Source organism: Ziziphus jujuba, chromosome 2 (assembly GCF_031755915.1).
Source record: "Ziziphus jujuba cultivar Dongzao chromosome 2, ASM3175591v1".
Lineage (NCBI taxonomy): Eukaryota > Viridiplantae > Streptophyta > Magnoliopsida > Rosales > Rhamnaceae > Ziziphus > Ziziphus jujuba.
In genome coordinates, this window is record NC_083380.1 from 13,356,131 (window position 1) to 13,428,219 (window position 72,089).

Here is a 72,089-nt window from a genome sequence, read left to right on the forward strand (position 1 = left end):
CCTTTTTGACAAAAGGAAAGAAACTAACGCCAAATGAAATTGAACAAGATCTATAAATTTTTTTTAATCGACGTGGTAATCATTCATTGGTGGGTGACAAGCGTATTGCCCCTGCCCCTGCTGATAAGGGCCGTGGAGCTAGGAATTTGGGGATGCTTCCATTGTTGGGGTGCTTGTGGAAGTTCATGGAAGCTCCAAAGAAAATTCAACCTTAACGAGCAGATCAAGTTTAAGGAAAGAATTCATGATTAATAATATATATATATATATATATTTTTTTTTTGGGGGTAAAATTTAATTTCCATAAAATCGTATGTGCCCCCAATTGCTCATTATTTTGTTGATTTTTGTTGTTTTAATTTGGTTGAAGTTGGGAGATTAGGGTCTTATTACCAAAAAAATGTAGTTTATCAGAAGTACATGGAATACTATTTGATTCAATAACATATTAATATAATTTAAAAATAGATAAGTAAGATGAATATCACTAAATTTAAACAAATCAAATAGTAATATGTATACGCTATGTAGAGGTAGATAGTACTTATATTATATTCATAAAATATTTCATTTCATAGCCAAGCTAACAATAAAATTCAAGTTTAACTTACAATTGTAATGGAATACATGATCAGGTAATTAATACAAGTAAGATGGAATGCATGCTCAGGTAATTAATATTATCAAAGTGAATTTTACGGCTTGTAATTTTTGTCATGCAGGGTAAATATGTTGTGTGCCATAACAACTTGTTTGGTCCATACAGATACATTACTTAGAGAATGGTACCGCTGAAATATATAGTAGAAAGGGTGAACGAAGTACCACAAAGTCTCCTGATGTTGTTGCTGCAGTTTCAAAGTTAGACTCTTTTTTCATAGTTAACGAATGTATTTCATTTTAAATTGGACTAAGTTACATGAACATAATTTGTAATTTGCAATTTTTTCAATGTATACCCCTTTGTTTTTAATAACTTCACAAATCTCCCCATACATTTGAATTCTATTTCAATAACTAAACGACAACTAAATTAAAGTTGTTGATGCTGGAACTTAAAAATTTTTGCAGTTGCTACATGGATTTATAAAGAAAGGAACAAGGCATATTTGTCATAAGAAAAAGATTAACATTCGTTGATACATAATCTTTACATTTTGAATCAGGGGAGTATATGCAATGAAACTAAAACAAAAAAGGCAATTGTGTGTAATAGTTGTTTTTTTTTTTTTTTTTAAGAACAAAAAGAGTATATATGATAAAACTATAAACTACAGGAGTTTTTACGTGATTTACCCTTTTAAATTTGATTATTTGTGTGAGACTTGCAGCTGGAAATATTTAACTACAATAAATCAAGAGTTTATATCATTGGTATGAAATAAATTTGAATGGAACTTTGCTATTACTCCAATTTCACAATAATGCTTGTGGGAATTTTTGTTGTGCTATGTATACATCATCATTAATTCAACTAAAATATTAAAATCAATACAATAAAGAAAGTAATATATTAAAATTCTAAGAATTAAAATTTCCTAGCAAGTTTATATGAGTAGATATTCACTTATTTCCAAAATGCTGATTTGGTAGGACGTGCAATCTCTTCATATGTTTGTGTGTTTGTATACTAGGACACAGTCTCTGCTACATTGCTGGTTTATGCAAAGTGTCCTTTTCGCTCTTTTTTTTTTTTTTTTTTTTTTTTTTAACTAGAGCTCTTTATGTAGCAGCATTCATGTTATATCGAACATATAGCAATTTTATAATGTTTGTCTCAGCTTTGCTTTTCAATATTTTTTGACATCTTGCAGGTTGAAGAAGTCATCTGTAACATCATTTATTTTTTTCTTGTAAGGTGGTTGCTGATGACAACAAAATCCAGAAAATTCTGCCTTCCAAATGTTTTATTTATTTATTTATTCTTTTTTATAATTCAAATTGATTATTTCCTTTTCATATGTAAATTTACCGTGAAAACTAAATGGCGTAGACGTTGTCTACTACTAAAGAGGTTCATTCTTAATTTAGTACAAGCATAGAACTGCCTTTTCTTGTTTAGCGATAAGGAATGACCGTAAATTAACATAACCAATACCAAATTCCATTACATTACCTTGTTTATTCCAATCAACATTGATACTATGACAGTAGCTATAGCTAACTCTATCAACTCTTTAGACAAAATAAATTACCAATTATACATAATAATTACTCAGGTATCATTTCCAACCCTTGCTTCATATTGGTTGTAGCTTTAGGCGCATGCGTGTTCATCCTTTTCGTACCCGTAGAGGCAAAAGGATTAGGAGGCATGGTTAATTTATCTCCACCTTCCAATATTTGAACCACAGTTTTCATGGAAGGACGATCTCCGGGATGCCATTGAATGCACCAGAGTCCCACAATTGCAAGTTTCTTTGCAATCTTTGCATCTCCTTCATCATCAATATGGATCCTCAAGTCTTCTCCATCTTCCAGTAGATTGTATATCCATTCTGAATAGTAAACTTGGTCAGCATTCTCTGCAGTCTCACCTACGTTTTTTCTCCCACCAACCATTTCAAGCAACAACATTCCGAAACTATAAACATCGAACTTATAAGACACATTCCCGAAGTTCCTAGAAAAAACTTCAGGGGCTATGTACCCCATGGTCCCCCTAGCTGTAGTCATTGATACCAAGCTTTGATCCTTGGAACAAAACTTTGCCAGACCAAAATCAGAAATCTTTGTTGTAAAGTTATTATCAAGTAAAACATTATTAGGCTTGATATCAAAATGGAGGATTCTCTGATCGGAGCCCTGGTGGAGATATTCGATCCCCTTAGCTATGCCTAGTATCTTGCATGGTCTCCCAGTTAAGAGAACATTTTTTTCCTTGATCTATGGAGCCAATGTACTTTTTTAGTGAACCATTTGGTAAGAACTCATAAACAAAAGCTCTTCTAAACCCATTAGCACAAAATCCAACCAAGCGAACCACATTGACATGGTGGATTCGGCCAAGGGTGCTCACTTCATTGACAAAATCTTCTCCGTTTCCTTTGGAGTTGTTTCGGATCTTCACAGCAACAAGGATGCCATTTGAAAGCTTTCCTTTGAACACTCTTCCATGGGCTCCTTCACCAAGCTTGTCCTCGAATTGGTTTGTAATCTTCTTAATATAAGCATATGAATATCTGAAGGGCTTAAAGGCTCTGTAATCCTCCAAAAACTTTTCAAGCACTATTATAAATTTATAACATAATACACTTTAAAAGTTTTACAACAGACAAATTGGTCTTCCACTTTCCAAAGAAAATGATGAAAGTAATACGGACAAGTTGACAAAATTTTCTATGTAACCAAAAAAAAAAAAAAAAAGAAAAATCCATAGCCAAGATGGAGTTGAAATTAATGGATGATTCAAAGGAAATTTTTGCAGAACTGCAGTGAAACTTTCAACTCTACAATAGGCAGGTTCAACATCTTTACCACCGGCCATGCATAGTACTCTACGTATGGCGATCCTGTAAACAAAAATAAAAAAATTAAAGAAAGTATAATACTATGTTTGGCGCGTCTAAAAGTTGCACAATAGTATACTGATTGTTAGAGTTTCGCCCAGGCCCACTTATGTGAATGATTTTGGGTTGGTTGAAAAAAATGAGAATTTTAATCTTTTTATTAAAATGAATGTAACACCCCATCCCGAACCATGTTGGAATTTTTGCACGTTGAACGAGGTTGACTGTTGACTGTTGACTTTGACCGTTGACCAAGGGGTCAAAAGTTGACTTTTTGTTTCGGTTGGAATTCTAGGTTGACTGAGGTACCGTTACGAAGTACATGTTGGCACGAGTTCGTAAACTAGTAGCACGTTGAAAACGGAGCTACGGTTTGAAAGTTATGAGCAAAATAAGTTGAGGTTCAAACTGTCAAAAGGTGCCGGGAGTTGACTTTTTATGGTTGTAGAATTTTGCTTTGACTTTGGTATGGTTGTAAAGTGCTCGTCGATACGAGTTCACAGACTAGCGGCACGCCTAATTTGGAAGTATGGTTAAAAAGTTATAAACGTTTGAAGTTTGCTGGATACCGTAATATTTTATTATATCTGACTTAAGTGCACAGTAACATCACATGTCGGCACCTGATTGGTCCACATGGGTGAACAGTGTCACCCACGGTGGCTTTTATTTGACAAAAATCTCGGGGAGGAGAGAGAAAGAGAGAGAGAGAGACGACCGGCCGCCGGATTCTGATAACTTTTTCGACCGATTCTCGTTACACGCGCCAGCCAGACGGAAGCCTCTCCCCATTTTCGGCCAAACCCCAAAATCTCACGACCGCCAGCCGCCGGACGCGCCCAGATCGAGCCGGCGAAGCTCGGCGGCGATTTTCCCCTCCACCGTCGGCCACCGCTGTTTGATCCCTTTCCGACCGTTTTCCGGCCACACGCGCCAGCCACCCCTCACCACCTCCTCATTTCCGGCCAGCCACCAAATTTCAAGGCCACGGGACCTCCGAGGCGCCGAAAATCATCAAATCCCGACCTGTCCGCTGTCCGGCCTTCGTTTGCCTCACCGCCAGTCCCGTTGGAATCCTCTCCCCTCAATCTACAAAACCGTCAAAAATCTCAGCCAATGGCCACCGCATGCGCCGCCACCGGCGACGGATGCCGGTGACCGTGGCGGCTCACCGGAAGTCATTGTTCCGGCGAGCACCCAGTTGCACCGCTGGTCCCTGTCCACTGATTCCGACCTCCTGAATCCAAATCTGGCATCCTTTTTTGCCAATTCACGACGGTTTGCGAGAATTGAGAAGTCGAATCCTGAAAGCTTTCCGGCGAGATTCCGACCACCTCGAGTCCGATCTTCGGAAAGTAAGACCGAATCCGTGATCCTCATCACTCAAGCTTCGGTTCGGTATATTACTCGTCAATTTTGGATAACGTTTGTGTTTAACCCCCCAGGTACCAGATATTATTTACCCGAATAAAATATTAATTTATTTGACTGTGTGTGAATTGTGTTCTAGGAGCACCGGTGAGTCGTGTAATTGATCCCATGGTGGATCATGGTTTAATTGCATGCTCTAGGTGAGTGACCCACCTTTGAAAATATTTTTGGGATAATTAATTATATTTATGTCGTGTTAATTTGATATTTGCAGTTATGCTCATGCGGTGTACTTTAAATATAATCGGGAAAAAATATTATTTTATATATATTTACCCATTGGTGCTAAATGGAATTTTGGGGTCATTAAGAAATTCCTGATTATTATTTTATTGTGATTAAATGGTATTTATTACACATGAGCAAGTATTTTCAGCAATTAATTGTGTCTGGATTTTATATTATTTTTGGGCATAATTGGTTTGAATATTTTGTGAAAATATTGTTTAAAGTGGTGGTTTAATTTTTATAATTATGCCCACGGTATTTTATTCGTTGAACCTCGTATTACGAGAAAAATTATTATTTTATTGATTATCGATGTTTTCGTACCGGATTGTTAAATGAAAATATGTGGGATGGTAAATGTGAAAATTGGTATATTTCCCACGGTAATTTTGGAAAGAACGGTACGGTTGATTTAATAATTATTTTAGACACACTCATACAGTATTGGTGTTCTGGTGTATGTACATGTGGTTTAGCGCGCAAGTATTATGTCTCCCGTGAGTTGCCATTGGACCGAGGGCAAGTAAGTCTTACATATTGCGCATCAGCCGCCCCCCTCCTTGGTTGGGATGACGGTTTCAGCAGCGGTACTGTCGGGACGCCGAAGTGCCGTTTGCAAGTTTCTCTCTTTAATCTCCCCGCCAGTCGGTGCTCGGGACGCTGGGTATTGGAGGGCATCACCGGTATATGGTGTGGTGCGTCAAGTGTAATTTTTCGGATAGAAATTTCAAACCCCAAAGAGTACAAAAATTATTTATTATAATTTATTACATTTTATTTATATTTGGGGTATTTATTTATTTATATGTTGTTTATTAAATTATTTGATCCCTTGGTTTTCGGGAAGTACGAATATCGGATTTTGTGAAAATGTTTTAAAAGGGGTAAATTTCCAACGGAGTGAATAGTAAGGGTTTTGAGAGAAAATTTTACTTCAAATGATTATTTATTTATTTATTTAATTGTTCGGTATTGATTAATTAAATCCTTTTATTTGGTATATTATTAATATTAAAGGTGTTCAGTAGATATGGTCACTCACTGAGATGATTAGCATCTCACATTTTTAAATTCCGTTCCCCTAGGTCTAGGTTGGAGACGTTGATTGTCCGGGGCGAGCCCGACGTCTCCGTTCATTGCCGAAAGTCCAAGAAGTATTTCTCCCCTTTTTCCTCTCCATCTTGTATTGCTTCCTTATCTGTCATTGTATAAATTCCACATTTATTTGTATAATGCTCTGTATACTGTATTAGACATGTAGTTATTATTTGCGCACCGGATTGCTGTTATTTTTTTGAAGTGCTGAAATTTGTGGAATCAATTTGTAGTATTGTGGAAGGAATAAGGGGATGAATTTTAGATGTGTGTTTTCAGTGCAGGTAATTTTTGGTAAGTCTTACCCTTAGGGGAGGTGCTGCCGGATTTTCCGTTGGAAAGTTCGATGGTATTTCCCTGGGATTAGGGCTTGTCTAGGGTTCCGGGGAGGAATTCTGGACTGGTCCTGACAATGAAACCATAGTTTGAATGTGGTGGGTTGAGAGTTTTGAGGGTTTACAACTCTTTGTTTGAGAAGTGCTTGCTTGCACGTATGATTCAATGTTCTTTCAGTTTTGGAAAAATAAACAAAGAAAAATTCTTGAGTTCTTTACGTGAAAAACAGAGAAAAAATCACAGTGATTTTGATACAGTGGTAAAGTAAAGGTACACTGATAGTTCGATGAGAAAAGCTTCAGAGGTGCTGAATCTGAAAGCTTTTGCAGCCGTTGTATCTTGGGAGACGGCCGTCAGAAAACATTTGCACCGATGGGGCAGAAATTGTTTTAAGAAGATTGTAATACCACACAGACCTCGGTTAGACTTCTAGAAATCAGATCTATTAAGAAAATATAGGTTTTAATTATTTTAATTACTTTATGTAATTTTATTTATTTTATATTAATATTTCCACACGTATCTACATATATATATATATATATATATCTTCATACATTGATTACGACAATCTTAAGACGATTTCCGAATTTTATATATGTATATATATGTGGAGATTTAATCTATTTATTATGTTATGGAGATTTAATCTATTTATTATGTTAATTAATTATAGTGTATATGTTGCATATACATGGTTATATATATATTGAATATGTGTTTACTATGTGTGTTTCCCATTGGCAGAAAAAAAAAAAAATTGCATCATACCCATGTACTGTTTTGTGGTTGGGCATGTGTATAATATATATTTATTTGTAATCAAATTTATTTCACCCAATCCAATACAAGCCTTGTTTCTATTTCTTGTATATGTTTAATTTTAAGCTCTGTTTGATTCGGTTAAAAGGAAAAAAAAAATTCCATCAAACCCGTGGGGTTTAAAAAAAATTTTGGGCAATGATTAAATTTGTTTTAAGTTAAAACTGTTTCCAAAATTGATTTGCCCATGAATTTCTAAACCTTTCGGTGATTTTTTGGAAATTTTTTAACTGCCGGAACAGCGAAAAATTGAACCGGATCAAAAAACCCATTCACCAGTAAAACGGGTTGAGAAAACCCGACTGGAGGTTGAAGATGGGTTGAAATTCGGGTTAATGGGTCGGAAAATGGGGTTTGGGTAAGAATCTGTGTCAGGACCCGTCCAAAATTCCTCACCGGAACCCTAGACAAGCCCTGATCCCAGGGAAACCCTACCGGACCCTCCAATAGAAAATCCGGCAGAACCTCCCCTAAGGGTTGGACTTACCACAAATTTCCTGCACTGAAAACACACTTCTATATCGTCCCCTTATTCCTCCCACATTACTACAATTTGATTCCACAAATTTACAGCACTCCAAATGAATAACAGTAACTCAGTGTATAATTAATACATAAATGTCCGAGACAGTATACAGAGCTTCATGAATTACTATTAAACATAGAATACAACAAGAGTGAAAGAAGTATTACAACTGCAATAAATGAAGGCAAAGGTACTTCTCGAACTAAGACAGCGATGAAGATCAAGTCCGCTCCGGATGAATACCGACAAAACCTGGTACCTATAGGAACGGAATTTAAAAATATGAGATGCTAATCATCTCAGTGAGTGACCCTATCTACTGTACAATTATAATACCACGATAATTAAGTAGATAAATAATAATTAATTGGAAATAATATTTTCTCTCAAAACCCTTACAATTCTCTCGGTTGGAAAAGTTCCCCTTTTAAAACATTTTCACAAAACCCTTTACTCGTATTCCCCGGAAACCAAGACATCAATTTATTCAACTAAATATCAAATAAAATATAATAAGTCAAGCATCCAAAATTTATAATTAAAAGAAATTAATTTATTGAATAATTAAGTAAAGGGAAAAAAATTAAATCAATTTAAAATCCCCACTCAAATAAATAATAAAAACAGTATTAATTATATTCTTAATTCCAATACAATTTCAAAATATTTATTTTAAAATCCCAGTTCTGAAAATCACTTGATGCACCCACTATATACCAGTGGCGCCAACAGTACCCAGCGTCCTAAGGTACCGCCAGACAGGAGGTTATAGAGAGAAACCGACATACGGTCGTGTGGCGTCCCACCGCGCCGCTGCAAATAGGTGTCCCGGCGATGGAGGGGCGGCCTACCCTCATCCGATGGCAAACACAAGACAACCCCATAAATCACCTGCGCGCTAATCACATCCATGTGCACACTAATCACATCCATATATCAGAACACCAGTACGTGTATGGTGCATCTAAAAATCATAAATTAATACATCTCAAAATCTCAAATTTTTTTCATAACATACCGGGTTTATTCCATCCAATTAAACCAGTAAAATTCCCACAATTTCTTTATAATCGTCGCCATAAATTCCATGATTTCCAAATCTACCAACTCCCAAATCCACCAATTTAATATTCAAATTTTTCCAAAGGCATAAATATTTTTGAAATATAATAAATTAAATCACATAATATTCCATGGGCATACTTATAAAAATTGAAGTCACCAACATAAACAAATATTTTTCTTGAAATATTTGAAAGTCAAATCATGCCCAAAATAATGTTAAAACCACAAGAATTTCATATATAATTGAATTCCACAATCCTCATTACCATAAAATGATTTTCACATTTGCATAAATTTATATAATGCATATTTTCTTTAATCAAAATAAATCCACCAATAATTTCCACAATAAATCAATTGAATATTTGACACATAGAATATAAATTTCAAATATTCAATTCACACAAAATATTCACAAATTTAATTTCCGAAATTAATTTGAAGGTAGGTCACTCACCTCGAGCACGCAATTAAACCACGATCCACCATAGGATCGATTCCACAATTCACACGTGCTCCTAAATTAAGAATTTTACATAGTCAAATAAAATAATATTCTATTCGGGTAATTAATATCCGGTACCCGAGGGCCTAATACAAACTTTATCCAAAATACCCAAATTATATGTCTATAGAAAGCTTACGAGATGAGGAATGTGAAACCAACCTTCGTCGGACCCATTTTGACCGGTGGTGGCCGGAATTTACCCGTGAAGCACCGGTCGAAATTCAACTCCTCGTATCTCGCAAACCGCTTCGAATTTTTGAAATTGGAGGCCATATTTGGGATCAGAAGACCTAAAATAGGGGGAGAGGAGGTTTAATTTGGACTGGGTTGGCCGGAATACGGTGGGATTGTCGGAAAATTTAAATTCGCCGCCGCCGACTTCACCGGCCCAATCTAGGCGCGTTGCCGGCCGATCGGCCGCCAAATTTGGCTCGTGAGCTCACCAGCGTGTGGTCTTGGACGGTGGCCGATGCGTGTGGATTGTGGTGGCCGGAGAAAGATGAACACGGGAGAGAGAGAGGGATGGCCGGTGGGAAGGAAGAAAGAAGGAAAGAAAGAAGAAGTAGAAGAAGAAAGAAATTCCCCCTGTGTCCCCCCCCTTTTTTCCCCACGTGGGGAGAAGAAAAGAAAAAAAAAGAAAAAGAAAAAGGAAAATAAAATAAAATAAAATAATTAAATAATATTAAAAAAATAATATTATTATATAAAATAACAATAATAAAATAATTTGGTATTAAGCATGGTTGACATGTGGCATCTCAACATGGTGACACATGATCACATTTATTAAGTCACACGTGGCACATCATTACACATTTTAAAAATAATATTAAAATAATACAGTATTTGAAAAACTTTACAGGTCCATAACTTTCAACCCACATGTCCAAATCGGACGTGCCACTAGTCTACAGACTCATATCGACGAGCACTTCACAACCATGCATGAGTCAAAGCTCAACTTTGCATGAATAAAAAGTCAACTCCAGCACCCCTTGGACAGTTTGGACCTCAACTTGTTTTGCTCATAACTTTCAAACCGTAGCTCCATTTTCAACGTGCTACTAGTCTATGAACTTGTGCCAATGTGTACTTCGTAACGGTACCTCAGTCAACCTAGAATTCCATCCGAGTCAAAAGTCAACTTTCGACCCCTTGGGTCAACGGTCAACGGTCAACCTCGGTCAAAGTTGGAAAATTTCCGTTGTACTTTGGGACGGGGTGTTACAATCTTGCTCAATGGGCCAGAATTATCATTCTGTTGGGCCTGGCCTAGTTTCACAGCCCAGCCCGCGGTTAGAACAAGCTACTGTTCAGCCTAATATCGAGGCCTGATCCAGACCCAAGCCCAAGTCGAAACGGCTCGATTGCAATTGGGCTCTCCATGTGTCGTGACTAGAAAATGCCACGTGCCGAGCCGAAGAGTTGACAAATGGTGCACAGTGGCAAGGCGACGGGCCGTCCCGTGGCTAGGCCATGTGTCGTACAGTGGCAAGGCGACGGGTCAACCAAATGTTCAGCCTTGTGTTACGCAATAAGTGCAGACACGTGTCAACCTATTACAAGTGACATGTCGATCTCGCGGAGAGCCACATGTCTCCTCCTGGATACGCCACGTGTTGACCTAATATAGGTGACACGTGTCAATCTCCTGTGTTGACACGTGTCGGACAAGTGGGAAGCCCTATGTCCATGTGATGTTAACATGTCAGCATTGCGATCATGTGGACTTGTGCCACATCATCCCATTAATATGTGGCCTTGCACCACGTCAGCCCTCTTTTGCCACGTGGCACATGCCAAGTCAGTTGTGATGTCGTGGCACGTGCCACGTAAGTGGGATGATGATGTGCCAATATGCCACGTCAGCAGAATAGATGTGGCCGCTTGCCACATCAGCGGAGTGCCACGGGGCAGCATGCCACATGTCAGTGAACAGTGACTATGAATAGTACCACATGAACAGTGCTTTTAGTGTGTACAGTGTTTTTTTTGTAGTGTATTCAGAAACCCTAAAAATCACATTTTGTGTGTTTTCCTATTGGAATTGCTTATAATTAGTTTGTTAAGATAGAAGATAACAACTAATTGATTTATGTTTTATGATTTTACAGAAATGGCAAGTGGAGACAATAGGACTATGCCTACGCAGACTTTTGGGATTCAAGTGCCTCCTTCTGCAAGTCATGCAGAAAAGCCTAAGAAGTTTAATGGAGCAAACTTCAAGAGGTGCAGCAGAAAATGCTATTTTACCTGACCACCTTAGGATTTGCGAAGTACTTGACTGAAGATGTGCCATCCAATGATGAAGAGAGTGATAAGGAGACACTCATTATGGTGGATGCATGGAATAATTCCGATTACCTATGTCAGAATGATGTCATGAATGGCTTTTTTGATGCCCTATATGGAGTATACTGTGGCACGAAATCAGCTAAGGAGCTGTGGGAAACACTGGACCGCAAGTACAAGACTGAGAATGCTAGATCCAGAAAGTTTATTACAGGCCGATTCTTGGACTACATGATGGTGGATACAAAGCCATTAATGAACCAAGTACATGAGTTTGAAGTGCTGATTCAGGAAATGCTTGCTGAATGGATGATCATGAATGAAGCCTTTAATCCATGGTAGATTTTTGCTTGTATTTTTTTGGGATGTAACAAGGATGAAACAAGTTCTATTTTTTAGACTAAAAACCCTAGAAACAAATTCTAACTTGGACCACACCCCATAAACTTGGAAGACTTCAAGAAAAGAAGAAGTACAAGCCAGATATCAAGTTGGGCTTCTTGGCCCTATTAGGCTTGTAATTTTCTTTTTTAGGAAACCATGGATTAGGGCCTCTTAATTATTTTATGTTTATAATTGTTTAAATTATATGGACATAACATGTAATATGTGCTTAACATGCCATTTAGAATAGGTGGTACTATATAATTGTATCATTTGATATATACATGAGCATAATAATATTTGTTTTATCTGGATAATATTATTATGGAAAATCCTAATTAATTAATGTAAAATATTGAACGGACAAAGGTTAAAATTAATTCAATTAATTTGAAACCTGCGGGCTCCATTAAAGGTCCAATAGTAAAATGATTATGTGATGCCTCAACGGATAAGCATGATAAGATTTTATTAGATTGGATTTAAAATAATTTCAAAATTTTAATGAGGTTGTACGGCCCAACGTCGAGAACGCTTGGATATTAAAGATAATTTTGAAATTAAATTAATAGTTGTTACATTCAATTTTAGTAATATTAATTATCCTCCCAACAAAGCTCTGTTAATATTATTAAAAGCCCAAAAAATATTGGAACAATGGTTGGTTTTTTCTAAAATTATTTTTGAGTGGTATATATTAGTATTATCCAAGAAGGCTCTAAGGAGGTAGGTTTTAAGGAGTTTTGAGACCCACCTCACCTCACATTTTCTGTGATCTGACTTTGTAGAATACCATGTGTATCATATTCAAAATAGTAGATTTTTCTAAAATCAATTTTGAGTGGTAGGTGTTAGTGTTACCTAAGAAGGCTTTGTCTAAGGAGGTAGGTTTTTAAGGAGTCCAAGACTCACCTCACCTTTCCTGAGAGCTAACTTAGTAGAACATTAAAACATATCATGTTTAAAGTTTAATTTATTATAAATGTCTTGCCCAATGTAAGTATTTGTAATGGAAATTAAATTATTGTTTTAATAAACATTAATAATAGATAGTCTATGGGATCTATATATTTGTATGTTTGTTGTGTTGATTACGTGTTAATATATGTTCATTTTAAATTTCTTAAAATGGCACCTTTTAATCCTCTAGCTACAATTTTGAGTCAAAAGCCATCGGATGGAAATAACTACGACCTATGAAAAACTAATCTTTACATTGTCCTTGATTTTGAAAGAATAAAATTTAATACAACAACTCCAAAATTCTAGGAGCCCATTACTAATGCTTTAGAGGAAACTCTGAAGCAATTTACAAATTGGCAACGGACGAATATGATAACTAGTTGTTATATTCTTACCCACGTTGTAGAACATTTAAGAAAACAACTTGATGATCTGGAGTGTGTATCAGAAATAGTTCAGACTTTAGATGGGATATTTGCTAAAAGTAGCAGTACTGCTAGACAAGCAGTCATAAGGGTACTAATGAACACTTGTATAAATGAAGAAAGTGTGCGGCACCGTTGTCTAAAGATGATGGGGCACATTAGTACTATGGAAGTGATGGGGCTTAAGCTGGAACAAGAGATGAAGATAGACATGATCTTAAAATCTCTACTGGATAGCTTTATTCAGTTCAAAATAAACAATAATATGAAAAACTGAAGCTTACCCCTGTTGAATTGATGCATGAGCTTGAGACTGCTGAAAGGTCTTTTGGGAAACAAGTAAGTGCTTATCATGTTGAAAGTTCCTCAAAACCAGAAAGGAAACCTAAGGGTGGAAAGAAGAACAAAAAGTCGAAGGGAACAGATCCAATTATCAAAACAGCTGCAATGAAGAAGTCAAAAGGCGCTTCAAATGCGAACAGAAAGATCACTGGAAGAATGATTGCCCTAAATTAGGTATGGGTAGTCTAAATGTTGTTGAGGCTTGTTTAGTAGAGAATTACAATGAAAAATGGCTCATTGATTCTGGAGCCACTAACCATGTTTGTTACTTTTTGCAGTGGTTCAAATAAAGCAGCCCACTCAGTAAATGACAAAGAAGCTTGGAGTTAGGAAACGGGGAATATGTCTTCGTAATGGCAGTAGGACTAGTGCAGTTATATTTTGATAATAAAACTTTATATTTATCTGACTGTTTGTTTGTTCTAGATTTTAAGAGGAATTTGGTATCTTTAGTTGTTTAGTTGAATATGGTTTAACAGTACAATTTAATTCCTCAGTTTCAATAAAGTGTAATAATACTTTTATTTGTTCCAGATTATTGATGAATGGTTTATATTTTTTAACTCTTTTATTTTATAGTATTAATGCTATTGAAAATACTGATGATGAGCAACTTCCCTTATCTGAGAAAGGGAAGGTTTCAAATGAAACCTATCTGTCGCATTTGTGATTGAGTCATATTAATTATAGCAGAATTTTTGGTTCAGTTAAAAGTAGAATTTTAAATTCCTTGATCTTCAAACCTATACTAGTTTGTGAATCATGTTTAGAAGGTAAAATGACAAAGCATCCCTTCAAAGCCAAAGAAAATTGTGCCACCATACAATTGGAATTGGTACATACTGATGTATGTGGACCAATGAACGTTCAAACTAGAGGCTTGTATGAGTATTTTATCACATTTATGGATGACTACTCAAGATATGGTTATGTTTATCTAATGCCCTATAAATCTGAAGCTTTTGATAAATTTTGAGAGAATAAAGCTGAAACAGAAAAGCAATTGAGTGTCCATATCAAGCAACTTCGGTCTGACCGGGGTAGTGAATACTTGTATGGAAAGTTCAAGTCTTACTTGGCCAAAGAGGGGATAGTTTTTTAGTTATCATCTTTTGGAATGCCCTAATAAAATGGAGTTTCTAAAAGGAGAAATAGAACCCTTTCGGTTATGGGGAGGTCGATGCTTAGTTATTTATCATTACCTAAATCGTTCTGGGGATAAGCCTTAGAAACAGCTGTATATATATTAAACTTTGTTCCATCTAAATTTGTTTTAAAGACACCCATAGAATTATGGAAAAGGTACAACCACAACTTGAACCATATTTGGATTTGGGGTGTCAGAAATCTCAAAAATTGGAATCTCGTACAAAAATGTGTATGTTTAATGGCTACCGTAAAGGAATGAGAGGTGGAACACTTTATAATCCAAAGGAAAAGAAGGTGATAGTGAGTATTCATGCCATTTTTCTTAGAAGATGATTATATGAACAATTTTAAACTTAAGAGTAAAGTGGTTCTTGAAAAACTTGACTCAATAAGTGATCCAGTAGAAATTCCTAATTTTCCACTCTTGTTTCCTGTTGATGTTCAAAGAGAGAAAAATCTATAAAATGTACCCGAAGGTGAACAAACACAGGAAACAGCTCAGGACCAAATTCAAAAAACTCACAAACAAGAACATAATGAAGAGATTGGTGATTCACCTGAACTATAAAAGCTTATATCCACCTATACATGTACAACAACCAATGCAGTAAACTCGTAGTGGGAGAATGATATGTAAACCTGTAAGGTATGCCTTGCTATGAGAAACTTATTAAGTCATTTTGGATAATCCTGATGACGACCCTACCATATACGAAGAGGCATTGGAGGATGTTGATGTGTAAGAGTGAAGAAAGGCCATGGACCGTGAGATGGAATCTATAGATTCTAACTTAGTCTGGTCTCTTGTAGGAGCATCTAAAGAGGTGAAACCCATTAGGTGCAAGTGCATCTATAAGAGAAATAGAGGACCAGATGGAAAGGTTGAAACCTTCAAAGTTAGACTGATGGCAAAATGTTATACCCAGAAAGGGGGTATATATTATGACAAAACCTTTTCGCCAGTAGTCATGCTTAAATTTGTCTAGATTCTCTTAGCTATAGCAGTAGCTCTCGATTATGAGATTTGACAAATGAACGTCAAAACAGCTTTTCTAAATGGAGAGCTAGAAGAAGACATCTATATGCAACAACCAAAGGGGTTCATAGCGAAAGGTCAAAAACACATGGTTTACAAGTTGTACAGGTCAATTTATGGACTTAAGCAAGCATCCAGATCATGAAACATCCAGTTTGATCAAGTTATCAAATCATACAGTTTTGCAAAAAGTCCTGATGAACCGTGTGTGTATAAAAGGATTCAAGGTATAGTGGTAGTCATTTTCGTTGTTTATGTAGATGACATTCTATTAATTAGAAACAGTATGAAAGTGTTGTCAGACGTAAACGATTACTTAAAAAAGCAGTTTGATATAAAGGACTTGGATGAAGCTAATTATATTATAGGAATCAAATTTTTACGAGACCGGAAGAATAAGGTGTTAGCTCTATCCTAAGCATCCTACATTGACAAAATAGTGACGAAGTTTGGCATAGAAAATTCCAAAAGGGGACTTCTACCATTTAGATATGAAATTCATCTTTCTAAGGAGCAATCACCAAAAAATCCCGAAGAGAAAGAACTCACAAGTAAGAAACTTTATGCTTTGGCTATTGGTAGTCTCATGTCTGCCATGTTATGTACCAGGTCAGATATCTGCTACGCAGTGGGAGTTGTAAACCGGTACCAATTAGATCTCAAAGTAGAACAATGGACTGCAGTGAAGCATATACTCAAGTATTTAAAGACAACAAGGGATTATATATTGGTGTATTCCAGTGGGAGTCTTGAAACCCTTGGTTATACGGACTCTGATTTTCAAAGGGATATTGATTCTAATAAATCAACATCAGAATAATTGTTTACCTTAAATGGAGGAGCCATTTGCTGACTCCACAACTAAAGTTGAATATGTGGTTGCATTTGAAGCTACAAAGAAAGTTGTATGGCTTAAAAAAACCCTTTTGGATCTTCATGTGATATAAAGTGCAGATCAGCCCATTACCCTTAACTATAATAACAGTGGGGCTGTAGCACAATACAAAGAACCCAGGTCCCACGAAAAGTAGAAACACATATTAAGAAATAACCACTTGATCCGTGATTTCATCGATAGAGGAGATATATTGGTTACTAAAATAGCATCTAAGGAGAACCTAACAGACCCTTTCACTAAAATCTTCCTAACTATGTGTTTAAGAAGCATATAAATTGTATGGGTCTTAATGTAACACCCCGTCCCAAACCACATCGGAATTCTTGCACATTGATCGAGATCGACCGTTGACCGAGTGGGTCAAAAGTTGACTTTTTGTTCCAGTTGAAATTTCTAGTTGACCATGATACCGTGGCGAAGTGCATGATGCTCCGAATCCGTAGACTGGTAGCACGTTGAAAACAGAGCTACGGTTTGAAAGTTATGGGCAAAAGAAGTCGAGATGCAAACTGTCCAAAAGGTGCCGGGAGTTGACTTTTTATCATTGTAGAATTTTGTTTTGACTTTCATATGGTTGTAAAGTACTCATCGATACGAGTTCATAGACTAGCGGCACGCTTAAATTGGACATCTGGTTAAAAAGTTATGGACATGTGAAGTTTTCCGAATACCATAATATTTTATTATATCTGGCTTAAGTGCACAGTGACGCCACGTGTCGACACCTGAGTGGTCCACATGGGTGAACAGTGTCACCTACGGTGGCTATTATTTGGCAAAACGACAGGGGAGGAGAGAGAAAATCACCGGCCACTGGAGATGTCAAATTTTCCAGCCGATTCTTGCCACATGCGCCGGCTAGACGGGAGCGCCTCTCCATTCTCGACCAAACTCCAAAATTTCACGGCCAACTAACCGGCGACGCGCTCGGATCGGGGCTTTTTCCGGCGGCGGCGCCGATTCCTTCAACTGCCGAGATCTCCACATTCCGGCCTCCATTCTTGTCACAGCCGCTACCGTTGAGACCCTCTCCCCTCGATCTACAAAATCCCCAAAAATCTCAGCCACCAGCCACCGCACGTGCCGCCGGCGGCGACGGTTGCCAATGACTGCGACGGCTCGACGGAGAAATCCCTATTCCGGCGAGTACCCAGTCCCGTCTCTGGTCCCTCTCCATTAATTCCGACCCCCTGAATCCAAATCCGGTGTCCTTTTCCTCCAATTCACGACGGTTTGAGAGCATCGAAGAGTTGAATCCTGAAAGCTTTCCGGTGAGATTCCAGCCACGTCGGGTCCAATCTCTGGGAAGTGAGACCGATTTGTAATCCTCGTCACTCAAGCTTCGATTCAGTATATTACTCGTCAATTTTGGTTGTCGTTTGTGTTCGCTCCCCGGGTACCCATTTGGGTGTTACCCGATTAAAATATTAATATATTTGGTTTGGTGTATTGTGGATGTTTTAGGTGTACGTGTGGGTAGTGGAGTTGATCCTGCGGAGGATCTTGATTGATATACGTGCTTAAGGTGAGTGACCCACCTTGAAAGCTATTTTGGGCAATTAATTATATTTATGTTGTGTTAATTTGATATCTAGAATTTGCTCATGTGGTGGAATTTAAATATAATTGGAAAAAAAAAGGGTATTATTTTATATATATATATATATACCCATTGATGCTAAGCGGAATTTTGGGCTATTAAGAAATTCTCGATTATTATTATTGTGATTTAATTGTATTTATTACGCATGAGCAAGGTATTTTGATTAATTAATTGTATCTGGATTTTAATATTATTTTTTGGGCATGATTGGTTTAAATATTTTAAGGAAAATATTTGTTTAAATTGGTGGTTTCAAATTTGATAATTATGCTTGTGTAATATTATTTGTTGAACCTTGTGTTACGAGAAAAATTAGTTGTATATTGCTATCGATGGTTTCGCACCGGAAATGTTAAAGGAAAATGTGTGATGGTGAATTTGAAACATGGTATAATTCCCACGGTGATTTTTGGAAAATCGGTACGGTAATAAGAAATTTAATAATTGGTTTTAGACGCACTCATACAGTATTGGTGTTCTGGTTGTATATGTGGATTAGCGCGCAAGTTATTATGTCTCCCGTGAATTGCCATTGGACCGAGGGCAGGCAAGTCTTATATATTGCGCATCAGCCGCCTCCCTCCGTGGTCGGGATGACGGTTTCAACAGCGGCGCTGTCGGGACGCCGAAGCGCCGTATGCAAGTTTCTCTCTTTAATCTCCCCGCCAGTCGGTGCTCGAGATGCTGGGTATCGGAGGGCATTACTAGTATATGGTGTGGTGCGTCAAGTATAAATTTTCAGATAGAAATTTCAAACCCAAGTGTTCAAAAAGTATTTATTATATTTTATCACATTTTATTTATATTTGGGTTATTTAATTATTATTTATTAAATTAATTGATCCCTTGGTTTTCGGGAAATATGAATATCGGGTTTTGTGAAAATGTTTTAAAAAAGGAACATTCCCAACGGAGTGAATAGTGAGGGTTTTGAGAGAAATTATTACTTTCAATTGTTATTATTTATTTATTTATTTATTTAATTGTTGGTATTAATTAAATCCCTTTATTTGTATATTATTAATATTAAAAGTGTTCAGTAGATAGGGTCACTCACTGAGATGATTAGCATCTCATATTTTTAAATTCCGTTCCTTTATGTGGAAGGGATGGTAGACGTTCTTCCGGGGCGAACCTAATCTCCGCCGCTGTCTTAGTTCGAGAAGTTACCTTTGTCTTTATTTATTTCAATTGTAATATTTCTTTCATTCTTGTTGTATTCTATGCTTAATAGTACTTCATGAAGCTCTGTATACTGTCTCGGACATTTATGTATTAATTATACACTGGATTACTCTTATTCATTTGGAGTGCTGTAAATTTGTGGAATCAACTTGCAGTATTGTGTCAGGACCCGTCCAGAATTCCTTCCCCGGAACCCTAGACAAGCCCTGATCCGAGGAAAATACCACCGAACCTTCCAACGGAAAATCCGGCAGCACCTCCCCTAAGGGTAGGACTAACCAAAAATTACCTGCAATGAAAACACACTTCTATAAACATCCCTTTATTCCTCCCACGATACTACAAATTGATTCCACAAATTTCAGCACTTCAAATAACAACAGCAGCAACAACCCAGTGCATAAATAAAAACTACACGTCCAATATAGTATACAGAGCATTATACAGATAAGTGTGGAATTTATACAATGATAGATAAGAAGCAATACAGGAGAGAGGAAAAAGGGAAGAAACACTTCTTGGACTTTCGGCAACGAACTGAGACGTTAGGCTCGCCCCGGACAATCAACGTCTCCAACCTGGACCTAGGGGAACGGAATTTAAGAGTGTGAGATGCTAATCATCTCAGTGAGTGACCCTAACTACCGAACACCTTTAATATTAATAATATACCAAATAAAAGGATTTAATTAATCAATACCGAACAATTAAATAAATAAGTAAATAAACATTTGAAGTAATAATTTCTCTCAAAACCCTCACTATTCACTCCGTTGGAAATGTTCCCCTTTTAAAACATTTTCACCAAAACTCGATATTTGTACTTCCCGGAAACCAAGGGACCAAATAATTTAACAAACAACAAATAAATAAATAAATAAATACCCCAAATATAAATAAACTGCAATAATTTATAATAAATAATTTTGTACTCTTTGGGATTTGAAACTTTATTTGAAAATTACACTTGACGCACCACACCATATAGCAGTGATGCCCTCCGATACCCAGCGTCCCGAGCACCGACTGGCGGGGAGATTAAAGAGAGAAACTTGCAAACGGCACTTCGGCGTCCCGACAGTACCGCTGCTGAAACCATCATCCCGGCCAAGGGAGGGGCGGCTGTGGCAAATATCAAACTTGCCTGCCCAGTCTAATGGCAACCACGGGAGACATAATACTTGCGCGCTAAACCACATAATACTTGTGCACTACCACGTGTCCATACACCAGAACACCAATACTGTATGAGTGCATCTAAAATAATTATTATTAACCAACCGTACCGTTTTTCAAAATTACCGTGGGAAATATATCAAAATTTCACACTTACCATCCCACATATTTTTATTTAACAAACCGGTACGAAACATCGATAACAAATAAACCACAATTTTCTCGAAGTATGAGGTTCAACAATAAAAATACCGCGGGCATAATTTATAAAATTTAAACAAATATTTTCATAAAATATTTAACCCAATTATGCCCGAAAATAATACTTAAAACCACGTACGATTATTACCGAAATATACTTTGCTCATGCATAATAAATAAATTAAACCACAATAAAACCATAACCAAATTGTACCACATGAGCATAATTTAAATACCAATTAAACATAATTAATTGCCCAAAAATGATATAAAATCCAGGCACAATTAATTACTGAAAATACTTGCTCATGTGTAATAAATACCATTTAATCACAATAAAATAATAATCGGGAATTTCTTAATGACCCCCAAATTTCCGTTTAGCGCCAATGGGTAAATATATATAAAATAATATTTTTTCCGATTATATTTAAAATACGCCACATGAGCATAAATTACAGATATCAAATAAATACCAAATAAATATAATAAATTGCCAAAAATATTTTTAAAGGTGGGTCACTCACCTGGAGCACGCAATTAAACCATGATCCACCATGGGATCAATTCCATGACTCACCCGTGCTCCTAGAACAAAATTCACACACAGTCAAATAAATTAATATTTTAATCGGGTAAATAATACCCGGTACCCGGGGGGGTCAAACACAAACGTTATCCAAAATAGTCGAATAATATACCGAATCGAAGCTTGAGCGACGAGGATTACAAATTCGGTCTCCATCGACCCCAATTCCGCCGGAGGTGGCCAGAATTTGGCCGGAAAGCTTCGGCCGGATTTAAACTTGAGGGATCTCTCAAACGGTGGGGATTTTGGGCAATCTAACCCCGGAAATGGACTCAGAGGGGTCGAAAATGGTGGAATATGGGTATGGGTCGGGCTGGTTTGGTCGGAAACGGCGAGAATCGCCGAAAAAACGTAATTGGCCGCCGCCGACTTCACCGGCCCGATCTGGGTGCGTCCGGCGGCGACTGGCCGGGAAATTTGGAGGCTGAGGTCGCGAGGAGATGGGCTACAATGGCAGCTTTTCCTCATTCTATTGGTAGGTTTGGTATCCTAAGGCGTTACTGGGCAACTTTTCCTTATTTCAATTACTAGGTGGCAACTTTTGCTCGTTCAAGTACTAGGTAGCGTATCCTAAGGCGCAACATCTTTCTGTCCCCCGTCTCTCCAACCGAAAGTATTCCACAGACCGACCGACCGAAAGTATACCACCTACCGACCACTCATCAGTCTCATTACACCTTTTATCCTGAAATATTCCTCTTTTTCCCTATATTAAATCAACAAGTATAAATGAAAGAGAGACCTAAAATATAGGGTAATAGAAGGCGAAGGAGCAAAATAAGAAAGCAGTGAGCGAACAAGTGATCAACTAGCCAGCGGCGCTCGAGTTTAATCAGTTTAGGTAAGCGACTCCTCTTTCTTCTATCATCTCTAATTGACTACCTGTACATCATGTTTGGTTTCGATTAGGACCTTGAATAAAAATGATTTCATATGTTAATTAATCAACTAATTAGTGAAAAAAATGACAGTAATAATATTTTAATACTATTTTCACTCCGTGCTTGAAAAATCGCATTTATATGCGGCTAAGTACACATAAATCTAATTCCATTTGTAAGTAGAAATGTAATCAAGTCAGGTAAATCCGGGTTTATGGAAACCCATTCTAACTCGATAATAAACCGATCCAATAACAATCTGACCCGATTTCTTGCTCACTAGCTTTATTCTACCTGGCCCGACCGGAATTTCTTGCTCACGAGCTTATTCTACCTGGCCCACTGTGTTTCCTGACTCGTTTTAAATGTCACAATCCAAAAAATGAATATTTATTTTATATTTTTGCTAATTCACCTAAATGCAGATTGGGTATTTCAAAACCCAACCCTATCTAAAACCTATTAGGGTGTGTTTGGTATGTCGGATTGGTCAGAATTGGCTAGGACACAATCCCAATTTGATGTTTGATTTATCATTTAGAGATCGGGACAAACTTAACCTTAACAGTAAAATTAACCTAATCGATCGGGACACAGTAAAATCCCAATTGTCTTCCTCTCTGTATGTCGTCGTGGGTGTGGATTTGAAATCCACTTTTCATCTCTTGCCGACATTTCTAAAAAGAAAAAAGAAATCCTTACAATTTTTACCAAAATTTGTTTTTTTGCAAATTGTGTTTTCTTTCGGGTTGGGTTTATATTCGTTTGGCTTGGGCATTGTTCTTCTTCTTCTTATTTCATTGCAGAAGATCGAAGGAGCTCGCTGGACACCTACATCACTCGGACAAATAAACACGGTCGGTGAGTATGGTTCTTACCTTTTATCTTTGCAGCTCTGTATATAATGTTTTCTTCTTCTTCCTTTTATGTCGTGATTTTTCTTCATATGCCAATCTTACTTGATCTGGTATTAGGCAACGAAAACTAGCAAGTAAATCCCAGATTTGCAAGTAAATCCCGAATTTGAAACCCAATTTTCTTGTTAGAGTAATAGGTTTTAGTTTAATGGATTGAATATATATATATATATATATTTTTTATTTGATCTTGCGTGTCTGGTATGTGAAATGGTTCTAGCTTAGTTGTGGTCTTCTTTGTGCTATCTTGATTTGGGCTAGTTGGATTGATTGTTCTCATTTGGTGTTGATTTCACCTGTGGTTAGTGTGGTATCTCGGGATTGATTTAAATTTGGAGTGTTCGATGTTGGTTCTGTGTTTAGATATTGGAATGTCATTGCACTTCTTTTTTGTTTTTTTTTTTTTCTTATGATGATGCGGATATGCATCTGTAGAAGTAATGCTACCTTTCAGCAGATTTTTCATGTACATATTGAGGTTAAATTTAATTATATTGCTTATCATCACTTTAAACTTTATATTTTATATATTTTGCTGAAAGCATTTATTGATTAGCTTAGCAATTTAAAAATGAAGTTTTCGTACCAACTAATATCTTGCCAACAAAACGGACATATAAATATGTAAAGTGGTTTTTAGGTCTTTATCTACGTGGATCTCATGTGCCACCAATGATAATTAATGATGCATCTGCTAATTGCCTATAACACATGTGCTACCAATATATTCAGACTTTGTTTTTAATCATTCAGTTTTATGTATGTAGTGTTTGGTATAACTTACTATTATTTAGTTTTATGTAGGTAGTTTTCCCATTATCATGGCAATCAGTTACGCGCGAAATCGGTTGGCTGATCACTGTTCTCCTATTGCATTTTTAATTGCATTGGATTATTCATTTTTGTGAAATGTTTGCGCAAGTATGTCAGTATAAATGTATCATTGCCACTAGCATATCAATTGATTTTTAAGTATCTGTTGGAATTAATAATTGGGGTATATTGTTTTCACCTAGTATCTAGATTTGCTATATCTTCCTAAGAGCTCTTTTACTACATCATGTTTGCCTTTCCTTTAGATTTTATTCTTAAATACTCTGAATATTGGTTACAACTAAATCTACAGAAAGGATTGGAATAGTGAAATGATATCAATGGATTATACAAATTTTTTTCATTATATTTGGATGATATCAATTACAAAGGGTCCCCCCCCCCCTCTCCTCTTTTTGTAAAATTTAAATATTATATCTCTCATAATAACAATTTTGATTACTCTTTTTCGCAAAATATACTTGGAAATTATTTATATGTGTTTTTATTAAAAAAAAATAATTGTATAATATTATTTTTTTAATTTTTAATTATTGGTTTAATTTTTTTTTCTGATTCTTTATTAAAAAAATAATTATATATTTATTTGTAAATATTTGCTTTCATACTATACAACAACAATTTTTAATCATTTTTTAGTAAAATATATTTCAATATTTTTATATTATTATTTATGAAACATACACCTTTATCAAAAATTAATTTTGATAACTTGATGCTAGGTAGCTAAATTTTGAATTAAGTAAAGGGAAATTTTTTTTTTTAAATAAAATTGAAATTATTAAGTATTTTTATATTTAACTTATATGTATATATTTATTAATAATATTTTAATACATATTATTTGGTAAATAAATTTGATAAATATTTTAGTATTTATAATATTAATGCAATATGTGCCCTCATGTATGTACATATATGTTTTGAATGGTTGGAAAAACATTTTTATTGATAAACAAGCTCTAGAGGTAAAATAGAACGTAACTTTTGGGTCCCAATTAAGTGGGAGAGAACCACTATAAGTGTTTCTCATATTTTATTTTGTTTACATTTTTAGAATGCAGAAGTTTCTATTATCAAAAAAAAAAAAAAAAAAAAAGAAGGGAAAAAAGGAAGCAAGATATGGAGTTTGTTACGACTATTGTAATTATTCTCTTGGTCATTGATTTTATTTCTAATGGACGATTCATTGAACTTTGAAATTTCTCAGATATGGGAGACGCTGTGTTTGGCAACCCCATCACAAACTCAACTTTAAAAGGGCTGCCTTAATTTGAAGATGACTATAACATAACAAGCATAGACAGAGCTTGTGTGGCTCTCAATATGAAGAATGCAGAGGAAAAGATTAAAATAGTCTACAATCTATGTTTTTCATAATATTTGATGGGATAAAAAAAAAATCTTGGATATCTAAATGATAGTTTAAAAAATAACCCCATAATTTTTCCCAACAAAAAAAAAAATATATATATATATATATATACACGGAGATCCAAGTAAAAGCTTGGGTCAAAATTTTTTCTCCCAGGACAACTTAAAAAAAGTGTTTATTTATTATTATTTAGTCATTTTACGATTTTGATAAACAAAAATTTGTAGGCATATGCAGAGGTCCGTGAAATAGACCACTTCTTGCCAGATAGCACTTGGGGTAAAATATATAACTTGATGCAGTCTAGTGGCTATTTTCATGATAGCACAAAAGACAATGACAACCAGAAAGGATGCTCCTTATCTGTATCGATTGGTAATGACCATTTCCCCATAGCTGTGGCAGTATTCACGCTACAAGATGTTTGATTTACTACTAAAGTTTAGTCTAATACTACAGCAACTGGGTACAACTAACACTTTCGAAGGAGCAAATTTTAATAGTAGTGTTGGTTTGGTATTGGATTGTGTTATATTGCTTTGTATGGTTTGGATTGTGTTATGTTGCTTTGTATGGTTTGGATTGTGTTATATTGCTTTGTATGGTTGTGTGATGTGAATGTTGTCATTATGGTTTATCATAAATATTTGTAATATTATTTTATCATATTAGTGTTGGTTTTGTATTGGATTATATTATGTTGGTTAGTATTGTAAAAGTATTTGTAATGTATCCATTGTTAGAATAACAATATGCATTTGATACTTTATTATTTAATTGTGTAAAGAGGTCTATTGAAATCAATCTCTCTTTATCTTTTGGTAGGCCAATTGTACTAAAGAAACCTTATCATACCTCTTTCTATGTAAACCCATCTCTAATTTTAAATATATTATTAGTTATTATTATTATATTCTGTGTGTTATAAATAAGAGATGGGGTCACTGTTTTGGAAGAAAGCCGTCCTAGTTTAACTTAGAAAGAAAGAGGGAAGGTTAAGAGAGTTGTTTTCACAATGGTCTCTATCACATGCTTTATTGCAGGCTCTATAACAATTAAAGATCCATGATAGGAACTTCCAATTAGTCTACAACTAATGATATATACTAAAACTATTGATATGTGGCATCGAATAATATAAGATCTAGAAGGATAATAAATTTGTTTGTTATATATACTGTGGATTATTCTCATATAAAATGTACCATCAATATCAAAACTAAATAAAAAGTGCTGTAATGTATTTGGTGTTAAGCTATATTACAATACATTATCTAAGAAATTGCGGCAAGAAAGTTCAGTAACTTGGAGGGAAATTAATGTGAAAAGGTTATGGAGAACCTACATTTTATTTATAAATAAATAAATAAAAAGAATACAGCTAAAGAAACCACTTCAAAGGGACAGCAAGATGTTCACAAAAGATAAAGAAAATAACAACGGTAGAAAAAGAAAATTCTCAGTATGAAATCCAAATCCAGTGAAAGGACAATTGGAAACATGCCAACAAGGCCAACCCTAAAAAAAAAAATTGTTCAGTATATTTATATTGAAGCAATTAAAAAAAAAGGTTTAAATATCATCTAGAGCTCTTAAGGTGTGCCATAATTACACTTAGACTGAATAATTTTGAAAATTCATTATTAACCTTATTTAATGCTTTGAAATTCATCACTAACCATCCTGTAGACAATGTTCCACACTCTTCCATGTTTGAAGCCTTAGTTTGAATAATTGTTTAGTTTGAATAATTGTAATGACCCAAAAAAAAAAAATTCTATTTATGATGGTCCCCTTTGGATAATCCAGATGGCAATTATCATTGGTGATATTTATCATGGTTAAAAATATGGTGCTAAAATTTCCTCTCCCCAATTTTTTTTTTTAAAAAAATATTTATAAAAATTTATTTTCCAACTTCGAAAATGATTACATTTTCCTACTTTAATGGGTGTGTGTGTGTGTAATGAATTATATGATTAAATTCGATATTAAATGTAATTTTCCTTCTTTTTTTGGGGAAGAAATACAAAAATATATAATTTTTCATTCTTTTAAAAGTAAGATGAATATCCAATGTTTTTTAGAAATCATAATAATGCTTTAAAGGGCGTTCATGAGGCATACTCCTAGATGTGCCTTGAGGCAGAGCATTATAAATTACTTCAAGGTGCAAAATTTTAAACGAAACACCTAAAAAGCATTCACCTTATACTATCAACTGCACACCCCTAAGGTGCTTTTTGAAACACTTTGGAAGTGTTCGCGTGGGAGTAAAAGTGCCCCTTTTTTTTTCTTTTTTTTTTTTTGCCTAATTAGACGAGCGTGCAGAAGCATAATATTTACTTTTATAAAAAGTAAAAAAGAAAAAATGTAACATTCCAATCTGATAAAATTCTCTCAATTTGAATTTTTGACCAAATTTGATTGGAGTTGATCAGGTTGATCAAGTCACTACAAAAAATTCTCCTTTTATCAACAAAAGAATATTGTCAGCAAAAACATAAAATTCGATAAATGTTTGACCGACGAAAAATAAATTCATTGGCGTCATTGAACCTCATTAGCGTTTCGAAATATGCCTCATCTGTAATTGTATTTACCGACAAATTTTTAATTTTTCCTGGCTAAAATTTTTGCCAACAAAAGTTTAGTTTTCTCACCAAAAACTATTCCCAACGAATCTAAAATTGTCAGTAAAAGGTTTTGGCGACAAAATATAGCATATGGAGAACTAGTGAAAATATAATTAGCAACAAAATTATTTTGTCGACAATTACTAATTTTCCATCAAAGCTAATTCGTCGCCAATGGTAGTTTTAGCTATGAAATACTTTTAGTTGGAAATAATTAATTTGCCGTCAAAATGGCTTTCCTCAGCAATAATTGATTTGCCGTCAAAATGAGTTTCATCAGCAAAAGATTCTTTAGTGACGAAACTGTTTGGTCGGCAATAATTATTATTGCCGTCAAAAGTGAATTCGTCCGTAAAGGTTGTTTTAGTGACGAAAGTGTTTCGGTTGTAAATGTCTTTTAGCGATAAAGTTTTTTACAGTAATAATTTGTTTACCGTCAAAATTATTTTGTCGACAAAGGTCAATCTGATTTTTTTTTTCAAAATTTTTTGTGAATTTTATTTTAATTTTATTTCCCTATATTTTTTTAAAGTTATTTTTAATAACATAAATATTACAAAAATATTCACATTGTATAAAAATAATTAAACAAAAGAGATAGTTCTTACCATTTATTATATGAACATATATGTTACTAAAATTTATAAATCTACTACAATAAAATATACTAACATATATGAACATCAAAGATAATAAAAAAACCATCTAGTTGGGCATAGATGAAAAAATGTGGCATGGTTAAAATAACAATGCCTATTGGAAACCAACATTATATGACAAAATATACATTTTGTCCTACATATATATCAACATTATCTAACAACAAAATCATTAGTATGTATCTAACACTTTCTATTTAGTGAATCTTCTATTTAATGTATTTAACAGCAAACTGTACACCTTAAGGCTTTTAAAAACTTGCCTAAATGTTTAAGCTAGGTCTCTAAAATAATGGATACAAATGTGGCCTTACATGCCAAGCAATTCCAACAGCTTCAACTGTTAGAAGTTAGTCCAACTACATCTATGTAACTGACCGTTCATAGTTTGTCTTGTATGAAGAAAAAGCAATTCATATTAAAAAGTTAAAATCAATACAAAAGGTTAAAGGGAGGATAAGAAATCCTCAAAAAACAAAAGAACACAAAAAAAAAATAATAAAAAAATAAAATAAATAAACAAAACAGAAACATCAAGACAACAACAAAGACCTATAAAAACATAAAAAAAATATATATATACAAAAATATTGATTTCCTCTCTATGAAAGGTTATTTCTATAAATATATATATTAAAAAGTTTAGATGATAAGATTCTAACCTCAAAAGTGCATCCGTCAATGTAAGTGCTTTTGCACTTGCTTCTACAATCAGTGATGGTGCCTAAATGAAATTAAATAAGACATAAAACAAAAATCACATCTAGCCACCGCATACACATACACATCATCATAAGAGTTCTTCGCTTATGTGTTACAAAAGAAAAAGAGCAAACTCAAAATATTAGCAAATAAATCTATCAATATGTGTTACCACAAGGTGTGCATATTCATCCAGAAAAAAGTAATTCTCACATTAATTGAAAAAAAAGAAGAAGAAGGAAGATGGCATGATTTTGGTGATTATGGCGCTAAAGTGAAAAAGAGCAATTCGTATATTCTCTAAGTTTCTGCCAGAGCATTGAAATATGAAGATGAACATCAAATACCTAGTTAAAGGTTTCTTAAATATGAGTGGGAGGCTGATGAGATTGTCCCCAATACTCTTGTCATTTTAAGTAGTCTGACCGAGGTAGTGAATACTTGTCTGGAAAGTTCAAGTCTTACTTGGCCGAAGAGGGGATAGTTTTTCAGTTATCATCTTTTGGAATGCCCTAATAAAATGGAGTTTCTAAAAGGAGAAATAAAACGCTTTTGGTTATGGGGAGATCGATGCTTAGTTATTTATCATTACCTAAATCGTTCTGGGGATATGCCTTAGAAACAGCTGTGTTTATATTAAACTTTGTTCCATCTAAATTTGTTTTAAAGACACCTACAGAATTATGGAAAGGGCATAACCACAACTTGAACCATATTTGGATTTGAGGTGTCAGAAATCTCAAAAATTGGAATCTCGTACAAAAATGTGTATGTTTAATGGCTACCGTAAAGGAATGAGAGGTGGAACACTTTATAATCCAAAGGAAAAGAAGGTGATAGTGAGTATTCATGCCATTTTTCTTAGAAGATGATTATATGAACAATTTTAAACCTAAGAGTAAAGTGGTTCTTGAAAAACTTGATTCAGTTAGTGATCTAGTAGAAATTCCTAATTTTCCACTCCTGTTTCCTATTGATGTTCAAAGAGAGAAAAATGTACAAAATGTACCCGAAGGTGAACAAACACAGGAAACAGCTCAGGACCAAATTCAAGAAACTCAAGAACAAGAACATAATGAAGAGATTGGTGATTCACCTGAACTATAAAAGCTTATATCCTCCTGTACATGTACAACAACCAATGCAGCAAACTCGTAGTGGGAGAATGATATGTAAACCTATAAGGTATGCCTTGCTATGAGAAACTTATTAAGTCATTTTGGATAATTCTGATGACGACCCTACCATATACGAAGAGGCATTGGAGGATGTTGATGTGCAAGAGTGAAGAAAGGCCATCGACCGTGAGATGGAATCTATAGATTCTAACTTAGTCTGGACTCTTGTAGGAGCATCTAAAGAGGTGAAACCCATTGGGTGCAAGTGTCAGGACCCGTCCAAAATTCCTCACCGGAACCCTAGAAAAGCCCTGATTCCAGGGAAACCCTACCGGACCTTCCAATGGAAAATCCGGCAGAACCTCCCCTAAGGGGGCGTTTGGTACGCAGGATAGGTCCGGATCGGACGGGATCGGACAGGATAGGTTTAGATCGGACAGGATCGAATAGTGTAGTACTGTGTTGGGTATAGTTCTGGACTGAATGGTGGACTAGTTGTCCTATGTTTGGTGCAGGATCGGATTGGATTGGACTATTTTGTAATTATAGTTTTTATTTTGTTAAATTTGAAAAGATTTAAAATTATATTTATATTTACAAAAAAATTAAATATTATATTTAATTAAAGTTTTATTATTAATTATATTTAATATTTTTTGTATAGATATTTATATGTTCAATTAATTAATAATAAAAATAATTTAATGATATTTATAATACATTTAATTGTTTTTTTAAACTTCTCAAACTCAATATATATATATATCATCAATTTTTTTTTTATTATTATTAATGATGGAGCCGAATGAATAATTGTATCCTTAAAATATATTAGTTATGGTTGAAGGATGGTCATGGATTTAAAAACGGCACATATACTGTGATTAATTTTTTCATGAATATTTTTTGGTCTCATGTAAAGAATTTGTGTTTCTCTCTTCTTTCCTTTCTCCGTCTTCAGAAACGTGCATTTGCTTCAAAATGTGAAACGGTATTGTGAAACATTTATTACCCCAAAATATTTGCATCTGGTACCAAAATTACATAATAATCTACTTCAGGTAATGAAATGTTTAAAAAGCATAGTTATTTTTTTAAGTCTTTTTAGTTCAAATCATCCCATAACAGAAACAAAAATAAATCAATAAATTGTTAAGTAAAATAATTTGTAGTTGATGCATTATTCACCCTCAACATTTGGTCTCTTCAAAATCTTATTGGACTCATCTCAAACATCAAAGGAAAGATGTCAACATTTTCGTAATCATCATTAACCAAAAAAAAAAAATAATAATAATAATAATCAAAACTAAATAAAAAAAATTATTTTCTCGGATGTCAATAATCTTCTAATTGAACAAAGAAATCACATATATTGTGGCTTTATAGATGGACAGCCACATTAACAGAATTATATAACTAGAATGTATATATATATATATATATATTATAATTATCCAACTAAAATATTATGATTTTATATAAAGTCAAAATATAATATGAAAAACTCAACATTAATGTTAACACTCAGACCATAATATGATAAAGCAAAAGATCAACCATTAATACCTTGGTGTTCCCATCTTAAAGATATCAGCTAGAAAAACAATCTAAATTCTTTTTCTTTTTCCCATTTCCTTGATTTTCTCTTGAAATTACTTTTCAAAGGAAGTGACTAAATGTATTACAGATTATTATCTCATAAGGGGAAGGGGTTTGTATGAATGTGAAACACATACACACACGCATATATATATATATATATATATATATACTGCCTATGATAGTTAGATCCTTACCATTCCATAAATCACATTCCTCTACAACCTCATAACGGGCCATACAATGTCAATGAATTGTAGTATTTCCACTTTTCCCTTTCTAACACTAATATAACAGATACTTCTACGAACACTTCATTGGTGCTTTTATGCTTAACCAACTGAAAAAATATAATTCCTATGTTAGTGGTTCCACCAAACAAATGCTAACAAACTGCATGATGCCGGTGCATATCGCAACAGAGGCACCTTATATAAAAATGGGAATAAGCTTTGATGTTCTATGATCAAGTGAAAAATCTTATTAGAGGAATTAGCCAATCACATGGCCACAGGACAAGAAGCTGAATATAAATTATATATATATATATAGGAGAACCATCACCAACAACATGAAGATACCACCAAGACCCCTTTATAAATGGTCACCATACGTTTTACGATGCACATGTATGACATTGACATAGTGAATCACACGTAGACAAGGAGCTTGTCAAATCTCAGTTGATTAATATTAAAGCTCTTTATCACTTTCAATCAATGTAGGTTATCCAAATCTGCATATAGCACAGTATCATAGCGACTCATTAAGGGTGCAAAAACATGGATCTGATTCAATTCCCATAAATAACTAAATAAAAAGGGAGATAATAAAATAATTCAGCTCTCTCAGTTAACAAAAAGTGTTTATAGATTATAATTCATATTTCTGGATTGCAGTAAGCACTTTTTTATGTCATTAACAACTAAAGTGCATCATGCCTGCTGGAAAAATCTTGGATGTCAATCGTCAAACACCAAAGACTCATTCAAAATCAATTAAAGGTTATCTGCAAAGTGGAAACTTATAAAGCTTTAGTTAATATAAATCCCATGCATAGGCTATGCCTAAGGATTAGTAGTGTCAGATGGCAGCATCCATCTTCCTGATAACAAGTACATTTGCCAATATGTAATGCAACCCTCTAGTATATGCAAGGTAATGGCAGCGATATGGTGTTCTACATTAAGGTTATAAAGAATTCGGGGTATAATAAATAAACAAGAGCTAAATCCTGCTAGGTCATCATAAAACCCAATGAAAAAAATTACATGAAATTTGTAGACGCCATTCTTGCATAGAAATTTGAATATGAAAGGATGTGTCTAAAACCAAAATAATTCAGAACTGAACACAAAGTTGCACCCAACTAAATAAATCTGAAGAGACCAAACTCAAAAGTTAAGCTTTCTTAAAAACATCAGATCATATATATATATATATATCATAGAATGTACCGCAAGCAGAGAGGTACCGCACAAGTAGAAATGGAGATATCAAAAAGATTAATGTACTTAAATTGTACAATACACTAACATATTTCTAATTAGTTCAAACTAACATATGTACACACTGCCTTTGCTTCTGAAGATGCATTTTGTGCATATTCATGAAGCACTTTATGTATCTAGTACTGTTATTACTGATTTTAACCTTTTGTGTGGTGTCCATTAGCTTGTTAGCTTGATGCTTATTATAACTCTGAGGGTTGAGACAGCGAAACATGTCAGAACCCACACTTAATTTGTTTTCATAAACATTTTCCCTTTTTTTTTTTATTTAAGAAATTTTTTTTAAGTACATGGTTAAACAAGAGATGAGATTTGTGACTTTGATACTGGTGGTGACACCAATTCTTTATTCCTTTCACTATCGGCTATCGATGATTCCATTACAATTGTTGATAATGAGGAGGATTGGTTTTATTTTTCAAAACCATTAATATAAATAAATCTCAATTGTCTGAAACATCGATTGGCTAACTTTTCAGGGCTATCGAATTGTTTACATATAACGAAAGCACCAGTATCTGAAGCAGAATCTCCATTAAGTGGCCTTCTAACATCGCAATATTGATCAAGTATGAGCTATCAGATAAATAATATGAACATGGCCACTGTGTCAATTTCTCTACGGGGAAACATGGCACAACTTGCGTGATGAAAGAGCTGAAAAATGTTGCATGAGTTCACAGAGTTACCCATTCGTTTTCCAAATGAGGTACAACCTCTCCCAAACTATCAACTTAAAAATGATGTCAAGCGTGGATCTGCATGATATGGAAGTCCAGTTCTAGCTCCAAAACCTCTACAGCAGCCAGTAGCCTGCAACAAGTATCACATAATTTTTTTTTTAAATTATTATATATATATATATAATTTAAAAAAAAAAACCATGTTAAGTGCAGTGTTAAATTGCCATAATATCTGAACTTACCACTTGAGCAGCAAATGGTAACATTTTCTCAGCTGGCATGTTGGTGCAAATAGCTACAACTTAGAAAAGGAGGAAAAATAAATATATAAATTTAAGAAATGAGTCAAAGAAGCAATTAAAGAAGGTTAGAAGAAAAAAAAAATGGAAGCAGGTAGAAAAGGCAGTAGAAATGAGGTTTGCACTGATCTGACTTCTACCTGGAATAATGATAAGTAATTGTAAGAAACAAGCTTTTTCTTTTTGTTATTTTCAAAATTTCATCAAGATGAATTAACAGATAAAAAAAACATCCTTGTTAAAGTTTGAATAATTTAAAATACCATAAAGAACTGCTCCAATAAATGCATCACTAGCACCAGTTGTATCAAGGAGCTCTAAAGGTGGTATTTTCTCAGCCGTTCCAACAATCAACCTCCCATGGACTGTCCCAAATTTGTTAGCTCTTAGTTTTGCTACTGACTGTACAGATTCAATGAAAAATAATATTGTGAAAGTATTTACTCTTATTCATATATGACTAATAGCAATTGCAGAGTACCACTTTAACCTACATAGACAATGCAAAACAGAAAAAATATCTGGGTTTCAATAAAGCAACTTACCGATGGGACAAATGTTGGGAAGGTTATGGTATCATCTGTTTTCTGCATCAGCAACTCTAATAAGCTGTCTATATCAATTTCTTCTGTCGGAGGATCCTTTGCCGGAAATAGAGTTTAATGAAAATCTATCCATTTTTTTTAAAGACTTCAAAGAAAACATAATACATCTAGTAATTCAGAGCAACAACTAAGGCACCCTATGAAAGAGTACTGTATTTTTCCGCAATCAAAGAGTTCGAACTATTCACTAACCATTTACACTTCTTCAAGTATTATGCATCCTTCTTCACCTAGAGTCACAACTGCAAATTTGATATTTGGCAATCTCAAAAGCATGGAAACAAGTGCACTTGGAATAGATGGTGCTTTAGTCCATGCCTATCAAAAGAGCATACATAAACAGTAAAATTGGCTACTTGGCTTGTTATGAGCTAAAATACTGCAGAGAAATATAGCTAATCAAACATTGTCCACAAAACGGCTCATTTGAAGAATTGGGAAAAGAAAAAGAAAGAAATTGATCATATAGTATGAACTGACTAGAAAAATATATAATAATTAAAACAATGCTTCATATAAATTTGATATCTGTACTTATTGAAAATTGGTTGATGAGAAAAATTCACTAGTCACAACTCACAAGTTCCTCATTATTAAATCAGGTACCTATGGAAATTTTGTTGAGCACACAAAATAATCAGCCAATTTTAGAAGATCACCCAACCATTCGCTTTTGTGGTCTGCATCAACTAAAATAGGTATGTTTCTGCAAGAAGCCTGCATCAGAAGAATCCAATTGACACTGTTTTATTCAAGCAAGTTAACAATAATTTGACTTGAAAAACTAAAGGAAGCAGGAGGAGGGGGAAAAGAAAGCAGAGCGGATGCAATTATAACACATGGTGCTTTAAATCATACATACGGGTAATTTTCCACATTCCATCATATACACAACAACCGCCAAAAACACCTAAAACAAAAACCACCAGAAATGCCTAACGGCAAAACTTGACAATCTTTACCGTTCAAATTCGTAGAAAAGCACTGTAGACGTAGGTAGATCCCAATTTTAAGCCTTTTCCTCACGAATCCAAGCCCTAATTTCGCAAATCTTTGGCCAATTGGTGCGGAATGGAAGCCCTAAAATGTTGTGAACCAAATCCCTAAACAAATCAAACGGAGAAGAAGAAGCAGAGGAGAATGAAGAAGAAGAAGCAGAAGCAGAGATTAAATCGACGAAGAAGAAGAAGAAGTAAACTAACCAGATCAAAGATGAAGAACACAAAAATGAACAGAGCAAAGAAGAAGACTCACCGAGGGTTTCAAACCGAAAAGAAGCGGCCAACGATCCGGCGAGATCTTGAACAGAGGAGGTGAACGGTCCAGCAGAAGCAACTTCATGTGAGAGGACGAGAGTTATTCACGAAAGCTTCGAGAGAGGGCAAGACAAAAGTGACCCAGGTGTTTTGGTGGGTCAACTTTGTCCCCTTCCAAGCGGATAAATTGGTTAAGGGGATAAGTGTTTCCCGTCCTCCATTTTGCTTCCCAAACACCAAATTGGGACTATAACCTATCCGGTCCTGGCCAGTCCCATGTAACAAACACCCCCTAAGGGTTGGACTTACCACAATTTTCCTGCACTGAAAACACACTTCTAGAAACATCCCCTTGTTCCTCTCACATTATACAATATAATTCCACAAATTTACAGCACTCCAAATGAATAATAGAAAATCAGTGCATAATTAATAACTAAATGTCCAATACAGTATACAGAGCATTATACAAATAAATGTGGAATTAATACAATGTCAAATAAAGAAGCAATACAAGATGGAGAGGAAAAAAGGAAAGAAATACTTCTTGGACTTTCGGCAAAGAACTGAGACGTCGGGCTTGCCCCAGAAGATCAACATCTCCCAATCCTTGAACCTAGGGGAACGGAAATTAGAAATATGAGATGCTAATCATTTCAGTGAGTGACCCTAACTACTGTACAATTATAAAGCAACGTTAATTATAGTACATCTGATTAATTAAGAATAAATAAGTAAGTAAATAATAATTAATTGAAAATAATATTTTCTCTCAAAACCCTCACCATTCACTCTGTTGGAAAAGTTCCCCTTTTAAAACATTTTCGCAAAACCCGTTATTTGTATTCCCCGAAAACCAAGGAAACAATTAGTTAACTAAATATCAAATAAAATATAATAAATCAAACATCCAAAATTTATAATGAAAATAAAATAGGAATAGAAATAGAAATAATTTCGTAACAATTACTAAATGATTAATAAATATCATAAACAAATAATACAAAATATTAATGTAATTTACATTAAGGCAATTCAGGAAATAATAAAATAATTAGAATGAATCAATTAATTGAACAATTAAATAAATGAATAATTAAATCAAATTAAAACCTCCATTTAAAATGAATGGTAAGAACATAGTAAAATCGCTTTAAAATCAGTAAATCAATGTAAATAGTAAAATCAAGATAAAGTGCATTGTTAAAACATTAATATAAATAGGTAATTAAAAACATTATAAAATTTCATAAAATTTGTATTAAAATCTCCAATTGAAATAAATAATAAAAACAACATTAAACACATTCTAATTTAAATATCATTTCAAAATATTTATTTTGAAATCTATGTTCCAAAAAGCCACTTGATGCACCCACTATATACGAGTGGCGCCAACAGTACCCAGCGTCCCGAGGTACCGCCAGACAGGAGGTTAAAGAGAGAAACCGGCATACGGTCGCATGGCATCCCACCGCACCGCTGCAAACAGGCGTCCCGGCCATGGAGGGGCTGTAACAGCCTAGATCACCCGCATTAAGATATTGTCCGCTTTGGGCCCAGCCCGCACGGTTTTGTTTCTACCAGTCCCACTGGCAAAAGGCCTCTCGAAGGGAAAGGTATCCACACGCTTATAAGCCATGCTTCGTTCCCCTTTCCAACTGATGTGGGATGTTACAGGGGTGGCCTACCCTCATCCGATGGCAACCACAAGACAACCCCATAAATCACCTACGCGCTACTCACACCCACCTGCGCGCTAATCATATCCATGTGCGCACTAATCACATCCATATACACAAAACATCAATACGTGTATGGTGCATCTAAAAACTCGTAAAATCAATACATTTATGTTCAAACCTCAAAATCTCAAAATTTCATAAATACTACCAGGTTTATTCCATCCAATTAAACCCATAAATTTTCCACAATTCCCTTATAAATCATCGTCATAAATTCATCGCATAAACTCCATAAATTTCAAATCCATCAACTCTCAATTCCATCAATTTAAATATCCAAATTTTCCAATGGCATAAATATTTTTGAAACATAATAAATTAAATTAATATTTCTTTATCAAATATTCAAAAAAACCGCTTTGAATCAAATATGTCATTTAATCCTCATAAAAGCCATAATAATCAAAATTCTCATAAATATATGTCAGGACCCGTCCAGAATTCCTTTCCCGGAACCGTAGACAAGCCCTGATCCCAGGGAAATACCACCGAACCTTCCAACGGAAAATCCGGTAGCACCTCCCCTAAGGGTAGGACTAACCAAAAAAAATTACCTGCACTGAAAACACACTTCAAAAATTCATCCCCTTATTCCTCCCTCATTACTACAATTGGATTCCACAAATTTCAGCACTTCAAAAAAAAAATAACAGCAACTCAGTGCATAAAGAACAACAACACGTCCAATACAGTATACAGAGCATTATACAGATGAATGTGGAATTTATAAAATGACAGATAAGAAGTAATACAGGATGGAGAGGAAAAAAGGGAAGAAATACTTCTTGAACCTTCGGCAACGAACTGAGACGTTAGGCTCGCCCCGGACAATCAACGTCTCCAACCTGAACCTAGGGGAACGGAATTTAAGAGTGTGAGATGCTAATCATCTCAGTGAGTGACCCTATCTACTGTATACCTTTAATATTAATAATATACCAATTAAAAGAATTTAATTAATCAATACCGAACAATTAAATAAATAAATAAATAAACATTTGAAGTAATAATTTCTCTCAAAACCCATACTATTCACTCCGTTGGAAATGTTCCCCTTTTAAAACATTTTCACAAAACCCGATATTCGTACTTCCAAAAACCAAGGGACCAAATAATTTAACAAACAACAAATAAATAAATAAATACCCCAAATATAAATAAACTGCAATAATTTATAATAAATAATTTTGTACTCTTTGGGGTTTGAAATTTCTATCTGAAAAATTTGTACTTGACGCACCACACCATATACCAGTGATGCCCTCCGATACCCAGCGTCCTGAGCACCGACTGGCGGGGAGATTAAAGAGAGAAACTTGCAAATGGCACTTCGGCGTCCCGATAGTACCGCTGCTGAAACCATCATCCCGACCAAGGAGGGGGGCGACTATGCGCAATAACAAACTTGCCTGCCTACGGTCCAATGGCAACTCACGGGTGAAATAATAATACTTGCGCGCTGAACCACATATACATATACCAGAACACCAATACTGTGTGAATGCATCTAAAATAATTATTAAACCAACCGTACCGTTTTCCAAAATTACCGTGGAAAATATACCAAATTATCACACTTACCATTCCACATATCTTTATTTAACAAACCGGTACGAAAACATCGATAACAAATAAACCAAAAGTTTCTTGAAGTACGAGGTTCAACAATAAAAATACCGCGGGCATACTTTATAAAATTTAACCAAATATTTTCATAAAATATTTAACCCAATTATGCCCGAAAATAATACTTAAAACCACGTACGATTATTACCGAATTATACTTTGCTCATGCATAATAAATAAATTAAACCACAATAAAACCATAACCAAATTGTATCACATGAGCATAATTTAAATACCAATTAAACATAATTAATTGCCCAAAAATGATATAAAATCCAGACACAAACAGTTACTGAAAATACTTGCTCATGTGTAACAAATACCATTTAATCACAATGAAATAATAATCGGGAATTTCGAATGACCCCAAAATTTCATTTAGCACCAATGGGTAATATATATATAAAATAATATTTTTCCTGATTGGATTTAAAATACGCCACATGAGCACAAATTACAGATATCAATTTAACACCACATAAATATAATCAATTACCCCAAAAACATTTTTAAAGGTGGGTCACTCACCTGGAGCACGCAATTAAATCATGATCCACCATGGGATCAATTCCACGATTCACCGGTGCTCCTAGAACACAATTCACACACAGTCAAATAAATTAATATTTTAATCGGATAAATAATACCCGGTACCCGGGGGGTCAAACACAAACGTTATCCAAAATAGTCGAATAATATACCGAATCAAAGCTTGAGTGACGAGGATTACAAATCCGGTCTCCATCGACCCCAATTCCGCCGGAGGTGGCAGGAATTTGGCCGGAAAGCTTCGGCCGGATTTAAACTTGAGGGATCTCTCAAACGGTGGAGATTTTGGGCAATCTAACCCCGGAAATGGACTCAGAGGGGTCAAAAATGGTGGAATAGAGGTATGGGTCGGGCTGGGTTGGTCGGAAACGGCAAGAATCGCCGGAAAATTTCAAGTCGCCGCCGCGGACTTCACCAGCCCGATCTGGGCGCGTCCGGCTGCGACTGGCCGGGAAATTTTGTGGCTGAGGTCGCAAGGAGATGGGGTACACTGGTGGCCGGCGCTTGTGGCATTCTGGCAATTGAAATCCGGCCAAGAGGTCGGTCAAACAGGGAGAGGGAGAGAGTCAAAGGAGAGAGAGAGAGAGAGAAAAAAAAATTCTGCGTTTTGTCTCTGTCGGGCTCAGGGAAGAAGAAGGGAAGAAAAGGAAGGAAAGGAGAAGGTGTTTTCCCACGTGGGGAAAAGAAAAGATAAAAGAAAAAGAAAAAGAAAAGAAAAAGGAAAAGAAAAAGAAAAATAAAATAAAATAAAAATAATTAAATAATTACATAATAATATTATTATTTAAAATAATAATAAAATAATTTGACATTACACATGGTTGACATGTGGCTTCTCAACATGGTGACACATGGTCACCTTCATTAAGTCACACGTGGCACATCGTTACGCGTTTAAAAAAATAATATTAAAATAATACGGTGTTTGAAAAACTCTACAGGTCCACAACTTTCAAACCACATGTCCAAATCGGACGTGCCACTAGTCTACAGACTCGTATCGACGAACACTTTACAACCATGTATGAGTCAACGCTCAACTTTGCATGAATAAAAAGTCAACTCCGGCACCCCTTGGACAGTTTGGACCTCAACTTGTTTTGCTCATAACTTTCAAACCGTAGCTCCGCTTTCAACGTGCTACTAGTCTACGAACTTGTGTCAACGTGTACTTCGTAATGGTACCTCAGTCAACCTAGAATTCCAACCGAGTCAAAAAGTCAACTTTTGACCCCTTCGGTCAACGGTCAACAGTCAACCTCGGTCAACGTGCAAAAATTCCGACATGGTTCGGGACGGGGTGTTACATATACATTTCAAACACATAATAAATCCATCAATGAAATTATCAATAATTTAAAATAAATATTCCTTCAATTCCTCAAAATTCAAAATATGATTAAATCACATAAAAATTCCAAAATTTGTAAATCCATATATATGCATTTTTATTGCTTGAAATAAGCTCACAATAATTTCAACAATAAATCAAAAATTTTAAAATCATAATTTCCTTAAATATCAAATTTTCATAAAATGAATTTCCATAATTTATCAAAATCAAAATATGATTTAATACACATATACATTTCAATTTATTCAAATTGTGCCATCAAAATTTCAAATATAATTTTGCTAATTATTTAACACATAAATGTTAAATCCAAATATTTAATTATCACAAAATAAATATAATTTAACACCCGAAATTAAGTTTGAAAGTGGGTCACTCACCTGGAGCACGCAATTAATCCAAGATCCTCCATGGGATCAATTCCACGATGCACTCGTGCTCCTAGAACAACAACATTACACATCTCAAATAAATTAATATTTTATTCGAATAAATCATACCCGGTACCCGAGGGGTTTAACACAAACTTTAACCAAAATTTACGAGTAATATACTGAAACGAAGCTTATGGAACAAGGATCACGAATTGAGGCTTACCTCCCGGAGATCGGACCCTTGGTGGCCGGAATCTCACCGGAAAGCTCACAGATTTTAAGCTTTCAATTCTCACAATCCATCGCGAATTGAGGAAAGTGGACACCGAATTTTGGGTTCAGAGGGTCGTAAGTAGTGGGAAAAAAAGGGGCAGTGCAACTGGAAACTCGGTGAAAAGTCAATTTTCCGACGAGCCACCGTGGTCACCGGAATCCGCCACCGCCAATGGCGCGTCCGGTGGCCACTGGCCGTGATTTTTGATGGGAAGATAGATCTGGTGATGGGTAACTCAACGGGACCCGCGGTGAGGCAAACGGTGACCGGAATAGGGAGAAATCTGGCTTTGAAGGAATTGGCGCCGCCGTCGGAAAAAGCCTCAATCTGGGCTCGTCGGCTGTCGGTTGGCCGTGATTTTTGGCTGGCCAGCTGGTTTTCAGGTGGGCTTCAAGGTGGGGTGGCGTGTGTACTGTTCTGGTGGTCAGAAATGGGTGAACGGCTGTGGCCGGTTGGTTTCTCTCTCTAGCTCTCTCTTTCTCTCTCTCTCTCTCTCCTCCTTTCTTTCTCTCTCCTCTCCCCGGCTCCCGTGTTTTGCCAAAATAAAAGCCACCCATGGGTAACACTGTTCACTCATGGGATTGGCTGAAATTGCGACACGTGGCACACACTGTTCACTCAAGCCAAATATATTAGAATATTACAGTATTCGGAAATCTTCGCATGTCCATAACTTTTTAACCAGATGTCCAATTTAAGCGTGCCACTAGTCTATGAACTCATATCGACGAGTACTTCACAACCATGCATGAGTCAAAGCTCAACTTTGCATGAACAAAAAGTCAACTTCGGCGCCCCTTGGAGAGTTTGGACCTCAACTTGTTTTGCTCATAACTTTCAAACCGTAGCTCCGTTTTCGACGTGCTACTAGTCTATGAACTCGTGACAACGTGTACTTTTTAATAGTACATCGGTCAATGTGAAATTCCATCAGGAACAAAAAGTCAACATTTGACCCTTTGGGACGGGGTGTTATAGCAAGTGCATCTATAAGAGAAATAGAGGACCAAATGGAAAGGTTGAAACCTTCAAAGTTAGATTGATGGCAAAATGTTATACCCAGAAAGGGGGCATATATTATGACAAAACCTTTTCACCAGTAGCCATGCTTAAATTTGTCTAGATTCTCTTAGCTATAGCAGTAGCTCTTGATTATGAGATTTGACAAATGAACGTCAAAACAGCTTTTCTAAATGGGGAGCTAGAAGAAGATATCTATATGCAGCAACCAAAGGGGTTCATAGCAAAAGGTCAAGAACACATGGTTTACAAGTTGCACAGGTCAATTTATGGACTTAAGCAAGCATCCAGATCATGAAACATCTGGTTTGATCAAGTTATAAAATCATACAATTTTGAAAAAAGTCCTGATGAACCATATGTGTATAAAAGGATTCAAGGTATAGTGGTAGTCATTTTGGTCGTTTATGTAGATGACATTTTGTTAATTAGAAATAGTATGAAAGTGTTGTTAGACGTAAACGGTTACTTAAAAAAGCAGTTTGATATAAAGGACTTGGGTGAAGCTAATTATATTCTAGGAATCAAATTTTTACAAGACCAAAAGAATAAGGTGTTAGCTCTATCCCAAGCTTCCTACAATGACAAAATAGTGACGAAGTTTGGCATAGAAAATTCCAAAAGGGGATTTCTACCGTTTAGATATGAAATTCATCTTTCTAAGGAGCAATCACCAAAAACTCCCGAAGAGAAAGAACTCACAAGTAAGAAACTTTATGCTTTGGCTATTGGTAGTCTTATGTCTGCCATGTTATGTACCAGGTCAGATATCTGCTATGCAGTGGGAGTTGTAAACCGGTACCGATTAGATCTTGAAGTAGAACAATGGACTGCAGTGAAGCATATACTCAAGTATTTAAAGACAACAAGGGATTATATATTGGTGTATTCCAGTGGGAGTCTTGAAACCCTTGGTTATACGGACTCTGATTTTCAAGGGGATATTGATTCTAATAAATCAACATCAGAATAATTGTTTACCTTAAATGGAGGAGCCATTTGCTAACTCCACAACTAAAGTTGAATATGTGGCTGCATTTGAAGCTACAAAGAAAGTTGTATGGCTTAAAAAAACCCTTTTGGATCTTCATGTGATATAAAGTGCAGATCGGCCCGTTACCCTTTACTATAATAACAGTGGGGCCGTAGCACAATATAAAGAACCTAGGTCTCACGAAAAGTAGAAACACATATTAAGAAAGTACCATTTGATCCGTGATTTCATCGATAGAGGAGATACATTGGTTACTAAAATAGCATCTAAGGAGAACCTAACAGACCTTTTTACTAAATTCTTCCTGACCATGTGTTTAAAAAGCAGATAAATTGTATGAGTCTTAATAGGATCATAGGCTTACTTTAGAGTAAGTGGGAGTTAATTACATTTATGCTCTAGGAGCAAGACTAATTGTAATTTCATTTTCTAAGTTAATGGTATGAATGTCTTAAATTTTTGTGCATGCTTTGTTTTACGTATAAGATCTAGATTAACTATGTAGTATATGATCATATGGATATGTCCATAAAAGATATTGTCATAGGTTCTCATAATTAATAAATTATCTCACAGTTAATAAATAAAGTTGGATGCTTTTATTTAGACTGTAATATTCTATAAAATAATTTGTCTTAATTATTATAGAATATTAGAATGAATTGTATTGTATTTTTTCTTAGAGGATCAGGAGAGATTTAACTTAAGATGATATTCTGTGAAAAGGAATTAAATCTCAGGCAATATTAGTTATGTTATTTTTCTTAATCCTAACTATATTATAAATAGGTAATTAAGTGACTATAGTTCATTGAGTTATCAATAAGTGAGGTCTATTTTGAACAGCCAATATTTTGATAATTTGGGAATTATGGTTTTTTGATTACCAAGTATTTATGATATATACAAAATGGAATTTATATGAAATATCCTCTTAACATGTTTTGGTACTCGAATATTGAAAGTTATTGGCTAGTGCATTGGACCCGATAGAGAAAGAGATAAGTCAAAAGAATAAATAATTAATTGATTAACAGAAATTATTATCAATTAATTATTGATAATTTACGAAGGAAAAATACATTTAATATATACATTATTAATCTTGAAGTACACATCTGGGCTTTTAGTGAAGTAGCACCGAATAAGATCACGAGTCCTGCTACTAAGCAAGTGGGAGATTGTTAGATTTATGCTCTAGAAGCAATATGAACCGATGATCAAGAGCCTTAATAATAATGGTCATTGGATCCCCAAGCTAGCTAATAAAATGACAAAGCCCATTACTAATTGTTTAGAGACAAGTGTGGCCCATCTGTTGGGCGCAAGACAATTCCGAAACATTAAGAGGCAAGGGTTTAGAGTCTATAAATAGACTACTTTCTAAAGAGCCTCCATATAGTATTTCTACAGTTTTAGTTTCCAGATAGTGAAAACCTCAGTGGAAACCAAAATATCTTTGAGCCTTTTTGTTTTTATTAATTAGATGTGCCCACACACAGATCTATTGCAACTATAATAGCTTGGAAAGTCCTCTGCAAAAGGTTAGTAAGATTTAATGGATAATGAATTGTTTATCACATATTTTATTAAATCTCGATCAGACTTCTACTGTATGCATGGTTTCAATAGCTTACTAGTTGCTGTGAAATGTCAAATTACCAATAGAAGATACTGGTCTTGTCATTAGAGTTTTAGAAGGTGAAAGCATAAGACAATGCGCTTTGTTTTTCATGAGGTGAGACAGAAGTCTGGAACGTTGGGGCATACGTTGTTCATACATTAAAATTTATTCTTAAAAACAAATCTTTAAAGTTTGTATTTCAAAATACAAAAATGTTTACTATAAAATTGAGAAAAAAATTATTTTCTTTTTTTTTTTTTTAATAGACGAAATGTTTAAAGTTTGTATTTTTAAACTATGATAAAGTTTAATATAAAATTGAAAATTTTCTGTAATCATAGGATTAATTAAAGATATTAGTTATTTAAAACTCAAAGTACGATACAAAGAATTTATTATCTTTATATATATATATATGCACACACACACACACACATATGTCAAAGAGTTGTACTAAAAAATTCATATATTATATTTTATGTAAAACAGAAAAGGAAAAAAAGAAAAAGAAAAAAAAGAGGGTTGTATATATCTAAGAACGATGGAGTTTGAGGAACTACATGACGCTAGTAAATTACAAGTTTTTATAATTGAGAGGAAATAAGGCTGAATACGAGCTATGAAGTATAAGTATCTAATTGTGTTGCTCAAATAATTGAGATTTCCAAAATTGAGGAGTGTGAATTAGACCTGGGCACTTGTTCATACGCTCACCCTTTCGTTCATGTACCACATAGTTCTACGTTTTACAAAACCAAATTATATTTTAATTAAAACAAAATCCATGAAATTTAATGTATATTACAAAACTTCCATTCATTTCTTTTACAAAAATGAAAATTCAGCTCTAAAATTTGTTAACAAAGTAATGCCAATTGTTTTATATTTAAAATAAAGAAAACAATAATATTTGATGTCTGTTCATTTATTTCTGATTAAAATAAAAAATATAAATTGTTAATAGATTTGTCAAAGTAATATGATTTAATAAAAAAAATATTTTAGAAATAAAAAAATAAGGAAAACATTAATAAACGTTAATAAAAAAATTAAAAAATTGTAACTTAAAAAGAAATAAAATACATAATTGATATATTTAATTAATTAATAATATATTTTTATTAATTTAACAAATTTAATTGATTATTTTGGTTTTTGAATAATATTAGTTGTATAATTATATTATATAAATTTGTTATAGTTTTAGATATTTAAATAAATAAAAATAATTCAGTAGAAAATAATGTAAATAAAAAAAATATAACATTTAAAAAATGAAAATTGTTCTAAATGGTAATATGGTAATAAGAAAAAAATGAAAAAAAGTGAACAAGCCTAATGTAAATTGTTCCAAATGGTAATATGGTAATAAACTATAAAATTGATAGGCACATGTTAAACGAAAAAGTGGGCGAATATTTGGGCGAGTGAATGGGGCGAGTGCTGCGAACATTTTCGCTTCCAAATTTCGCAACATCTGTCTGTCTGTCCCCCGCCACTCCAACCGAAAGTATTCCACCGACCGACCTACCGAAAGTATTCCACCTACCAACGTTAAAAAATTACAATAAATATTCACACATGCACGTGAAAGGGGTGTTATTTCAAGATCCACTACCGCAATGGCAGCTTTTCCTCATTCGATTGGTAGGTTTGGTATCCTAAGGCGTTACTGGGCAACTTTTCCTTATTTCAATTACTAGGTGGCAACTTTTGCTCGTTCAAGTACTAGGTAGCGTATCCTAAGGCGCAACATCTTTCTGTCCCCCGTCTCTCCAACCGAAAGTATTCCACCGACCGACCGACCGAAAGTATACCACCTACCGACCACTCATCAGTCTCATTACACCTTTTATCCTGAAATATTCCTCTTTTTCCCTATATTAAATCAACAGTATAAATGAAAGAGAGACCTAAAACATAGGGTAATAGAAGGCAAAGGAGCAAAATAAGAAAGCAGTGAGCGAACAAGTGATCAACTAGCCAGCGGCGCTCGAGCTTAATCAGTTTAGGTAAGCGACTCCTCTTTCTTCTATCATCTCTAATTGACTACTTGTACATCATGTTTGGTTTCGATTAGGACCTTGAATAAAAATGATTTCATATGTTAATTAATCAACTAATTAGTGAAAAAAATGACAGTAATAATATTTTAATACTATTTTCACTCCGTGCTTGAAAAATCGCATTTATATGCGGCTAAGTACACATAAATCTAATTCCATTTTTAAGTAGAAATGTAATCAAGTCACGTAAATCCGGGTTTATGGAAACCCACTCTAACTTGATAATAAACCAATCCAATAACAACCCGACCCGATTTCTTGCTCACGAGTTATATTCTACCTGGTCCACTAAGTTTCCTGACTCGTTTTAAATGTCACAAAAAAAAAAAAAATCCACAAAATGAATATTTATTGTATTTTTTTGCTAATTCACCTAAGTGCAGATCGGGTATTTTAGAACCCAACCCCATCTGAAACCTATTAGGGTGTGTTTGGTACGTCGGATTGGTCAGAATTGGCCAGGACACAGTCCCAGTTTGATGTTTAATTTATCATTTAGAGATTGGGACAAACTTAACCTTAACAGTAAAATTAACCTAATCGATCGGGACACATCTGACTCGTCTCCCCCTCTGGTCATTTTTGTCCCAAACTCAAAAAAGCCCTAGTCTGTTCTCTCGCCGAAGCGTATCGTTGCCTCGCATGGAAAATCGAATGAAAAATCACATCTGCAACTCTCAGAGAAAGAAACACGATCGATGAGTATGTTTTCTTTTTTGCATCTCTGTATCTGTTTTCTTCTTCCTATGTTATAAGCTTTCTTCTTATCCTTTGAAATGAAAGACCATCTTACTCGATCTGGAAAGGGCTTCGATTTGCAAGTAAACTCCGGATCCAGCCAAGTGTCATCTTCCTCTCTGTTTTATGTTGTCGTGGTGGGTGTGGATTTGAAACCCAATGTCATATCTCACCGACATATCTTAGAAAAAAAAAATACTTAAAATTTTTACCCAAAAATTGTTATTTTTTCCTCTGCATTTTGGAAAATTTTTTTTCTCAATTTGTGTTTTCTTTCCAGTTGGGAAAGGGCTTCCATTTGCAATTACCCTAAATTTGCAAGGACCCAGGCAATTGTCTTTCTCTCTGTATGTCGTCGCGGGTGTGGATTTGAAATCCACTTTTCATCTCTCATCGACATTCCTAAAAAGAAAAAAAAATCCTTACAATTTTTACCAAAATTTGTTTTTTTTTTCTCTGCTTTTTGGAATTTTTTTTTTTTTTTTTTTTTGCAAATTGTGTTTTCTTTCGGGTTGGGTTTATATTCGTTTGGCTTGGGCATTGTTCTTCTTCTTCTTATTTCATTGCAAACAAGGCTTTTCATTGCAAAAGATCGAAGGAGCTCGCCGGACACCTACATCACTCGGACAAATAAACACGGTCGGTGAGTATGGTTCTTACCCTCCATCTCTGGAGCTCTGTATATAATGTTTTCTTCTTCTTCCTTCTATGTCGTGATTTTTCTTCATATGCCAATCTTACTCGATCTAGTATTAGGCAACGAAAACTAGCAAGTAAATCCCGGATTTGAAACCCAATTTTCTTATTAGAGTAATAGGTTTTAGTTTAATGGATTGCATATATATATATATATATATATATTTTATTTGATCTTGTGTGTCTGGTATGTGAAATGGTTCTAGCTTAGTTGTGGTCTTCTTTGTGCTATCTTGATTTGGCCAGTTTGATTGATTGTTCTCATTTGGTGTTGATTTCACCTGTGGTTAGTGTGGTATCTCGGGATTGATTTCAATTTGGAGTGTTCAATGTTGGTTCTGTGTTTAGATATTAGAATGTCATTGCACTTCTTTTTTTTTTTTCTTTTGTTTTTTCTTATGATTATGCGGATATCCATTTGAAGAAGTAATGCTACCTTTCAGCAGATTTTTCATGTACATATTGAGGTTAATTTTAATTATATTGCTTATCATCACTTTAGACTTTATATTTTATATATTTTGCTGAAAGCATTTATTGATTAGCTTAGCAATTTAAAAATGAAGTTTTCGTACCAATGAATATCTTGCCAACAAAACGGACATATAAATATGTAAAGTGGTTTTTAGGTCTCTATCTATGTGGATCTCATGTGCCACCAATGATAATTAATGATGCATCTGCTAATTGCCCATAACACATGTGCTACCAATATATTCAGACTTTGTTTTTAATAATCATTCAGTTTTATGTATGTAGTGTTTGGTATAACTTACTATTATTTAGTTTTATGTAGGTAGTTTTCCCATTATCATGGCAATCAGTTACGCGCGAAATCGGTTGGTTGATCATTGTTCTCCTATTGCATTTTTAATTGCATTGGATTATTCATTTTTGTGAAATGTTTGTGCAAGTATGCCAGTATAAATGTATCATTGCCACTAGCATATCAATTGGTTTTTAAGTATCTGTTGGAATTAATAATTGGGGTATATGGTTTTCACCTAGTATCTAGATTTGCTATATCTTCCTAAGAGCTCTTTTACTACATCATGTTTGCCTTTCCTTTAGACTTTATTCTTAAATACTCTGAATATTGGTTACAACTAAATCTACAGAAAGGACTGAAATAGTGAAATGATATCAATGGATTATACAAATTTTTTTCATTATATTTGTATGATATCAATTACAAAGGGTCCCTCCCCCCCCCCCCCCCCCTTCTCTTTTTTGTTTTTTGTTCTTGTTTTTTTTTTTTTTGGTGATCAATCCTGCTTACCAAACGCACCCTTAGGGATGTCAATACTCAACCCAGTTGGATTGGATCTCTCAAGCCCAACCCAACTTGACTTAATTATCATTCTCCTTTGTGAGTCTCTACAAACCAAAGTTGATGGGAAAAAAAAAAAAAAAAAGAGAAAAAGAAAAATAGTAGAAAAAAAAATATTTTTTGGGAAGATATTTTAATTAAGGCTATGTTTATCTGAATGGTCATATGATTCATTTTCTTTTTTCTTGTGTTTGATGTCTAAAATTTAAAAGTTTTACATTGTAATAGAATATTTTTTGTAAAATGTAAATATTATATCTCTCATCATCACAATTTTAATTAATCTTTTTCGTAAAATATACTTGGAAATTATTTATATGTGTTTTTGTTAAAAAAAATAATGGTATAATATTATTTTTTTCATTTTTAATTATTGGTTTAAATTTTTTTTTCTGATTCTTTATTAAAAAAATAATTATATATTTATTTGTACATATTTGCTTTCATACTATACAACAACAATTTTTAATCATTTTTTAGTAAAATATATTTCAATATTTTTATATTATTATTTATGAAACATACACCTTTATCAAAAATTAATTTTGATAACTTGATGCTAGGTAGCTAAATTTTGAATTAAGTAAAGGGAATTTTTTTTTTTGAAAAATAAAATTGAAATTATTAAGTATTTTTATATTTAACTCATATGTATATATTTATTAATAATATTTTAATACATATTATTTGGTAAATAAATTTGATAAATATTTTAGTATTTATAATATTAATGCAATCTGTGCCCTCATGTATGTACATATATGTTTTGAATGGTTGGAAAAACATTTTTATTGATAAACAAGCTCTAGAGGTAAAATAGAACCTAGCTTTAGGGTCCCAATTAAGTGGGAGAGAACCACTATAAGTCTTTCTCATATTTTATTTTGTTTACATTTTCAGAATGCAGAAGTTTCTATTGTCAAAAAAAAAAAAAAAAAAAGAAGGGAAAAAAAGAAGCAAGATATGGAGTTTGTTACGACTATTGTAATTATTCTCTTGGTCATTGATTTTATTTCTGATGGACGATTCATTGAACTTTGAAATTTCTCAGATATGGGAGACGGTGTGTTTGGCAACCCCATCACAAACTCAACTTTAAAAAGGCTGCCTGAATTTGAAGATGACTATAATATAACAAGCATAGACAGAGCTTGTGTGGCTCTCAATATGAAGAATGCAGAGGAAAAGAACGTCAGAGCTCTCCAGTATTTGGAGATGCTGAAGGAGAAATGTGGTGTTGATCTGGGAACACTTTGCCTACTCTACAATGCCACCGGCGATACTATCAAGTTAGTCACCTACAAGAATTGGTATGGAAATATTGGAGCTTCTCCATATCCAATGGAGATTGCAAATGGACAATGGGGTGCCTTTCTGCATGTTAAAAAGAGTCCAGGGCCTAACTCCGTTGGGGCTGTAGTGTATCGAGGCAAGGACCCAACTGGGGTTGAATGTGATTGGATGGTGTCATTCGACAACCCCGACAATAAAGTTCAGTTGAACACAAAAGTAAGTATTTACAGAATACCCTTCAAACTTTTGAGCCAAATTAATGTGTAATTACTTTATAAAGATTAAAATAGTCTACAATCTATATTTTTCATAATATTTGATGGGATAAAAAAAAATTCTTGGATATCTAAATGATAGTTTAAAAAATAACCCCATAACTTTTCCCAAAAAAAAAATATATATATATATATATACACGGAGATCCAAGTAAAAGCTTGGGTCAAACTTTTTTCTCCTAGGACAACTTAAAAAAAGTGTTTATTTATTATTATTTAGTCATTTTACGATTTTGATAAACAAAAATTGTACAGGCATATACAGAGGTCCGTGAAATAGACCACTTCTTGCTAGATAGCACGTGGGCTACAATATATAACTTGATGCAGTCTAGTGGCTATTTTCATGATAGCACAAAAGACAAAAACAACCAAAAAGGATGCTCCTTATCTGTATCGATTGGTAATGACCATTTCCCCATAGCTGTGGCAGTATTCACCCTACAAGATGTTTGATTTACTACTAAAGTTTAGTCTAATACTACAGCAACTGCGGTACAACTAATACTTTAGAAGGAGCAAATTTTAATAGTAGTGTTGGTTTGGTATTGGAGTGTGTTATATTGCTTTGTATGGTTTGGATTGTGTTATATTGCTTTGTATGGTTTGGATTGTGTTGGATTGTGTTATATTGCTTTGTGTGGTTTGGATTGTGTTATATTGCTTTGTATGGTTGTGTGATGTGAATGTTGCCATTATGGCTTATCATAAATATTTGTAATATTATTTTATCATATTAGTGTTGGTTTTGTATTGGATTATATTATGTTGGTTTGTATTGTAAAAGTATTTGTAATGTATCAATTGTTAGAATAACAATATCCATTTGATACTTTATTATTTAATTGTGTAAAGAGGTCTATTGAAATCAATCTCTCTTTATCTTTTGGTAGGCCAATTGTACTAAAGAAACCTGATCATACCTCTTTCTATGTAAACCCATCTCTAATTTTAAATATATTATTAGTTATTATTATTATATTCTGTGTGTTATAAATAAGATATGGGGTCACTGTTTTGGAAGAAAGACGTCTTAGTTTAACTTAGAAAGAAAGAGGGAAGGTTGAGAGAGTTGTTTTCACAGTGGTCTCTATCATATGCTTTATTGCAGGTTTTATAGCAATTAAAGATCCATGATAGGAACTTCCAATCAATCTACAACTAATGATATATACTAAATGTGAAGTCCCACATCGATTGGAAAGGGGAACGAAGCATGGATTATAAGCGTGTGGATACCTTTCTCTTGCAGACGCGTTCCCATGAGGGAAAGTATAATCGTGAGGGGTAGGATTTGGCTCACCACCTAGCTTCCAAAGCGGACAATATCTCGGTTGGGCCTGGGAGGCCCGAGCCAGTGGGACTGGCAGGTAGGGGTTGTAAGAGGATTCCCCAGGCCCAAAGAGGATAATATCTACATGTGCGTGGTCTAGGCTGGGCTGTTACAGATGGTATCAGAGCTAGTACCTGGATCGATGTGCCAGCGAGGACGCTGGCCTCCAAGGGGGGAGGATTGTGAAGTCCCACATCGGTTGGAAAGGGGAACGAAGCATGACTTATAAGCGTGTGGATACCTTTCCCTTGCAGACGCATTTTAAATCCTTGAGGGCTGGGTTTTAAGAGGATTTTCCAAGCCCAAAGAGGACAATATCTGCATGCGGGTGGTCTGGGCTGGGCTGTTACAAATGGTATCAGAGCTAGTACCCGGATCGGTGTGCCAGCGAGGACGCTGGACCCCAAGGGGGAAGGATTGTGAAGTCCCACATCGATTGGAAAGGGGAACGAAGCATGGCTTATAAGCGTGTGGATACCTTTCCCTTGCAGACGCGTTCCAATGAGGGAAAGTAAAACCGTGAGGGGTAGGATTGGGCTCACCACCTAGCTTCCAAAGCAGACAATATCTCGGTTAGGCCTGGGTTGGAAGAGGATTCCCCCTAACCACTGAGATGCATTTTAAACCCTTGAGGGCTGGATTGTAAGAGGATTTTCCAGGTCCAAAGAGGACAATATCTGCATGCGGGTGGTCTGGGCTGGGCTGTTACACTAAAACTATTGATATGTGGCATTGAATAATATAAGATCTAGAAGGATAATAAATTTGTTTGTTGTATATACTTTGGATTATTCTCATATAAAATGTACCATCAATATCAAACCTAAATAAAAAGTGCTGCAATGTATTTGGTGTTAAGCTATATTACAATACATTATCTAAGCAACTGCGGCAACAAAGTTTAGTAACTTGGAGAGAAATTAATGTGAAAAGGTTATGGAGAACCTACATTTTATTTATAAATAAATAAATAAAAAGAATACAGCTAAAGAAACCACTTCAAAGGGACAGCAAGACGTTCACAAAAGATAAAGAAAATAACAACTGCAGAAAAAGAAAATTCTCGGTATCAAATCCAAATCCAGTGAAAGGACAATTGGAAACACGCCAACAAGGCCAACCCTAAAAAAAAAAAATTGTTCAGTATATTTATATTGAAGCAATTTGAAAAAAAAAAAGAAGGTTTAAATATCATCTGGAGCTCTTAAGGTGTGCCATAATTACACTTGGACTAAATAATTTTGAAAATTCATTATTAACCTTATTTAATGCTTTGAAATTCATCACTAACCATCCTGTAGACAATGTTCCACACTCTTCCATGTTTGAAGTCTTAGTTTGAATAATTGTAATGACCCAAAAAAAAAAAAAATTCTGTTTATGATGGTTCCCCTTTGGATAATCGAGATGGCAATTATCATTGGTGATATTTATCATGGTTAAAAATATGGTTCTAAAATTTCCTCTCCCCAATTTGTTTTTTAAAAAAAACAAACTATTTATAAAAATTTATTTTCCGTCTTTGAAAATGATTACATTTTTCCTACTTTAATGGGGGTGTGTGTGTAATGAATTATATGATTAAATTCGATATTAAATGTAATTTTCCTTTTTTTTTTTTGGAAGAAATACAAAAATATATAATTTTTCATTCTTTTAAAAGTAAGATGAATATCCAATGTTTTTTAGAAATCATAATAATGCTTTAAAGGGCGTTTATGAGGCATACTCCTAGATGTGCCTTGAGGCAGAGCATTCGAAAATTACTTCGAGGTGCAAAATTTTAAACGAAACACCTAAAAAGCATTCACCTTATACTATCAACTGCACAACCCTAAGGTGCTTTTCGAAACACTTTGGAAGTGTTCGCGTGGGAGTAAAAGTGCCCTTTTTTTTTTTGTTTCTTTTTTTTGGCTTAATTAGACAAGCGTGCAGAAGCATAATATTTACTTTTATAAAAAGTAAAAAAGAAAAAATGTAACATTCCAATCTGATAAAATTCTCTCAATTTGAATTTTTGACCAAATTTGATTGGAGTTGATCAGGTTGATCAAGTCACTACAAAAAATTCACCTTTTATCAACAAAAGAATATTGTCAGCAAAAACATAAAATTCGATAAATGTTTAACCGACGAAAATAAATTCATTGGCGTCATTGAACCTCATTAGCGTTTCGAAATATGCCTCATCTGCAATTGTATTTATCGACAAATTTTTAATTTTTGCTGGCTAAAATTTTTGCCAACAAAAGTTTAGTTTTCTCACCAAAAACTATTCCCAACGAATCTAAAATTGTCAGTAAAAGGTTTTGGCGACAAAATATAGCATATGGAAAACTGGTGAAAATATAATTAGCAACAAAATTATTTTGTCGAAAATTACTAATTTGCCATCAAAGCTAATTCGTCGCCAATGGTAGTTTTAGTGACGAAATACTTTTAGTCGGAAATAAATAATTTGCCGTCAAAATGGCTTTCCGCAGCAATAATTGATTTGCCGTCAAAATGAGATTCGTCGGCAAGAGATTCTTTAGCGACGAAACTGTTTGGTCGGCAATAATTATTATTGCCGTCAAAAGTGAATTCGTCCGTAAAGGTTGTTTTAGTGACAAAAGTGTTTTGATTGTAAATGTCTTTTAGCGATAAAATTTTTTACAGTAATAATTTGTTTATCGTCAAAATTATTTTGTCGACAAAGGTCAATCTGATTTTTTTTTTAAAATTTTATTTTAATTTTATTTCCCTATAATTTTTTTCGATTATTTTTAGTAACATAAATATTACAAAAAATATTCACATTGTATAAAAATAATTAAACAAAAGAGATAGTTCTTACCATTTATGATATGAACATATATGTTACTAAAATTTATAAATCTACTACAATAAAATATACTAACATATATGAACATCAAAGATAATAAAAAACCCATCTATTTGGGCATAGATGAAAAAATGTGGCATGGTTAAAATAACAATGCCTATTGGAAACCAACATTATATGACAAAATATATATTTTGTCCTACATACATATCAACATTATCTAACAACAAAATCATTAGTATGTATCTAACACTTTCTATTTAGTGAATCTTCTATTTAATGTATTTAACAGCATACTGTACACCTCAAGGCTTTTAAAAACTTGCCTAAATGTTTAAGCTAGGTCTCTAAAATAATGGATACAAATGTGGCCTTACATGCCAAGCAATTCCAATAGCTTCAACTGTTAGAAGTTAGTCCAACTACATCTATATAACTGACCATTCATAGTTTGTCTTCTATGAAGAACAAGCAATTCATATGAAAAAGTTAAAATCAATACAAAAGGTTAAGGGGAGGATAAGAAATCCTCAAAAAACAAAAGAACACAAAAAAAAAAAACAAAATAAATAAACAAAACAGAAACATCAAGACAACAACAATGACCTATAAACACATAAAAAAAAAAAGAATATACAAAAATATTGATTTCCTCTCTATGAAAGGTTATTTCTATAAATATATATCTTAAAAAGTTTAGATGATAAGATTCTAACCTCAAAAGTGCATCCGTCAATGTAAGTGCTTTTGCACTTGCTTCTACAATCAGTGATGGTGCCTAAATGAAATTAAATAAGACATAAAACAAAAATTACATCTAGCCACCGCATACACATACACATCATCATAAGAGTTCTTCGCTTATGTGTTACCAAAGAAAAAGAGCAGACTCAAAATATTAGCAAATAAATCTATCAATATGTGTTACCACAAGGTGTGCATATTCATCCAGAAAAAAGTAATTCTCACATTAATTGAAAAAAAGAAGAAGAAGGAAGATGGCATGATTTTGGTGATTATGGCGCTAAAGTGAAAAAGAGCAATTCGTATATTCTCTAAGTTTCTGCCAGAGCATTGAAAAATGAAGATGAACATCAAATACCTAGTTAAAGGTTTCTTAAATATGAGTGGGAGGCTGATGAGATTGTCCCCAATACTCTTGTCATTTTAAGTAGTTTCATATGGCATCGGGAGTTTATTATGTAACACCCCGTACCAAAAATACACATAATTAAATAAGTTTGACTAAGTTTGACCAAGTGAACAATATGTGGGTCCGAGTTGACTTTTTCAACAGTTAATATTTTTGGTTTGACTGAGGTACCATTGTATAGATCTCATCATTATGAGTTCATAGACTGGCGGCACGCGAAATTCCAAGTTACGGATAAAAGGTTATGGTTATGAGAAGTTTTAAACATAAGTTTTATATCAGTGTCCAAACCAATCTCCAATTTTTATCTGTTAGTGGTTTAGGCTCTATATAAGCCTCGGTAAGTGTGCCAAATAGGAAGAAAAGCCCAAAAATACCCATTTTCTCTCCAAAAACCCGAGAAAAGCACCCCAGACCCACGGGCTCTAACCGACCGTTTTTACCTCCAACCGGGTTTACGCGGTTTGACCCATCTGTGGCCACCACCTTGCTACACACGCCAGCCAGAGAGGAGTGGGGGACGGAGACGAGCTCGGCCGCAAAATTTCACGGCCACCGGTCACTGGACGCGCCCAGATCGAGCCAGAGAAGCCCGACGGCCGGAAATTTTCTCCCTCCTCTTTTCTTGTGTTTTTCGGCCAACCCAGCTCGATCCATACATCTATCCCACCATTTTTGACCCCTCTGAGTCCATTTCCATGGTTAGATTGCCCAAAATTCCCACCATTTGAGAGATCTCTCAAGTTCAAGTTCGGCCGAACCTTTACATCAATTTTCCGGTCACCGGAGGTTCATCGGACCAAGGTAAAACCACTGGTGAACTTCTTGTCTCTTGGGCTTTCTGTTGACATATAATTGTGAAATTTGGAGGTCGTTTGATAATTTTCCTATTTTTGGGGTTATTTGGTTAATTTTCGGAGAAATTGGGACTGTGTTTGGACGATTTTGGATAAATTTGTTAGAATTGAAGTTAGATTAGTGAAATTGGATAATATTAGGACCTAATTAGGGGTTCAATTTCGAAATATTAGGCTCCGAGTGAAAATCCCCAATTTTGGGTATCGGGTCCTAAGGACACGAGGTATAATTGGACTGTCCAGTGTCCAATTTATGTAATTTTATAGTACTATAAATTATTTGGAGACATTTGGGTCACACAAGTGTCTCTAGTTTAGTTGTTTGGAGCCTAAGGAATATTTTGTTATATTACAGGCACTCGAGTTGAGCCTGGAGGTGATCTTGTAGAGGAGTAGGCGTGAGCATCTACAGTACTGTGAGTGGTTATATTATTTTTAAATGATTTGGGTATATAGTATAGTATATATGTGGTTTAAATATTTTACGTATATATCATTTGATTGGAATGTTGTTTTATGCGTACATAAATATTTGCTTCACATATATGTGTTATCATTTTATATGACTTTTGAAAATATTTTAAGTGATTTTCAATTTTAATGGGTCCATAAATGGACTTGTGGTATTTAAATATCTTGGTAATTAAATTGAGATTTTAAATCATTTTGGAAACTATTTGGTTTGAGAAACTAGATTGAAAATCATATAATTTTAAGCACAATCAAATATTTTATAATTTTATGTGCTTAAAATTGGTTTATAGTGAATATATTTCACTGTGGTATTTCTGGTTTTCGTATGAAATGATGTTTTGAGATTTTGAAGGATTTAATTAAGCGGTGGAAGTTTAAATGTTAAATTATAATTTATGATACAGTATTGTTTGAAAAAGTATATATATACAATCTTACAAGATTGTTTCATGTATACTATATTGGTTATTTTAAATTGATGTACCATGTAATGCCAATACCTTGGATCAGTATTATATTATATTATATTACCGCACGCTGGGTTTACCATGGTGCCGTGAGGTTGGTTTCATCCAATGGTCATCCATTATTACCACGGACTGTGAGGTCGGGTTTATCCGACGATTTATTATTATTACCACGGTGCCGTGAGGTTGGTTTCATCTAACGGTCATCTATTATTACCACGGACTGTGAGGTCGGGTTTATCCGATGGTTTATTATTATTACCACGGTGCCGTGAGGTTGGTTTCATCCAACGGTTATCTATTATTACCACGGACTGTGAGGTCGGGTTTATCCGACGGTTTATTATTATTGCCACGGTGCCTTGAGGTGGGTATCATCCAATGGTTTATTATTGCCACGGACCGTGAGGTTAGATACGTCCCGACAGTTATTTATTATTTCCACGACACCGTTCATATATTGAAGGTCATGAGGTGGGTGTATCCCATGGTTTGTATATTTGTACATCGTATGGTACATTGTATATGTTTGTATATATTGTTGATTTACAAATATTGTGGTGATTTCTGTACTTTCATATTTATTTGGTGGAACTGTATTTATTATAATGTATGCTCAAATGTTTATATCTTGATTTGAGACATTTCATAATATTACAATAGTATCAATTTTTATGATATTAATTGGGGTAAAAGTTTGAGTTTTGGTGAAATGATTTTAAATGGGGAACTTTTCAAAAGAGTGGAACGAGAGGTCTTGAGAGAAAGATTTTTTTAGAAGTAAATCATTATTTTTCTATTATACTATGCCACTCACTGAGATCCTTTATCTCACGTTTTATTGTTTTAAATTCGTTCCCCTAGGCCCAAGCGGCTACTAGCAGTCTACCTCGCGCACAGCTTACCGCTTGTTTCCTTCCACTACAGCAACCGTATTTATCCTTTCTTTACCCATTGTTATCTTCTGGACTTATTTATTACTTATTTGTACTCATAGACCTTGTTGACACTCTTAGAATGCTCTGATTTTAAATATGCTCATGTGTGTTGTTATGGCCTGTAGTACAGTAGGCTGGTTGTGGACTTATTTATATATATATATATATGTATATATTTGAGGTATTAATGTTAATGCTGGTGTTGATTATCTACGTTGTAAGGTGAGGTTCCATTAGATATTTTCTAGAGATTTTCCAGTGGGACTTCACTAGGCGGGATCACCCGGGAGGTCCTGAGAGGGTTCCCGGGGCGGGTCCTGTCACTTATGTAATGCAGGTTCTACTAGCTAGAAAGTTCAATTTGAGGGGTAATGTAAGTGCTTGGCCAACATTTATTCCCATGAACATCAATGAAATGTTAGCCTAATATGTGCTATAGAATACTTGCTAATATGTTGGGCCAATGGCATGTGTATCTGGTAAATAATCTTTGACTGAATAAAATGTTGAATAGGACTTAATTGAAAGAACAAGGTATTGGAGGGCTGGAAATTAATTCGGTACTAATATCCTTCATCTGACCATGATTTTGACCAGGTTAACCTTCTTTTGGTGTATTCCTTTGTCTTTCTGTTGGTTCGTCTACTCTGAGGCCAACATTATCTGTATACACAATGACCATTGGAAAGTTTCTCTATATATAGCTGGGAAATAATTTGTTTCTCAACACAAAAAACTAAGAAGAAAAGGAATATATAAGTCAGCTATCCCTTAGAGTTCCCCTGACCGCTTCACTGGAACTCTTAATCCTCAGACTTAGACTAACTCTATATATGCATTATCATTCAAGATTGCGATATTTTAAATTTAAGCTTAAACCTAACTTACATTATCAAGTCTGATTATCCAAAAGGCATAAACAGTAGCAGGCACAACGACAACAGTGGAAAATGGCAGACAACAATAGTTGAGAGAAAATAGTAGCAGCAGCAGGAGAAAAAAACAAAGAGGTAAAATGAGACAAATTAAACAATGACCAATCATTAATTGACATAGATCCAACTCCCATACATAGAGGAATAAAGGTATTGATCAATGACCAAATGGAAGATGGTGACTTCCCTCAGTAGGAAATCACTGGAGTTTTTATGAGGAACTGCAGATTAAACTACTTTTCATATAGAAATACACGCTGGCGCAATGAGTAGGCAATACACGTTGACACTCCTAATTTATAGTTTTCTTCAAAAGGCTTGTATTTATGTAAAGAGAATTTAGATTTAATATACTCAGACACATTCAAGACCTATAATAGGTTAAGCTTTGGCTCAAGTTGGGATTCATGCATATATTAAGGCCTATTCTGGTATAGACTCGTCTATCTTCTTTAAGTATAATAAAAGTTTATAATGTCTTCTTCTAATTACACAACAAGAGTTAGATATATGTCCATATTAATATTTTAATATTAAAATATGCATACATTTTGCCTTGACTTGATTCCATGACCTATTAGTGACATCAATTGAGTTCAAGAAGTGTTGAACCCATTTCATGCTGTCTGAAATCCAGAAATGCAGTAAAACAACTACCCGGGTCCATATCGGCCTCTACTACTTGGATGCTTACAACAGGGTTTGAATCTTTGGGTATTAACAAAACCTTTTGAGAATTGATAACTCGTTGTATGAAGCCAGTCAGATTGCTCTTAAATCTCTTAGCTTGTGTCCTAATGATTGATCCGGTCTTCAACTGTATAGGATCAGCATCCCGGTGGGTCGGTTGTATGGGTAGAGACAGATTTTCATCACATATACTTTTATGATGGAGTCATTGGTTTTTTCCAAAAAAAAAAAAAAAAAGGACACTTAAAAGCCTAGGCGTACTCAGGCGAAACCTAAGAGTAGAAAGGTATTTTTATTTTTATGATTATTTTAATTATTTTAAAACTATGAAATAAAAAAAGGTACATACTTTGAAAATTGAAAGTTAAAATCTATATAAGTTTATATCACCTAATGCATACATTAAAATAAATTTACATACAACTAATCATAATAAATTCAGAAAATTTCATAATTTTTAAGCTTTCAACATAAAATTAATTTATTAATAATTTATAATTAAACAATTTAAATATTATTATAATTTATCTCTTGCTGTATTTTTTATTTAATTCTAATTCATTATATTGTCCATCTAACTTATCTTCAATGTCATTGATACAAAATCAACTTTTTTTTTTTACTCCTTTAGTTTAACTTGAGCACGGAGCTTTTCATATGTTTTTAACTCTTTTTTCTTTAAAAAAATATATTAACTTTTAAAAAATTAATTTTGAAAAGGCTCACGTCTTTTCCGTTGAGCAACTTCTTTCCATGCTAGCCCATATGCAAGGCTTTTTTCCCTTTTTTTTTTTTTTTTTTTCACGTCTCATGCCTAAGCCCTGGTTTTTTAGTGCCTTTTAGAACACTGTTTAATAATTTACCAAATTGAACTATTATATGATATATCATATAGTTACAAATAATGCTCTATCATTAACAGTACACTACGCGAAAATAGCGATTTAGCGATGCAAAAAAAAAAAGTAAAACGAAATATACAGAGACACATTATACCACGTCGCTTAATGCTCTGTCGCTAAAAATATTAGATACACAGTGACGTATGAGAAAAGGTCGCTAAAAATGGAGAAACAGCGACGCTGTAAAACCTATGTCGCTAAATATAGATGAAACAGCGACATTATATATACATCGCTAAATGTTAGGATTTTTAGCGACATTTAAAATACTATGTCTCTGTTTTGGCAAATATACGCGTCGCTAAATGTTAGACTTTTAGCGACAAGTTTAATTGTACGTCGCTATTGAGGAAATTAATATGTCGCTATATATATTGATGTTTAACCTTTAGCGACCTTTATTTTGCGTCGCTAAAAGTTAATTGGCGACATTTATGTTATGCGTCGCTAAATGTGTCATGCGTCGCCCTTTTTGCTTTTTGTATATTTTTTTCTATTTTTTTATTTTTTAATTTGTTAGGGTTTAGTTTATTTTATTTTATTATATTTATTTTTAGGAATTGTGTGAAAATTGATTAGAAATTATCAATACCAAAAAATTAAAATAATAAAAATACCAAAATAACTAAAATTATCTTGATCGAAAGTAATTGGAATACAAAAATTGCATAAAAAATATTTTCATAACAAAATAATTATCAAATAAATTAAATATTATTTCATGAACTAGTTTTTGAATTGGTAACTATTGAACTATTGTATATGCGAAAGCAAAAGCAATATTAATTAAATCTCCATGAATGCATATTCGTTGAGATGGAAGTTGACATCCTCTTGTTGAATATATTACACCCTCATAGTATTGCATGAAAAAATTAATAAAATTATAAACACTTATGCAAAATAAAAAAATATTAATTATTAAAAAGTAATTTAGTAGATGATATAGAGAATATTACCGTTGTTTCTTAGGCAAGCAAATAAAAAAATTAATTAAATGTCATAAATATTACTTCGACCATAAGTTAATAAATTTACTTACCAATTTATTTAGAAGGTAGTTTTACTTACCATGGAGATTTCCATGAATTGCATACTCATTGAGATGGATTGTGAGCCGTCGTAGTATCGCCCAGAACATCTTCTTCAACCAATTCTTCTTCAACAAAAGTATGATATTGTGTGGAGTTAAAACAACAGACCATCTCGAATCAAAACAATGTTAAGCAATATCACAAACAAAATATCTACAAAAGCAAGATTAAGAAAATTTAACAAACTATTCTATGGTTAATATGAAAAAAAATTTTAAAAATAAAAAAACTCAACCCACCACATGCAATTGCCAACAACAACGAAAAAAGAAGAAACCCAACCCACAACGAGGGTGACACAGAGAAACTCGGCTTTCTGACGGCAACGTAGGCAAATGACAAATGAAATTTGAAATATCTCACTCTTCAAGTCCCTCTTAGGTTGTTTCCAAATCTAATATTTATTAGATAGAGTACTTGATGTAGTTTAGAAAATAAAAGAGATTCAAAAGCCCGCGTACAACTTTCAAAACGCGCCAAAATTTTCAGAAAAATGGCAAAAAAGACGACAAAACAGACGATGCAATTGTTTCTGGTAACGTCGCCTGTTCTCCTTTTATTTTTTATTTTTGTTATTTAATTATTTTTTCTTTGTTCATCTGCAAATAAATATTAAAAATAATTATAAAAAATGTGAAGCAAAAATGCTAAGATAGTTGTTTAATCTTTTTGTTTTTCAAGTATAGCTTAGTTATTCTTAAAATTTGCAAGTCTTTTAAATTGTTTTTTTTTATTAGATAGAGTACTTGATGTAGTTTAGAAAATAAAAGAGATTCAAAAGCCCGCGTACAAATTTCAAAACGCGCCAAAATTTTCAGAAAAATGGCAAAAAAGGTGATAGAACAGACGATGCAATTGTTTCTGGTAGCGTCGCCTGTTCCCCTTTTATTTTTTATTTTTGTTATTTAATTATTTTTTTCTTTGTTTATCTACAAATAAATATTAAAAATAATTATAAAAAATGTGAAGCAAAAATACTAAGATAGTTGTTTAATTTTTTTGTTTTTCAAGTATAGCTTAGTTATTCTTAAAATTTGCAAGTCTTTTAAATTTTTTTTTTTAAATGAGGGAACAAGAGACGTAATAACCCTCTGATTACGTCGCTTGTTATTGTTATTCTCTAATTATTTTGTTTCTTAAACATAGTTTATTTTCTGTTTAAAATTGTAAAATTTTAAATTGTAGATTTTGTTTTTCAAAAAATGGAACAAAATAAAACAAAAAATAATAGGCGACGCAATTTGCTACGATTGCGTCGCCTATTCCATTTTTTCCTTTTATTTTGTTATTTCATTTTTTTCTTTTTTCATCAGCAAATAAATACTAAAAATAATTCTAAAAAGTATGAAGCAAATATCTGTTATTTTGTTATTTCATTATTCACATATATGTGTATATACGAAACACAAATATCTAAAGATCTAAGATAGGGTATACCAAATATTGAGTACTAATACAACAAGGACTTATTGATCAATTTATCTAAATAAGTATATTAAATGAGCTATACTTTCAGTCATGTGTTTGTGCTTCAATGATAGTTTATCTGATTTTACAAGATACATTCCTACAAATATGTAAGTCTTTAAATTGTATTTTGGCTTTTTAAAAAAATTGAAAAAAAAAAGAAAAGGAAAAGACGATGCAATATCGCCTGATTGCGTCGCCTGTTGCATTCAGTGATTATTTTTATTATCGTTCTCTAATTATTTTATTTCTCAAACACATTTTATTTTGTATTTAAACTTGCAAGTATGTAAATTGTTTTTTTTTTTTTTACAAAAAAATTGAACAAATTAAAAAAAAAATTGACCAGGCGACGCAATTCCTCCTAATTGCGTCGCCTGTTTCCTATAATATTTATATTTATTGTTGTTCTCTTTTTATTTTGTTTCTTAAGAAAAAATTATTTTCTATTTCAATTTGCAAGTATGTAAACTATATTTTTGTTTTTTAAAAAAAAGGGAACGAATAAAAAAAAATGTAATAGGCGACGCAGTATTAAAACATTGCGTCGCCTATTCCCTTTTAAATAACAAAAATACTGTTTCAAATAATTGAAATTTAATAAGAAAATAATTTGTACTTAAAAAAAAAACTAAATAAATAATTAATATTTTATTCATATTTTTATTAACTCCTTATTAAAATTTTCAAAATAATTAAATTTATCACAATATTTTTATTTCCTATCTATTAAATATATATTAACTATTTATTAAATTATTAATTTTAAAATAATAAAATTATTATATAAGTTAATATTTCATTTATTGGAAATATTAGTTTTCTATGCCTATATTTATTTTAAATTTATTATTTATAAATTATTTTGTATGAATTTATCTATCAAATAATCCTAATTTGATAAAACCAAAAACAAACGACGCACTATTAAAACATTGTGTCGCCGATTCCCTTTTAAATAACAAAAATACTATTTAAAATAATTAAAATTTAATAAGAAAATAATTTGTACTTAAAAAAAATAAATAAATAAAGAATTAATATATTTAATTAATATTTTATTCATATATTTATTAACTCTTTATTAAAATTTTCAAAATAATTAAATTTTCACAATATTTTTATTTCCTATCTATTAAATATCTATTAACTATTTATTAAATTATTAATTTTAAAATAATAAAATTATTATATAAGTTACTATTTCATTTATTTGAAATATTAGTTTCCTATGCCTATATTTATTTGAAATTTGTTTTGTATCAATTATTTTGTATGAATTTATCTATCAAATAATCCTAATATGATAAAACCAAAAAAGCAACTTTCAAATTTGAGGAAAAAAAAAAAAAACACGTCACTAAAGCTGGAATAGGCGACGCATTTCTCCGAGACTATTTCCAGATGCGTCGCTAAAAGTAATAATAGGAGACTGTTTTTAAAAATGCGTCGCTACATTCACTAAACAGCGACGCATTTCTGTGAGAGTAGTTTTCAGATTCGTCGCTAAATGTAATAATAGGCGACTGTTTTTAAAAATGCGTCGCTAAATGCTTTTTGAAATATAAAAAAGTTTTTAAAATAATTTTTCATTACCTTTTAAACATAAAAAAGATTTTTAAATAATTTTTCAAACCTTTAATGACACAATTATTGAGAAAAAATTTCTTAAAAATAATTATTAATGACACTAATTATTTATTTATTTATTTTTTTATATTCATGATAATTTTTTTCCCTAAATGTCAATTAATATTGAAAACACAAATAAATTTGCAAGTTAATTGAAATGTGAATTTCATAAAAAAAACCTTCATATGGGGCGATGTAGAGGACCAAACCCACGTTGCCCCATCAACTTTTTTTTTTTTTTTTTGTTTAGATATAGATACATGATCATGTTTTATTCCATAAATGTCCAATGATATTACAAACACTAAATAAATTTGCAAGTTAATTGAAATGTGAATTTGATATAAAAACCTTCATATGGGGCGACACAGAAGACTAAAGCCATGTCGCCCCATATCAAAATTTTTTTTTTCTTTTTATGTACATAATACTTTTTTTTCTCCTAAATGTCTAATGATATTGCAAACATTAATAAATTTGCAAGTTAATTGAAATGTGAATTTCACATAAAAATCTTCATATGGGGCGATGCAGAGGACTAAATCCACGTTGCCCCATGTCAAATTATTTATTTATTTATTTTTATATTCATGATCATTTTTTTTTCCTAAATGTCAATTAATATTGAAAACATAAATAAATTTGCAAGTTAATTGACATGTGAATTTCATAAAAAAACTTCATATGGGGCGACACAGAGGACCAAACCCACGTCGCCCCATATCAAATTTTTTTTTTTTTGTTTAGATACATGATCATGTTTTTTCCCTAAATGTCCAATGATATTGCAAACACTAAATAAAGTTGCAAGTTAATTGAAATGTGAATTTGATATAAAAAAACTTCATATGGGGCGAGGCAGACTACTAAATCCACGTCGCCCCATATCAAAATTTTTTTTTATGTACATGATAATTTTTTTTCCCCTAAATGTCCAATGATATTGCAAACACTAAATAAATTTGGAGGTTGATTAAAATGCGAATTTCATATAAAAATCATCATATTTTTTGCCCTTTTCCCTATCTTAGTGGGCAACTCATGTAATTAACGTGGGTCGCCGGATACATTTTTCCTTTTTTTATAAACAAAAACACAAAATGAAGAGAAACGAGTAATTTATTTGGATTTCAAATTGTAATTTCAACTAAACAAATATTGAAACACACTCGAATAACTAATATCAACTAAACTACCTAATAAGTTTTGAGTCATATTGAACGACACTGAAAAGCAACGTCGCTTAGTATTGTTTGTAATGACACTAACTGAGTTTTTGTTTCGTACTGTTGCTAATTGTTTGTCGCTAGATCACAATTTTTTGGAATATAGCAACGTTATGTGAGATATGTCACTAATATTATTATTGAGTGACACCTTATCTCGCATTCTTTATTACGTCGCAATATGGGTGTCGCTACATCTCAATTGTGTTGTATGTAGCGACTACGAGTGAGGTTCGTCGCTATTATTATTATTCGGCGACGTGTTATCGCATATTTTTGTATTAGGTCGCCATATTACTGTCACTAAATCGCTATTTTTGCATAGTGGTAATAAATAATATTTTTTATATATAAGTTGAATCAATCCATTCAATTATATATTAAAAAAAAATTATATTGATGACCTTAGATTGATAAGGTCATTATAAGGCTAAGCCGAGTTAATTAATAGAAGTAGATCGAATATGCATAGAAGATGCTAATTTTCACAAAAGCCATGCCTAAACACATGCACAAAATATGAAAATATGCTTTAGTTAATTATTTAATAAAACGACAAATATTAGAAAGGAAAAAATAACAAAACATTAAATATTAGTCTATATTGTATAAATGAGGTGGTGACGTTGGATTTTAGAGATACACTGGTAGAAAGATGATCAATTTGCATTAAGAAAATGCCATTTATCACATCGATAATATAATATTCATATATATTATATTTTTAAATATATTTATCCTACCATCAATGAATCCGATAATGACAACTTAACTAACTGATGCTTTAATTTGAAACAAAAACCAATTAATTATACTTATGACTATGGCTGTCGTACTACTATTGGTAAATGTTACTACATAATTGTTGTGACAAATAAAAATAAATAATAAAAGAAAATTGATGCCATTGGAAAATATATCATTTAGTCAAAAGGTAAAAAATAAATAAATAAATAAAGCACGAGTTGTCTCTGGCAGGTTGTATATAAATACCCCTAACTAGTTCTCCATAATCTCACACCCCGCTCAGAAAAAAAAAAAAAAAAAAAAAAAAAAAAAAAAAAAAAAAAAAAAAAAAAAAAACAGATCGATCTTCAGAAATGGCAGCCTTGAAGAAAATTGTGGTCTCGGAGGCAGCACTGCTAGTCCTTGCAGTATTAGTTGTGTCTGCAAAAGCTGATAGGTTGGATTTCTTCAAGCTTCTCACTACCAACAGTCAAAAATCTGGTATAATATTAAACTCATATATATATATATAGATTCTTCTATAAAATCAGAATTGTTTACCAAGTTAGATTAATTTACTTATTATAATTTTTTTTTTTTTTATGGTTATAAATAGTGGATGGTTACAAAAGACCAGATATTCCAGCGTGCTGTGATAACTGCTAATGCACGAAGAGCGACCCACCGCAGTGCAGATGCACTGACATCTTTATCGGCAACGAGCGGTGCGAGAACTGCAAAAAATGCATATGCACTTTCAGCTTACCACCGCTGTGTCAGTGCCTTGATATCAAGGACTACTGCGATCCACCGTGCTCATCCTCCTCCTCCACCGCTCAGGTCATCAAACAAGTGTCTGCCTGATCCACATGATATCAGAGACTAATAAACCCACCGTTATTATATGTATGTATGTTATGTATACCTGGCAATTCGGGTTGGTGGGTCGTGTTCGTATCAACCCGTTTAATAATCGGGTCAAAAATGCCTAACCCGAACACGACCCATTTATTAATCGTGTCAGGTACCTAAAACACTAACCCGACCTGTTTATAAACAGGTCAACACGACACGACCCGTTTAACACGATTATTTTAACGGGTCGTGTTGACCTATTAACCCGTTAACCTGAAATTGACCTATTAACCCGAAAACTAACCTATTAACCCGTTAACCCGAAAATTAACCTATTAACCCGAAATTTTTTTTATTTTTTTTTATTTTTATGTTTTTGTTTTATTAAAGATGTATTTTTTGTTTTTAAAAAATTAGTAATAGAAAATTATTTTTATAAAATTTTTAATTTATAAAATTTTTTAGTTATTAAATATTATATTAGTGATAAAATATTAATTTAAAATTAAATTTAAATGGGTTGTAATAGGTATATAATCGTGTTAAATAGGTCAACCCGAAAATGACACGATTAATAAATGGGTCGTAACGGGTCAATTTCGAGTTAAACAGGTCAACCCGAAAATGACACAATTAATAATCGTGTTAAACGGGTTGACCCGATTATGACCCGAACCCATTTATAATAAACCCAAACCCATTTATTCCGTGTCGTTTTCGAGTCGTGTTGCCGTGTCATGATCCAAATTGCCAGGTCTAATGTTATGTATCATGCTACATGATCATGTGCTCCATGATCTACTAACTAGTGTTTATTTTTTTCAATTTGCCTCAATGGCTGGGTGGTGTTGAGGCTTTAATTTTCTATATATAAAAAATAAATGCACGTGTGAAGATTAATAAAAATTAATTAATGTTGGGTTCTAAAAGTTCAACGTTGCCTTGTTGCCAATATATTTCAAAATTAATATTTATCAATCGGATCATTCATACGTTCTTTTCGTCTCCAGTCCTATCCTACCAGTGAAAAATATGCATGTAATTTTAAAATTCCAACTCTTCTTACTGTTACCTCTCTCACTCACTGCGTAGCCCGACAATCGTCCAGGTCAACCAGGATTTGATTCTTTTCAATTTTTCCTGTGTTCCATGGCAATAAGCCTGAAAGATTTTGTTTTTTTTTTTTTTTATTTTTTTTTAATTTTTTTTTTATTTTTTGTTTTTTGTTTTTTGTTTTTTATTTTTATTTTTTCCCCCTCAGACCCTCCTTTCTCACAGAACTCCATAACTAGTATACATTTTTTTTTTTTTTAACACTGAGGCAACCATTAAAACTTCCTCTATTTCCTTCATTTTGGCTAGGTCAGGGATTAAGGTTAAATTTGAGGGATTTTGTTTCTCTCTAAAATATTAAAGTCTTAAAGTGCTTCCAACATTACACATACAAGCATTAGTTTGTTAGAGAAATTGATGTATACCTCTTCCTCCTCCAAGCTATCAAAGGTAGTGTTTGAAAAAGATCAATCAGTTCTTATGATATTCAAAAATCGATTAACCACATGGCCCAACGAGGATGGGTAAGATAGTACTACATCATAAATGGAAATTGGTAGATCAGAAATCTGAAGTGGTGGCAAGGTATTATCCCAACCTTGAGAGTAGGTGGCTGTATTTGAGCTTGCAACGAGGTCGACGTACGTTAACTAATGTGACTTGG

General features: G+C 33.6%; 1 protein-coding gene, 1 long non-coding RNA gene and 2 pseudogenes across 6 annotated transcripts; 2 read left to right on the forward strand and 2 right to left on the reverse strand.

Annotated features, from left to right (window-relative positions):
• Nucleotides 1–2,211: 2,211 nt before the first annotated feature.
• On the reverse strand, nucleotides 2,212–10,906 carry LOC125422608 (rust resistance kinase Lr10-like; annotated as a pseudogene).
• An 11,446-nt stretch (nucleotides 10,907–22,352) lies between these two features.
• On the forward strand, nucleotides 22,353–25,739 carry LOC132800444 (uncharacterized). Its single transcript, XR_009635553.1, has 3 exons — nucleotides 22,353–22,604; nucleotides 23,451–23,505; nucleotides 25,606–25,739. It is a non-coding gene; the product is annotated as an uncharacterized LOC132800444 (long non-coding RNA).
• Nucleotides 25,740–34,322: 8,583 nt separating this feature from the next.
• LOC107405718 (uncharacterized) lies at nucleotides 34,323–36,463 on the reverse strand (annotated as a pseudogene).
• An 11,572-nt stretch (nucleotides 36,464–48,035) lies between these two features.
• Nucleotides 48,036–53,560, forward strand: LOC107404946 (23 kDa jasmonate-induced protein). Of its 5 annotated transcripts, none has more exons than XM_060814178.1 (4): nucleotides 48,036–48,413; nucleotides 49,780–49,844; nucleotides 52,283–52,740; nucleotides 53,055–53,560. In XM_060814178.1, the coding sequence occupies exons 3-4, from the start codon at nucleotides 52,285–52,287 to the stop codon at nucleotides 53,253–53,255; spliced, it is 657 nt and encodes a 218-aa protein (XP_060670161.1). In that variant the 5' UTR covers nucleotides 48,036–48,413; nucleotides 49,780–49,844; nucleotides 52,283–52,284; the 3' UTR covers nucleotides 53,256–53,560. The 5 variants fall into 5 exon arrangements, with proteins under 5 accessions (XP_060670161.1, XP_015867444.2, XP_060670160.1 ...); XM_016011958.4 differs by having other exon boundaries at nucleotides 48,037–48,413; nucleotides 49,780–49,848; XM_060814177.1 differs by having other exon boundaries at nucleotides 48,037–48,413; nucleotides 49,797–49,848.
• Nucleotides 53,561–72,089: the final 18,529 nt, after the last annotated feature.

Excerpts from the sequence above, each read along its gene's own strand:
- LOC107404946 (XM_048474004.2), top strand. Across the intron at positions 52,741-53,054 it reads AAGTTCAGTTGAACACAAAA|GCATATACAGAGGTCCGTGA; the intron begins GTAAGTATTTAC and ends AAAATTGTACAG.